This window comes from Coregonus clupeaformis, chromosome 17, assembly GCF_020615455.1.
Source record: "Coregonus clupeaformis isolate EN_2021a chromosome 17, ASM2061545v1, whole genome shotgun sequence".
In the NCBI taxonomy this organism is placed as follows: Eukaryota; Metazoa; Chordata; class Actinopteri; order Salmoniformes; family Salmonidae; genus Coregonus; species Coregonus clupeaformis.
This window is the reverse complement of record NC_059208.1, coordinates 39,812,711-39,884,799: the sequence shown is the minus strand read 5'-3', so window position 1 is coordinate 39,884,799 and position 72,089 is coordinate 39,812,711. Positions and strand designations below refer to the sequence as shown.

Genomic DNA, 72,089 nt, shown 5'->3' with positions numbered 1-72,089 from the left:
TTGTCGGATTCTATATTTGTCATGGGGATGAGGGAGAATGTTCACACTAGCAACCTCTTACATTTACATTTTAGTCATTTAAAATGGCTAAAATTGCAAACGCCATGCTCTACCAACATCCCCTGCCGGCCATTCCCTCCCCTACCCTGGACGACGCTGGGCCAATTGTGTGCCGCCCCATGGGTCTCCCGGTCGCGGCCGGCTACGACAGAGCCTGGATTCAAACCAGGATCTCTAGTGGCACAGCTAGCACTGCGATGCAGTGCCTTAGACCACTGCGCCACTCGGGAGGTTATGCTTTAGGGCAGACAGGACACACTAATGTTTAGGATATAGGTTTAGGACATACATTATCACAGGAAATGTTCTGTATTATTATAAACAATATGTTTGTGTTATACCACATAAGGGTAATTATTATTACATGGACAAAGTCTAAGGCAGACTGATAAATACACGAGAGAACCATTTCATGACATAGTAGTCATGGGGAATTTTACTGGCCTGTAGCAACATTCAAGCATCTTTTAAAATTCCCCCACCCAAAAGAAAACTCCTAGTGGGCCTACGCATTATGCATGTCATGCATGGATTCCATTATAACTACCAGGGAAACTAAAACTGACCTGATAATCATTTGCATAGTCCCCTGTACAGTCCTCAGCCCCATTTATGTTTTTGTATATTGTCTGGTGTCGTTGTTGTGTCCTGTAAGGAGTTTGACGCAAGCAGTGGTGTAAAGTACTTTAGTAAAAATACTACTTAAGTAGTATTTTGGGGGTATCTGTACTTAATTATATTTGACAACTTTTACTTCACTACAATCCTAAACAAAATAATGTACTTTTTATTCCATACATTTTCCCTGACACCCAAAAGTACTTGTTACATTTTGAATGCTTTTAGCAGGACAGGAAAATGGTCCAGTCACGCACTTATCAAGAGAACATCCCTGGTCATCCCTACTGCTTCTAATCTGGCAGACTCACTAAACACACATGCTTTGTTTGTAAATTACATCAGTGTTGGTGTGCCCCTGGCTATCCGTAAAAATTAAAAATGGTGACATCTGGTTTGCTTAACATAAAGAATTTGAAATTATTTATACTTTCACTTTTGATACTTAAGTATATTTTAAACCAAATACTTTTAGACTTTTACTTAAGTATGATTTTACTTGATGACTCACTTTTACTTGAGTCATTTTCTATTAAAAAGGTATCTTTACTTTTACTCAAGTATGACAATTGGGTACTTTTTCCCACCACTGCTGACTTGTTGGAAAGGTGGCATCCTATGACGGTGCCACGTTGAAAGTCACTGAGCTCTTCAGTAAGGCCATTCTACTGCCAAGGTTTGTCTACGGAGATTGCATGGCTGTGTGCTTGATTTTATATACCTGTCAGCAATGGGTGTGACTGAAATAGCCGAATCGACTAATTTGAAGGGGTGTCCACATACTTTTGTGTATATATAGTGTACCATAATTCCCGTGACAACGCAGTTGTCAAATAAGACGTTTTACCTTGAGGATGTCAGCAATGCACACTAGTTCTACTCAATCGTGTCCCTGAAGCCATAAGACTCATGAACAGCTAATCATTGCTACCCAGACTATTTGCACTGCCCCCCCACCCCATCTTTTTACGCTGCTGCTACACTGTTAATTATTATGCATAGTCACTTTAACTCTACCCACATGTACCGCAGCCCGTCTGGTGTTCAACCTTCCCAAGTTCTCTCACGTCACCCTGCTCCTCCGCACACTCCACTGGCTTCCAGTTGAAGCTCGCATCTGCTACAAGACCATGGTGCTTGCCTACGGAGCTGTGAGGGGAACGGCACCTCCGTACCTTCAGGATCTGATCAGTCCCTACACCCAAACGAGGGCACTGCGTTCATCCACCTCTGGCCTGCTGGCTCCCCTACCTCTGCGGAAGCATAGTTCCCGCTCAGCCCAGTCAAAACTGTTCGCTGCTCTGGCACCCCAATGGTTGAACAAGCTCCCTCACGATGCCAGGACAGCGGAGTCACTCACCACCTTCCGGAGACATTTGAAACCCCACCTCTTTAAGGAATACTTGGGATAGGATAAAGTAATCCTTCTCCCCCCCCCCCCCCAAAAAAAAACATTGTAAAGTGGTTATCCCACTGGCTATAAGGTGAATGCACCTATTTGTAAGTCGCTCTGGATAAGAGTGTCTGCTAAATGACGTAAATGTAATGTAAATGTACATATTACCTCAACTAGCCGGTGCCCCCGCACATTGACTCTGCACCGGTACCCCCCTGTATATAGCCTCCCTGTTATTTTATTTCTGCTCTTTTTTTTTTTATCAACACTTTTGTTGTGGTTTTATTTAAAAAATAAATGCATTGTAGGTAAAGGGCTGTAAGTAAGCATTTCACGGTAATGTCTACACCTGTTGTATTTGGCGCATGTGGCAAATAAAATTTGATTTGAAAGGTTTAATCTCTTAAACTCTGACGCCCTCTGGTGGCATTTTCTAAATTCTACATTATATTCTATACTGCCCTCATAAAGTACATTTCAGTTAAAAACAACTAGAAGTCCTACAAACACCTCCTTAGTACTGTTAGAAAGGTAAGAACTGTGGATTCAGATAAAGGTCTCTAAACATGTCCAAAATCCCATAGGAACACAGACATTTTGGAAGCGTAGGGCTTGTGCAACACCTTCATTTTATGACATTATCTTATGTCATTGCCAGCAGTAAAATATTTGAGTTCAATAAAAACAAAACAGACCTGTAGCTTTCAAATGATATGTCACTGTCTATTTTCTGGCCCAAAACATCCGCTCAAAGTTTAACACGTTAAACTAATATGACTTCCTGTAATCACCAACACCTTCCACCCACAAGGCTTAGGACAAAGCACCTGACCTTAACTGCTGTCTTACATGTCACTGTCAACATTACTAACACCAAGTTGCAAAGTTCAGCTCAATCCAACAGAGCTACAGCTATCTCCCGTTGGCCTTCTCTCCACACTCAGAGGCTCATTATACTACACATCAGCCAAGTGATCTGGGTCACAGTATCAATGTAACTGGCCGTGAATCAAACCTATGACACCGGGGGTGTATTCATTAGACATAGATTGTAGCAAACAATTGCAAAACAAAACATTTTGCAACAAAACTAGTTTATTGGACAAATTCAGGTAGGCCCCTCCCATTTGCATCTGTTTGGTTCCTAGTGAATACACCCGAGTGTATTACACTCAGTGACCAATACTCTAAGCTAAGGGCCAAAAGGGGGAAGCCAGCAACACATTTTCTCATACGGTCTTCGCTTCACCAAAATAAATCGCTAGAGGAACCTATGCAAATGTGGTATGAAATCATGTTCTGAAAATATTTGGTAAAAATCATGAGAAATTAGGCCAGAAATTGTGTCTCATTTTGATTATTTCATATTCACTATTCAGGAAGAACTCAGTCAAGGTAGATGATTGCAGAAAATCCTATAGTAAGGGTGTGGTTTGAAACCTGAGATGGGACAAAGGCTTGCTTAGCGGATCTAAAAGGTATTTAAAACTATGGGTCATACATAAATGGCAAGCCTTTAAAATCAGATTCATATATGGACAGCTTCTGACACGCAATCTAGGCGAGTCTAGCATGTCTGGATCTGTGCCTAAGGGTTCGACCAACCACACATACCAACCCTAACCATTAAATAGGGTGGAATCAATTCACCTAAAATAAAATGTAAAATAATTAACAAGAGCCACCAGGATAGGAATAATGGAGTTTCATGGCAAATTAAAAGGTATAGTTCACCCGAATTACAAAGTTACCGTAGCCTGTAATCAGTCTATGGACACGGTATGATGGCAATACATGCTATTCTTTACCTTAGGGGTATACTACAAGCCACCAGGGTCTGACAACTTGGATGGAAAATTACTGAGGATAATAGCGGACGATACTGCCACTCCTATTTGCCATATCTTCAATCTAAGCCTACTAGAAAGTGTGTGGCCTCAGGTCTGGAGAGAAGCAAATGTGATTCCACTACCCAAGAATAGTAAAGCCCCCTTTACTGGCTCAAATAGCCAACCAATCAGCCTGTTACCAACCCTTAGTAAACTTCTGGTGGAAAAAAAATGGTGTTTGACCAGATACAATGCTATTTTACAGTAAACAAATTGACAACCGACTTTCAGCACGCTTATAGCGAAGGACATTCAACAAGCGCGTCACTTACACAAATGACTGATTGGCTGAGAGAAGTTGATAAAAAAAGATTGTGGGGGCTGTTTTGTTAGACTTCAGTGCGGCTTTTGACATTATGCTGGAAAACCTTGTGCTATAGCTTTACACCCCCTGCTATATTGTGGATAAAGAGTTACCCGTCTAACAGAACACAGCGGGTGTTCTTTAATGGAAGCCTCTCCAACATAATCCAGGTAGAACCAGGAATTCCCCAGGGCAGCTGTTTAGGCCCCTTACTTTGCGAATGAAGCAACACCATACATGTCAGCTACTACAGCGACTGAAATGACAGTAACACTTTACAAAGAGCTGCAGTTAGTTTCAGAATGGGTGGCAAGGAATACATTAGTCCTTAATATTTCAAAAACTAAAAGCATTGTATTTGGGACAGTCACTAACCCTCAACTAAATATTGTAATGAATGTGGAAATTGAGCAAGTTCAGGAGACTAAACTGCTTGGAGTAACCCTGGATTGTAAACTCATGGTCAAAATATGTTGATACAACAGTAGCTAAGATGGGGAGAAGTTTGTCCATAATAAAAGTGCTGCTCTGCCTTCTTGACAACACTCAGCAAGGCAGGTCCTACAGGCCCTAGTTTTGTCATACCTGGACTACTGTTCAGTAGTGTGGTCAGGTGCCACAAAGAGGGACTTAGGAAAATTGCAATTGGCTCAGAACAGGGCAGCGCGGCTGGACCTTAAATATACACGGAGAGCTAACATCAATGATATGCATGTCAATCTCATGGCTGAAAGTGAAAGAGCGATTGACTTCATCACTACTTGTTTTTGTTAGAGGTGTTGACAAGCTGAATGCAACGAGATGTCTGTTTTAAAAACTGTTAGACACTAATGCATACCCCACAAGACATGCCACCAGAGGTCTCTTCACAATCCCCAAGTCCAGAATAGACTATGGGAGGCACACAATACTACATGGAACTCTATTCCACATCAGGTAACTGATGCAAGCAGTAGAATCAGATTGAAAAAAAACAATACACTATGGAACAGTGGGGACTGAAGAGACACATACAGACATGCATACAGGCGCTAGCACATGTACTCTACACATACGTACACTAATATTGTTGTATAGTGGTATCATACATTGTGTTGTGGATGTGGTGGTGTGACAGTGTTATATGATGTACTGTTTTAGCTTTTGTTTTGTGTGTAATATAAGTGTCTTAATGTGTTTGGATGCCAGGAAGAGTAGCTGCTGCCTTGGGAGCAGCTAAAGGGGATCCCTAATAAAATACTACATAGCAGGATCAATGAGTAAGCCAGCTAACTTCCCTAAACATTCTAAAATAACAATATTTTTTTCAAGATGAGCTCTAAATGGTCTAATTGACGCAAACATCTCAGCTTTCTTAATTAAACTCAGAAAATAAGTTGTTTATCAAGGTTAACTGGCTAACTCGATCCTGCGTTGTAGTATAGGCCTACCAATCTGGCCACTGTCTCAACTTTGTAGCACAAATCCAATGCAAGTCAAATGGCACCGATATTAGCATTTCCACTTCATATCCAAATCTATAAGTAGCCTAGCTTCATTGAGGTACACAATCAAGTTTGATACTTTAGGATGATTTGGAAATTAAGCGTGAAAATATCAATACAAGTACCATTTACTTGATTTGGATTTGTGCCACAAATGCTAAAAATTTAGCATTTGAAAGTGGCCAGGTAAAGAAAACCAAAGCATGGATTGCGGTCATACCTTGTCCATAGACTCCTTACAGCGTAAGGAAACCAATTTCATTCTGTAATTGGGGTTAACTATCCATTTAAGCATAAATAAATAATTTGTCATTCCTTTATAAAGCATTGATTTCTGCTGACCAGTTGGTCCTATATAGTCAATGATTAGGTTTACGAAGATCGGCTACAGTAGCCCAAGATGTACTGTTAAGGAGCCTAACGGTCCTGTTACTCCTTAAGATCCAAGGACGTTGTGTTATTTTCAGAGGTAGACCATTTAAACGTGAATAGATTCTCAATTGCGATACAGTTCTAGAAACATAAAGCACTTTACTTTCATGTTACAAAATAATTTCACAAATTAGAAACACTTACTGTACACCATTTTAACACTGTTGCAGCCAACAGTATTTTTCAGTGACAACACATTTCTGGCAGCCTTCATCCTTTACACACAGGTGTTCGGGAACATGCTAGATAGCTCATTAGCACAGGTCAGTCTTCCGTAAACACACACTAACATGGAGCTATGGCAGTGAGGGAACACTAACCCTATAAAAAGGTGACTCAATTTAACATTTTGTTTTTTGAAAATTATTTCTTGCCGATTTGAAAGGGCCTTATGCTTCCAAAACCATATCCCAAGTGATGCGTGTTAATGTTCAGACCAAGCGTTGGGCTCTTAAGAGCCACTGAACAGGCCGATTGGCACATAGGTTCTGTTGCTCATTAGAAACAACACAAGATTTCAGTCTTCCTGACCAATATCTCGTTTGGTTATTGAGTTTTGTCCCCCATGAGACACCGTAGGAAGCCTATTTCACTTCCTCAAAATCCCCAGAATGTTTGTTATCTAATTGTAGTTTTTGGCCGAGGATGTTTTAGTTGCATAACTTTACATCGAACTAAAAAAGGAGTTTGGTGCAGTATTTCTCAAGTTACAAAAATCTGTGAAGTGTTGTCTTTTGTAAACAGTAGTAGCTGCTGGGCAAGTCTGTCTCACTGTCAATGCTATTGGATGAAGAACAATCACCGCACCCATGTTAGTGGAAAGATTAACAAAATCAAATACCCAACCTTAATTTACCCGGTGTGACACACGGATGTTCCAAACTGTCTTTTAGACAGTGGTAGAAAAAGTACCCAACTGTCATACTTGAGTAAAAGTAAAGATCCTTTAATAGAAAATGACTAAAATAAAAGTCACCCAGTAAATTCTACTTGAGTAAAAGTATTTGGTTTAAAATATACTTAAGTATCAAAAGTAAAAGTATAAATCATTTCAAATTCCTTATATTAAGCAAACCAGATAGCACCATTTTCTAGTTTTTTTTATTTATTTACGGAATGCCAGGGGCACACTCAAACATATAATTTTACAAACGAAGTATGTGAGTTTAGTGAGTCCGCCATAGCAAAGGCAGTAGGGATGGCCAGTTATGTTCGGTTGATAAGTGCGTGAATTGGACTATTTTTCTGTCCTGCTAAGCATTCAAAATGTAATGAGTACTTTTGGGTGTCAAAAAATGTATGGAGTAAAAAGTACAATATTTTCTTATGGAATGTAGTGAAGTAAAAATAGTCAAATATAAATAGTTAAGTGCAGATACCCAAAAAAAACAACTTAAGTAGTACTTTAAAGTGTTTTCAGTTAAGTACTTCACACCACTGGTTTTAGACAAGACTGACTATGACCAAAGTTACCCTATTTACACTTCGTAGTCAGTTTTGACACTAGAATAATTGTTTGACTCATATCGATGCCACATAGGCCATTTTCAAAGGGATTCATTGTTTATTAAAGGCAGGCGGTTTTTAACAAAACTCTTCTGTACAGAAGACACCTTCCTCCAATGACTTGAGTTTAATGTAATGGAACTGAGAGTCATGATCAACGGCTTGGCAACATTGTAGCTACTGTAGCCCATTTATATTAGAGTGATGTGCCAACAATCATGATCACTTAGCTAATAAACATAATTGGATTAAATCAGAGTTTCAAATATTAATCCCAAATGTTTCATTGATGCCAATTCAATATGCAAATAAAGGCAATTTAATTACCATCACTTCAATGAAGTAGGATGATTAAAACTGCTCACCAAAAACCTGTTGGACTTTATTTTATTGTAACCCGCTTATGGAAGAATCAGTCCTTTTTTTCTTATTATTATACTAAAATGTTTCCATACAATTATAAAGATGGCATGCATTATAAATAAAACAAAATCAAATCCCAAATAGCAGCATGTACAGTTAGCATTATAACTTGGACAAATAGCAGCAGATATAATTTCATAATACATTTATATATTTTTAGAGCTTTTCGGATAAACTAGTACAATTGTTATTTATTTTTTACCTTTCCCTTTCTATGAAAAAAGGATCCGAACTTTCAACTGCAAACAATTAGGCTGTCAGGCAACACATTTCAGATCTTTTCCCGCTAGTAATTGGTCTTTTGACCTATCAAACCAGTTATTTTGCCAATAATTGGGCAAAAGAGCAGAATCGGTCTGCTTAAAACATCCACATTTTCTAATTGATTATATTTGGATGTAAAGTTAGCCTATTGATATGATAAACTATCAAGTCTCTTGTTGCAAGAAAATACAGGTTACAGCGTTCGAATTATGAAAAGGGTTGTTGAACATCCTTTAGTCTACACAATTCATTAAACATTATTTTAGGTATCAAAATTATACAAACAATTGTTTCTTACCAACTGAAAAACACAGGCCAACTGCGAAAATGCTGAGAATAATTCTGTTCATCATTGAAGCTAAAAACGATCAGTGGCGACAAGTTTCCCAGGCGTTTTATCAGTGCCTCTATTGACCGTTAGTTACTGTGCTCAAACAACAAAGTTTGTCACCAACTCGCTATTTATAATCTCCCTCCCATCTCCACAGGCGCGTCGCCGTTATCCAAGGTAGAAGTGCCTTGGCCACGTTCAGTTGCAAAACGTTCTGAACGTTGCAGATAGAAATTCCATGAATAGAGCGGACGTGATTCCTTATTATACATGTCGGAGCAGGGCGGTGCACATACCTTTGAGGGGAACGTGTGCTCAAAAAGAAAAAATACTTTCATAAATCATATCTCGAAAATCATAACAGACCAAATGCCACTCCAGGCAATTATTATACTTTTATTTTTGATTGATTTTTGAATGATTGACATTGGGAAAAGAGCTGATCATTGACGACAACTTGCGGCACTTTGGAGACTGGAAGGGCAATGGGGCGCCCTATCTGTGCACATGCCTGTGTTGTAGAGGCATGTTTGTTCTACATAGCATATTTCTTTCTGAATGTTCCAACACGTTGCTTCCTGCTGAACATGCCGCAGCTCTCGCCACACCCTAATTTGCTCTCCCACCTGTGCACAGGTGATGGCGGTGCTACATGTGTAATTAAATTATTAATTGACAGGTGAACACCTGAACCCACTCAAGAGACAATAAGCAATGTTCTTTAGTTAGGGGTGTCAAACTCATTCCATGGAGGGTCTAGTGTCTGATGGTTTTTGTTATTTCCTTTCAAGTAGTGTCCAATTAAGACTTAAACAACCAGGTGAGGGGAGTTGCTAACTAATTAGTTACCTTAATTGTTCAGGGGAATAGTGAAAGCCTGCAGACACCAGGCCCTCAATGGAATGAGTTTGACACCTGTGGTTTAGGTCATAGTTTTGTCAAAGAATGATGTGGGCATTTTTTGCCAGTTTGAAAGATCTGCATCACATTTTCAAGACTAACCTACATTAAATATATACTTAGGTTATGTCAATCAGTGGAGGCTGCTGAGGAGAGGACGGCTCATAATAATGGCTGGAATGGAGTCAATGGAATGGTATCAAACACATCAAACACGTGGTTTCAATGTGGTTGATACCATTCCATTGACTCCATTCCAGCCATTATTGTGAGTCGTCCTCCCCTCAGCAGCCTCCACTGATGTCAATATCCTTAATCTACCTGTACTGTTCGGAACAAAAACAATCAATCAGTTTGTAAAGACTATGTCCGGAACTGTATGTTGTCAGAGTAACTAGAAGGGTACACTAGTTGTACACCTGGCTTTCTCTTGAGACACAACTCTCATCTCCTTATCCTTTTACGAATGTTATTATGCCCACCAGAACACAATGCCAACCTAGTAGGCGAGATGTCATTATATAGGTATAAGACATGAGCAACAAGACACAATAGGCCTACATTATGTTAACAGGCTCAAATAGACCGTTTGGACTACACCAACATTTATATATTTCAAATGAAAGACATTGGTTGGGTTATTTTTTGTTTCATCGTTTTTTTTTCAATATCTTTTCCAATAACTCAGGGCCTGAGTTTCTTACTGTGATGTCCAGTAGCCTTCCCTCACCTGTATTCAAATGTTGAGCTGTATTTTTGCATTTGGTGCATGTGTTGATATTTTTTATTTTTTCTAGAAAGGATTACATTTTAAGGTTAACTCTACTGGAATATTAATATTAGAATGATTTGCCGAATAATAATATTAGCTGTACGTCTATACCAGGGCTCTCCAACCCTGTTCCTGGAGAGCTACGGTCCTGTAGGTTTTCACTCTAACCCTAATCTAGCGCACCTGATTCTAATAATTAGCTGGTTGATAAGATGAATCAGGTTAGTTACAACTGGGGTTGGAGTGAAAATCTACACAAGGGTAGATCTCCAGGAACAGGGTTGGAGAGCCCTGGTCTATAACCTTTGGAGGTGTGGCAGTTTGTTCTTTAAACCGCAGTGTCTATGATGTGCATCTGTTCCCCTCCCTGTATGTCTATACCCTTTGGAGGTGTGGCAGTTTGTTCTTTAAACCGCAGTGTCTATGGTAAATACAGCTAACGTGAAGTATATATATTCACCTCCCTGTATGTACATCATAGGCCTGCCATATGATCCCTATGGAATCTATAATGATGTCATGGTAGGCCTATGATGTACATACAGGAAGGGGAATAGAGTGGAGAGTAGAGCTCACCTGACTCCAATGTCAATGTGTGGAATTTTCCATCAGCAGTAGTAAGTCTCAAATATACACATACACACACTGACACACTGACACACACAGCAATATAATAAGCTATGTGCAAGCCAATTCAACCTGTGTCAACGTGTTAGAACGGATCACTGTCTGAAGGAGTCTGGTAAGAGACAATCTTCCTCCAGCACTGACTGTTGATCACTCAATGCCAGAGAAACATAATTCTTTCAGTCATTGGCTTGGCCATCATGCCCCAAATGAGAGCATTCTGCAATGCATGGTTGCTATTGTGTTTTGTTTGCTTGTTATCCTGGCAACGCATTGGGCACAAACTGGTTCAATCAATGTTGTTTCAATGTAATTTGTCAACGTATTGTGACGTGGAATCTACATGGAAAATACATTGGATTTGAAAAAAGTAATCAACTGTTGTTTTGAGGGTGAAATTTCAACCACAGGATTATGTTATTATGGTAACCACATTTCAACATAGACAAACCTTGTATAAAATATGTAGAATTTGTACATTTAAAACAAAATAGCATGCATAGGTCATCACAGGTCTGTGGAGATCTTCACAAATGCTGTAGCCTAATAATCTGCGCAGAATCTCGAACAGCATTGATCACTTGCATCATGTACTTTTAATGTAATCTCAACTGCAATCCAGGTCATTTGTTTTGCTATTAGATGAAGCACAGTAATATCACATTAACAAAATCACATTAACAAAATATTGTATTCCCATTTGAACTTTGCTGTATTTTAAATGGTTGAAAGCGCAGGGATAGACATTTGGTTGACAACTTAACCAAAAATCAGACGTTGTTATTTTAGATGGTTGAAAGCATAGTGATAACACATTAGAAATTCAACTTTTTGCTGTGTTTTTGAGTGGGTGAAAATAGGTTGTAATCTCATTGATCAATGTCTCAACCAAATATTACCCATATTATCCACGTTGAAGTGACGTAGTGTGCCCAGTAGGAAGTCTGGTCTTGCAGTCTGAGCAAGCATCTCCAAATTGTGCTCATGATATGTCAGTTTCATTTTAATCTTGGTCAGATTTTCAGGTTTGAGTTAGCAAAAGACAAAACAGTTAGTAAATGAGTTAACAGTGACTAACAGAGTGACTCCCACCAGTGTAACTGGAAAAGCAAATACAGGTCGCTTTTAAATAACCTCTTGAGTTTATCTTGAATCATTGTTTTCTTCTGCGATTGAATAAATAGTGTTTGTGTTACTATGTGCATTTGTGTGGTAGGTGACTTTGAGCAGGAATGACTGTGTGGCTTCAAGGGGCGTTTTTGTGTCTCCTCTTCAGAGGGAAAACGGTTATGAAATGCCTTCATCAGAGTCATTACTTCAAATCCTAAAATAAGAAGGAGTTTGTTTTGGCCCGGGAGAATGCAGTATTTGTTTTACCCACAGATCGCAGAGTCTCCGACATGTTTCTCAACTGTTGTCATTGATGCAAAGTGTGTTTGGGAGTAAACAACAATACTAATTACATTTACATTTTAGTCATTTAGCAGACGCTCTTATCCAGAGCGACTTACAGTTAGTGAGTGCATACATTTTCATACTGGCCCCCCGTGGGAAACAAACCCACAACCCTGGCGTTGCAAGCGCCATGCTCTACCAACTGAGCTACAGGGGACTAATCTCTATTCTGATCAGTCAATGCAGCAGGAGAAAACCCAGGAGTTATAATTTATATACAAGAGAGAAATAGGAGTATGGAAAATATTGGAGAGTTACAGCTTTTGATTGTAATGTAATTGTGGACAAGAATTCTTCATCCAAAGGTTTTGTGTTTTCCGGAAACTGCAGCTGGCTGAAAATGTTAAAATAAACAATTGTAATAAAAAGCATATTGTATATGTTAGGACTAGGAGTAAGATAAAAACAAAAAAAATAGGGGAGGAGAGGGTGCGGTGAAGCCAGCAGGCGTGGTTGAGGGAACATTTCACATAACTCTGTGAGAAACAGGCATACTGTAATGGAGATGTTGCAATCACAGTCTGCCGTGCTGTTACACTAATCTTTTTCTATTAACAATGTTCCAGCATCAGACTATACATGCATTTCCATACAACACAACATACACAAGCACACATACAAACACACGTAGATTAAACAATCTTTTGAGGATCCTTTTGGCACCATTCATACAAATGTAATCACTGTTGTATTAGGAAGTTACAGTATGTTGCCCAATGCAATCTCTTGAGTGCACTGCCCAGAATGCATACACTTGACAACAAAATTACAATTACAAAATAATGGTTATGTCTGTAGGAAACGAAGGGGAAACTTGTTGGCCTTCTGCCCAGGGTGTGTGAGGAGAGACCAAGGGAGGGACAGGTCCTTACTTCTGATGCTGTGGTCAAAACTCCAGAGTGTTGTGGGGGTTATCTGCCTTGCTAAAGAGCAGAACAGCAGATTTTCCCACCTTGAAGGCTCAGGGATTCAAACAAGCAACCTTTCGGTTACTGTCCCAATGCTCTAACCGCTAGGCTACCTGCCGCCTAGGCCAATGGTGACTTTAAAACCGTTACAGAGTTTAATGGCTGTGATAGAAAACTGAGGATGGATCAACAACATTGTAGTTACTCCACAATACTAACGTAATTGACAGACTGAAAATATTCCAGTGTACAGTGAGGGGAAAAAAGTATTTGATCCTTTGCTGATTTTGTACGTTTGCCCACTGACAAAGAAATGATCAGTCTATAATTTTAATGGTAGGTTTATTTGAACAGTGAGAGACAGAATAACAACAACAAAAATCCAGAAAAACGCATGTCAAAAATGTTATAAATTGATTTGCATTTTAATGAGGGAAATAAGTATTTGACCCCTCTCAATCAGAAAGATTTCTGGCTCCCAGGTGTCCTTTACACAGGTAACGAGCTGAGATTAGGAGCACACTCTTAAAGGGAGTGCTCCTAATCTCAGTTTGTTACCTGTATAAAAGACACCTGTCCACAGAAGCAATCAATCAATCAGATTCCAAACTCTCCACCATGGCCAAGACCAAAGAGCTCTCCAATGATGTCAGGGACAAGATTGTAGACCTACACAAGGCTGGAATGGGCTACAAGACCATCGCCAAGCAGCTTGGTGAGAAGGTGACAACAGTTGGTGAGATTATTCGCAAATGGAAGAAACACAAAAGACCTGTCAAACTCCCTCGGCCTGGGGCTCCATGCAAGATCTCACCTCGTGGGGGTGTTTTTCTGCTAAGGGGACAGGACAACTTCACCGCATCAAAGGGACGATGGACAGGGCCATGTACCGTCAAATCTTGGGTGAGAACCTCCTTCCCTCAGCCAGGGCATTGAAAATGGGTCATGGATGGGTATTACAGCATGACAATGACCCAAAACACACGGCCAAGGCAACAAAGGAGTGGCTCAAGAAGAAGCACATTAAGGTCCTGGAGTGGCCTAGCCAGTCTCCAGACCTTAATCCCATAGAAAATCTGTGGAGGGAGCTGAAGGTTCGAGTTGCCAAACGTCAGTCTCGAAACCTTAATGACTTGGAGAAGATCTGCAAAGAGGAGTGGAACAAAATCCCTCCTGAGATGTGTGCAAACCTGGTGGCCAACTACAAGAAACGTCTGACCTCTGTGATTACCAACAAGGGTTTTGCCACCAAGTACTAAGTCATGTTTTGCAGAGGGGTCAAATACTTATTTCCCTCATTAAAATGCATGTCAATTTATAACATTTTTTACATGAGTTTTTATGGATTTTTTTGTTGTTATTCTGTCTCTCACTGTTCAAATAAACCTACCATTAAAATTATAGACTGATCATGTCTTTGTCAGTGGGCAAACGTACAAAATCAGCAGGGGATCAAATACTTTTTTCCCTCACTGTATTCTGTTCGCAACAAGGCACTAAAGTAATACTGCAAAAAATGTGGCAAAGCAATTCACTTTTTGTTCTGAATACAAAGTGTTATGTTTGGGGCAAATCCAATACAACACATTACTGAGTACCACTCTCCATATTTTCAAGCATAGTGGTGGCTGCATCATGTTATGGGTATGCTTGTAATCGTTAAGGATTGGGGAGTTTTTCAGGAGAAAAAATAATGGTGCTAAGCACAGGCAAAATTCTGGAGGAAAATCTGGTTCAGTCTGCTTTCCACCACACACGTACGTACCAAGCTAAATTATCTAACACCATTGGCAGATACTTTCGCTTATTTTAACCTAAAAAAAAAAGGCTTAATACAAGTAATGTATCTTATTTCAAGATATTTTTGAAGATATGACCTTAATATGACGATTAAGGTAAAATATCTTCAAAGATATTGTGAAATAAGATAAATTACTTGTATTAAGCCTTTTTTTCCCGGATAGAATAAGCTAAATTATTTGCCAATAACATTTAGATAATTTAGCTTGGTACAAAAAACAAAAACACTAATATAAGATATTTAGTCTTGCTTAGATTTCGCTTTTTGCAATGTATCCCTTGCTCTATATCTCCCCTAAAAATCTGGCTCTAGGTTTTTCCATTTAAATCTGCTTTCTTTTTACTTCCCTCCCAGATTTTTTTACCCAACTGTTTACCTCCTTACCTCATGTTAGAGAGGTTATTTTTTCATTTGTTTCACAGACAAAGACTTGGCATCTGTGGTTGTAACTGGGGACCAACCTGAGTATTTTGTTTTCAACCTTAGAAAATAAAATATAACAGAAATATGTGCCCCCATCAACAGTTTCTGATACTCTGTTTATGATCATGGCCAACTAACAGTCTAAGTCTTCAAACACACTTTCTGGCAAGGTAGGAAAAGACTGCTGTATTGCTTGTCTGAATTGAGGTTACCTGAAGTTACAATTAGGCTAGCAGTTTTGACTGAATGTAACCTGTGGCATAAAAATATCTAAGCTACAATAAAATACTGTATTGCTGAAACAATTCTCAATGGACTCATATAATCTAATACGCAATAAAATTATAATAAAACAAACAAATATGATGATATGATTTTTGTGAATGAATAAGCCTTTTCATACTTTATAATATGGCCATATATAGTTATAATCTGCTTTAGGAACATCTAAACGTCCCTCCTATAGACAAGGGGAGAAGGGCTGTGTAAAGGGCTCGATTTTGTCGTTCTGAGCATATGCAATGTGTCTGCCTCCGACGTAAAACAAATGTTTGACTTCCACACAAATGTACTTCTTTAGTTATTTTATGTTTAAGGAAGTGTGTAGGTCGCATTCTTTATCGTTGAGCTATGAATGTTATGTATTTACATGCGCCTGCTCGAGACAAATTCAGTGATTGCTTTGCCATGTCTGTGCCGTGAAGCAGTTGAGCTGGATAAATGTTTTTCTAAGGGCCCTTTGAGCTAACATTGCAGTGAAGTGATATAAATGGATGTAATGATGCAGCCAACCACCAGGAGGAGGCAAATACACGTTTATTCGACGGAGGGCATTTACATGGTCGCTGGATGGCTGTCTTCTAACTTATAAAACGGTGGGAAATCAATAAAATAAGTTAAGTAAACATGTACATATTTTTTAAAGTAATTATAGCGCCAGATTTCGGGGACTGTCAGCTTAATAAATAACCTATCATGCTCCAGTTCACACCTGTGCAGATTATGTGAGCGGAACGGAGCTGGAGCGGAGCGAGGAGTGGAGCATGCCCAATTTGACTGGAGCGCAGAGCTAGATTCCCAAAGGCTGGAGTGTCGGCCTTCTCGTCCCCTCCAATAGAGGCCTCTAGTGGCCAAAAGGCCATATTAACATGGGCAGCGCCATTGTGGGCTCCCACCATTCTATTTACAAACAAATTGCACCAAATACTAACATACACATATGAACAACAACTTACAGAAGCACACAAACAAGGACTACATCTCCTCTGTCCAGACCCGCATGCTCACACCCCCATCCTTAGTGCCTGCATTATTGTTTGCTACATGGCATTAAATTGTACCAATTTGTTTTTCTGTCGCCCATGTATTTCAATATTTTAATAATAAATTATTAGATCTTTACATTGTGTTAACGATGGTTGATTAATTGATTGCCACGTTTTTAGTATACATTTTTTCAACGTGTGTCACGTTCGTTGAAGAACGGGTCAGACCAAGGCGCAGCGTGATATACGTACATGTTTATTAAACCAAATAAACACAACGACAAAACAATAAACGATACGAAACGTGAAGTCCAAGGTAGCACACACAACATACCTTACGCGGAACAAGATCCCACAACCCACTAGTGCCAATAGGCTGCCTAAGTATGATCCCCAATCAGAGACAACGAGCGACAGCTGCCTCTGATTGGGAACCACACCGGCCAACATAGATATATACATACCAGAATAACACCCATTGAAAACGCACAACAATGAATATACACACCCTGACTCAACATTTAAGCGTCCCCTGAGTCAGGGCGTGACAATGTGAGTGATGAGAAGAGAATTGTCCAGCCCCATTGGGTATTACATTTACATCATTTAGCAGACGCTCTTATCCAGAGCGACTTACAAATTGGTGCATTCAACTTATGATAGCCAGTGGGACAACCACCTTTTTTTTATATAGGGGGTGGGGGAAGAAGGATAACTTTATACTATTCCAGGTATTCCTTAAAGAGGTAGGGTTTCAAGTGTCTCCGGAAGGTGGTCAGTGACTCCGCTGTCCTGGCGTCGTGGGGGAGCTTGTTCCACCATTGCGGTGACAGAGCAGCGAATAGCTTTGACTGGGCTGAGCGGGAACTGTGCTTCCGTAGAGGTACGGGAGCTAGCAGGCCAGAGGTGGATGAACGTAGTGCCCTCGTTTGGGTGTAGGGTCTGATCAGAGCCTGAAGGTAAGGAGGTGCCGTTCCCCTCACAGCTCCGTAGGCAAGCACCATGGTCTTGTAGTAGATGCGAGCCTCAACTGGAAGCCAGTGGAGTGTGCGGAGGAGCGGGGTGACATCAGAGAACTTGGGAAGGTTGAACACCAGACGGGCTGCAGCGTTCTGGATAAGTTGTAGGGGTTTAATGGCACAGGCAGGGAGCCCAGCCAACAGCGAGTTGCAGTAATCCAGAAGGAGATGACAAGTGCCTGGATTAGGACCTGTGCCGCTTTCTGTGTAAGGTAGGGTCGTACTCTGCGAATGTTGTAGAGCATGAACCTGCAGGATCGGGTCACCGCTTTGATGTTAGCGGAGAACGACAGGGTGTTGTCCAGGGTCACGCAAAGGTTCTTTGCACTCTGGGAGGAGGACACAATGGAGTTGTCAACCGTGATGGCGAGATCATGGAGCGGGCAGTCCTTCCCCGGGAGGAAGAGCAGCTCCGTCTTGCCGAGGTTCAGCTTGAGGTGGTGATCCGACATCCACACTGATATGTCTGCCAGACATGCATAGATGCGATTCGCCTCCTGGTTATCAGAAGGGGGAAAGGAGGAAATGAATTGTGTGTCATCTGCGTAGCAATGATAGGAGAGACCATGTGAGGATATGACAGAGCCAAGTGACTTGGTGTATAGCAAGAATAGGAGAGGGCCTAGAACTGAGCCCTGGGGGACACCAGTGGTGAGAGCACGTGGTGCGGAGACAGATTCTCGCCACGGCACCTGGTAGGAGCGACCGGTCAGGTAGGACGCAATCCAAGCGTGAGCAGCGCCGGAGATGCCCAACTCGGAGAGGGTGGAGAGGAGGATCTGATGGTTCACAGTATTAAAGGCAACGGATAGGTCTAGAAGGATAAGAGCAGGGGAGAGAGAGTTAGCTTTAGCAGTGCGGAGAGCCTCCGTGACACAGAGAAGAGCAGTCTCAATTGAATGACCAGTCTTGAAACCTGACTGGTTTGGATCAAGAAGGTCATTCTGAGAGAGATAGCAGGAGAGTTGGCTAGAGACGGCACGCTCAAGAGTTTTGGAGAGAAAAGAAAGAAGGGATACTGGTCTGTAGTTGTTGACATCGGAGGGATCGAGTGTAGGTTTTTTGAGGAGGGGTGCAACTCTCGCTCTCTTGAAGATGGAAGGGACATGGCCAGCGGTCAACGATGAGTTGATGAGCGAGGTGAGGTAAGGGAGAATGTCTCTGGAAATGGTCTGGAGAAGAGAGGAGGGGATAGGGTCAAGCGGGCAGGTTGTTGGGCGGCCGGCCGTCACAAGCCGCAAGATTTCATCTGGAGAGAGAGGGGAGAAAGAAGTCAAAGCATAGGGTAGGGCAGTGTGAGCAGGACCAGCAGTGTCATTTGACTTAATAAATGAGGATCGGATGTCTTCAACCTTCTTTTCAAAATGGTTGACAAAGTCATCCACAGAGAGGGAGGAGGGAGGGGGAGGAGGAGGAGGATTCAGCAGGGAGGAGAAGGTGGCAAAGAGCTTCCTAGGGTTAGAGGCAGAGGCTTGAAATTTGGAGTGGTAGAAAGTGGCTTTAGCAGCGGAAACAGAGGAAGATAATGTAGAGAGGAGGGAGTGAAAAGATGACAGGTCCGCAGGGAGTCTAGTTTTCCTCGATTTCCGCTCGGCTGCCCGGAGCCCTCTTCTGTGAGCTCGCAATGAGTCGTCAAGCCACGGAGCAGGAGGGGAGGACCGAGCTGGCCGGGAGGATAGGGGACATGGAGAGTCAAAAGATGCAGAAAGAGAGGAGGGTTGAGGAGGCAGAATCAGGAGATCGGAGGGAGAAGGATTTAGCAGAGGGAAGAGATGATAGGATGGAAGAGGAGAGAGTAGCGGGAGAGAGAGAGCGAAGATTGCGACGGCACATTACCATCTGAGTAGGGGCAGAGTGAGTATTGTTGGAGGAGAGCGAGAGAGAAAAGGATACAAAGTAGTGGTCGGAGACTTGGAGGGGAATTGCAGTGAGATTAGTAGAAGAACAGCATCTAGTAAAGATGAGGTCAAGCGTATTGCCTGCCTTGTGAGTAGGGGGGGGACGGTGAGAGGGTGAGGTCAAAAGAGGAAAGGAGTGGAAAGAAGGAGGCAGAGAGAAATGAGTCAAAGGCAGACGTAGGGAGGTTAAAGTCACCCAGAACTGTGAGGGGTGAGCCATCTTCAGGAAAGGAACTTATCAAGGCGTCAAGCTCATTGATGAACTCTCCAAGGGAACCTGGAGGGCGATAAATGACAAGGATGTTAAGCTTGAATGGGCTATTGACTGTGACAGCATGGAATTCAAATGAGGAGATAGACAGATGGGTCAGGGGAAAAAGAGAGAATGTCCACTTGGGAGAGATGAGGATTCCTGTGCCACCGCCGCGCTGACCAGATGTTCTCTGGGTATGCGAGAACACATGGTCAGACGAGAAAAGAGCAGTAGGAGTAGGAGTAGCAGTGTTTTCTGTGATAATCCATGTTTCCGTCAGCGCCAAGAAGTCGAGGGACTGGAGGGTAGCATAGGCTGAGATGAACTCTGCCTTGTTGGCCGCAGAATGGCAGTTCCAGAGGCTGCCGGAGACCTGGAACTCCACGTGGGTTGTGCGCGCAGGGACCACCAGATTATAGTGGCAGCAGCCACGCGGTGTGAAGCGTTTGTATGGCCTGTGCAGAGAGGAGAGAACAGGGATAGACAGACACATAGTTGACAGGCTACAGAAAAAGGCTACAATAATGCAAAGGAGATCGGAATGAAATGAACTAAACATCTGGGAAAGCGAGAGAGCGGGGCCTCCCTCACTTACGTTTCACTGAAACACTCAAATATAACTCTCCCAACTTCCACTTTAGAAATTATAATTGTTGTAAACTACAGCGGTTCAATGTTTTCTAGGAATAGACTCTAACTTAGTTTATTCAGCTAGCAAACTTGGTACATCCCCATATGCCATGTTTTGAAATATGCAGATGGATTAAAAGTATGTTTACATTGTAATACTTCTGACAGCCAACTTTCTAGCTCCGCCCATAACTTTTGGACTTTATAACATTCCCAGAAAGCATGGATGATTGAGTCATTATTAGTTTTACACTTAAGACATGACTCTGCCGTTGTACTGTAGAATTTGTGAATTTTGTCTCTTAAGTTGCATGTATTTGAAAATATCTACATTGGTCAGTCCAAAATTGCTTTTTAATTCTGTCATGGAAATAAATGTATTTCCTGTTACCAAGTCGTTTACGGTTTCTATGCCTTTAGTTTTCCAGGGCTTCCACCATTTTAATGTAGTCAACTGGGTGGGACTTCCAACTTCATTGGCTGATCCCTCCTGGTGACCCTATTGGAGTCATATCCAACCGGGTCATTAGGAGGGATCAGCAAATCGTGAAGAGGAAAATGTACTACTTCAAAATGGAGATTGCCTCAATAGCGCTTCCCATGCTGTCACAGACACTATAATGGCACAGATACAAAGATGAGTGTTCAATCTATCTCTATGGAAATTGTATAACTTCCCATAAATGTATAAGCCATGTATGAAGTGTCTCAAACATGTAACGCACCACATTGCCAGGAATTAAGACACACAACAAAGTAAGCCCTTAGAATAGAATTGAGGTTGGATTTATAGCTGTTAGTCATACACACCTCAGAGCATGTGCTTGCTCGCCCGTATGCACATGCATGCTCTCTTTCACACACACCACCAGACAGACAAACACACACAAATAAAGTATTGCGCATCAGATATAAGCCCTTTGTGACTATTGCCTTCACAATGTATCGTAAACAATCACAGATCAGACAGATAGACATGCCAAAATGGTCTACACTTATTATCCAGCTCATCATTGACACCATGTGGCAAAAGAACAGCTGTACCTCAGGGGTTTGGTACAATATTTCAAGTATCTGACAGGAAATCAATGAGAAGATTAGAAAAGGTAAATTTTCTTAATTCTCAAAATGCTCACAGAACTGCTGACTAGCAGGGCAGCTATAAAAGATTCAGAGGGAGATAGTCCCATACCTGAGGGATTTTTTTTATAACCATTTCATGGTGACTATGGAGAAATAAGTATCTAATTTATACATAAACCAAACACAATTGTATAAAAAGAGAATGTTTATTGAGAATTCTGAATCCTGGTCACTCTTCCACGGTTGCAAAAAAACACACAGACATACATTAATTATAATCTTGACAAATCCATCCTTATTGTTCTGAAATCAAAACATATATCAAGCATTCTACTTTTTGCCACAAGGACTCAAAAGTACATGTGCAGTAGGGTGATGAAACCCCTACTGCATCACAAACAAAAAACCTCCCCAAATAGAAGCTGATTTTCTGTCGCTATATTTTACATAAATAATTATACTATAATATGTGGAGGGACACCAGTCAAGTCAGTACAGTTGTGGAGAGAGATGTGTCCTGTTGCAGTGATACTAGCCCAGCAACACGTGACAGTGACAGAGCCGACATTCTCACCGTGCTGTACCAGCACAAACAGGACTGTTATTTTGGGTGACACACAGAGACAGCAGGTGTGTTGTTATGTCTTTTCTGGGCCATTCTAGAACATTTAATTCATTTCAGGTTTATTCTTGTCTATCCTACGTCGTACATGTACAAATTCAAAGCTCTAATATGTCCTAGACGTGCACTTCCTGTAAACCACAAATCACAGCGCCTGTGCGTTTCTTAGTTTAAGAGAAATTTGACAGAACACTATTGTGAATGACCGCCTTGACACAGTGGCTTAAGTAAGTGTCACTCAATAAAAGACTGATACAAGCCTGAGTGAGTGCCTTGGTAAAACAATAGTTTACAGAAGCAGGTGAAATGGCAACACCCTTAGTGACAGATTTAGTCCTTATCATCAACCAAGCAGTATCTGTGAGAGCCAGCCAGTGTACATACATATGGGGGTAGAGCAGGGATTGTTATTCAACCAGTGGTGATGGTCTACCACGACCCTTTACCAAACTGTGCCAAAGACAGGACAGAAAACAACAGAACGTTGAGAGTTCATAGGGGCAAAATGGGCTAATATCACAAAAGGAAATAGTAGAGTCAAATCCAATAACATCCATGGACTTTCTTCCCCTCCCCCTTTTCTGTTTTGGCACTGGTGAGTTTGGTAACATAGATGCATGAAATCCTAAGTGTATGTGTACATGTGTAGGTGTAGGTGTGTGTGTGTGTGTGTGTGAGGGTTTGGGATCGAAGCGGTGTGTTTTTGTCTCGCTCACACTTAATTTTTTACACATTGTTCTCAATCGTCCTAACCTAAACCAAATAATAAAGTCTGCAGGACGGGGAGGAGGCATCTGTATGGAGCTTTGTGTAGATGACCCGTCCTCTCATAATCATCCTCTTCTCTCCCTTTCTTCCCCTCTTTCTCTCTCTGGGCTTTAGCGGATGGCTTTGACAGGGCTCTTGAAGCTGGAGGCTGCTTGCAGCTGAAGCTGGTAGGCCATGGGGTGGATCTTGAATCCATAAAGCCTGTTGTGAGGACATGAGAATTCATTAGATCTTGATGAGTGCGTGATAGGGGTCTATGAAGAGATTCTATTATGGTAGCACTTATTTTTACATGACCGTTTCCTCTGGTATGTACCTGAAATTTTTTAGGAAATGATCTGCTATGAGTAGAAATTGATCTAGGACTTGCTTTCAGTGAGTTACGTGGGAATGACAAACGCACAACCCTATTTTAGGGTAACACAGTGGTACTGACCTCGGCACAAACTGGTTGGCGGGCCTCTTGGGCCTGTACTCGGGGTGCACCATGAAGAGCATGTGGGGGAATCCAGTGCCAAAGTAGGCCCCGTCCGTGTGATGGTGCCGGGAGGACTTGGGCGTGTACACGTCCATACACTTAGGGCAGTACAGCTTCACCATAGCCTCGCCTGGGATATCTGACAGACCTAGGGAGGGATAGGGGGACAGAGAGGGGGAGAGTTTAGACACGTTACTGGTCTGAAGTTATTATGAAATGCTCGAGGACACACTACTGTATTCATCCAGGCGTCTCTTGGAAACGAGATCTGACATGGATCGTAATACATTCAAATCTTCTATAAAAAATATAATAAAATTACAGAGGATTCTGCGATACAGTACTGTACACGGAGGATCTGAGTTGCATAGTTTGGGTTAGGAAAGCAATGTGGCTGGATACCCAAAACAACCCTCAAGTCTTATACAGTCAATTATTATGGTTGAAACAAGACACAGACACACACTCACCAATGGGTAGCATGGGCTGGTTCTCACAATAGACGCGGGGGCAGTAGCCAAAGTCCCCCTGTTGATACTTCTCCAACTGAGAAAGAGAGATTGAGATCAATGGAGAACATGAAAAACATTTCTGTAGAAATGCTGCATACAATCGACATGCTGCATACATGTGATATGCAGCCTTTCAACAAACATTGGAAACAGAGAAGGGTAGTTGCTGTACCATCTGAGCGATGCCCCTGTTGGTGAGGATGTATCGTGCGTGGATCAGCCCGTAGAGCATCTCTGCTGCCTGCTCTATGAGGTCACTCTGGTTGGGGTTGTCCTCCAGCTCCTCATCTGTGGAACAGAGAGAGGAGGGAAGAGATTATAAGAGCAGGGAAGAGGCCACTCATATGTTCTGATTAAAAGATTACTCACAAAAGCATATTTGTGTACATAACTGTGACATCTTTACACATGCTAAAGATATCGGCATCTAATACGGCAACCCAAAAATATTGAATCAGGTGTTTTAGTGCTGTGCTAGAACAAACGCCTGCCACACACTATAACTCATCAGGGTTAGTGACCACTGAGGCAATTTAGTGTGCGTACACAACTTTAACACTGAGGTGATGCAACCATAATATTTGTATTCTGATCTAAATTGTGTGGGATGTTCTGTACTTCCGAGTGCAGTAGAGATGGTTCTGGAGTTGGGCTGACCTGGTTCTAGGTCCAAGATCATGTCCAGGGCCTGGCGGTAGTGGGGAACCTGCTCATTGAGCCCAGTCAGGTTGAACTTGTCCTGGATGTAGTCCTCATCCACCTGCCAATGCAGGAGAGGACAGAAGGGGTGACAGAAGTTAGCAACAAATATCAGACATATTCATGCTTGAAGGTGAGTTTGTGTAGTGAGGGGTGGCTGTGAATAACAGGATTTTGCTCGAGCCCTACTCAACTCACCACCTGCCCATCAGGTCCTTGGTTAGCTGAATCAGGTGTATAGGGCTGAAGCAAAAACCTTGCTCACCCAGGATAAAGGATTGGCCACCCATCTTAGCTTACATTCACTTTTTGGTCAATGAGTTTGGCTACATTGCCCTGGGAGCTGTAAGATACTGACCTCACAGAAAAACTCGTTTCCCCTCAGTCCACAGAACCAGGAGATCCATGACACTTCCTCTGAACTGCTCATCTCGGGAAACTAAAGGCTAAAGCCATTGAACACAAAGGCATTCAGTCATGTGAAAACGGCGGTTGATAGTTCAGCAACACTCAAATATCATAGGTAGCTATCAACAATAAAATAAGACAAACATAATTATATCAAAACCATAAGAGCAATTAGCTAGGTAACTAGAAAATGTTAACTGTAGGAGGCTTACCTAGTTAACTAGGGCTATCGCGCAAATATGTGTAGTTAACGTTAGCTAGCTAGCTAAATCATTGGAAGTGTACGAATAAGTATATTACCCATGAAAATACCTATGTTACATCAACAATCTTAGTTAGTAACGTACCCAAGAGTTATGCTAAATGACCAGCAGAAAATGATAGCTAGCTACCTCCTTAGCTAGCAGCTAAAGCCAGATGGAAATTCAATATGGCGCATCGTCCAAACTAGGCCGCATGAAATTTGATCCGTTTTCAGTCGCAAGTCCTCTTAGTTATATCATATCTCATATGAATACATGTAGTAATTCAGGTAACTTACCCCCTCTTTAATGATTTTTACGCCAGTAAAATATGAGAAACGTAATATTTAGTGTTGTAAATAAAATGGACACCACCTCCCACTTAACCGCTGCAGAGGTAGGGGTTTTCGTTGTAGGCAAATTGATGACCTACACATTCAGGCACGTCTATGGGTACTGTAGTTTTTAAGTCCTTTAACAACAATATATTTTTAACAAAGTTATTAAGAGAAAGGCAGAAAAAACTGAGGTTTTATTGTGTTATGATTTTAATATATTGTCCAGTATAAAATGTAGGGTGGGAACAGAAATATAACTGCCTCTTATATAGACCAGTCTTTCTCAAGCTTCTCTGGTACGCCATCAGTTAGGGCAGTCCAGAGCAAGACAGAGATACATTTGATATTTCCTTGTCTGCTTGTAATGACTTTCTACAGATTATATGCCTACTGTGGACACAAAGAATATGGTTCCTCATGTTTTTGGGTCCTTCATGAATCATGCTGTAACAAAGGTGGCCAAGTTCTGTAGGGGAGGCATTGATTTTATAAGGCTTGCAGTAGCCAGTCAAGGTCTTAGGATAGCACTAAGACCAAGAACCTTCAAAGCTCTAAACGGCAGTGAAAATCTCCCAGCCCTTGTTAAGACTTCTATCCCACATCTTCTGAATGCAACCCATACACATTAATTAAGCTAAAGCCTTTACATTTACATGTACGTCATTTAGCAGACGCTCTTATCCAGAGCGACTTACAAATTGGTGCATTCACCTTATAGCCAGTGGGATAACCACTTTACAATGTTTTTTATTTATTTAAAAAAAAAATTGGGGGGTGGGGTAAGGGGGGGGTTTAAAGATTACTTTATCCTATCCCAGGTATTCCTTTCTAGGTGGGAAGGCCTCAAGCCTACAGACTCTTAGTTAACAGCTAAGCGCTCTATCCAGCGAGCATCCATCCATAGCTGAGCAGTATTTCCCAATCAAATAAATTGCAAGTTCCTATCCTCCATACAATGATCATCAATCTGCAAGACCATGATGTACATACATATCAGTGCAGAGAACCACCTACCATTGCCCAGGTGCTGAAATTAATCTAGATTTAATTATTTGAGTGTCCACTTCTTCACATGGGGGCAATTCATAATAAACTCGGACAAAACCAGATTTTCCATTAAAACAAACGTTTATTCTCTGTAATTGTATTATTATAAGACACTTCTCTGCTTGTACATTGCTCCCTTGAACTTAAAAAATGGCAATATTTGTTTGTGGGAATGTAAGTTGGGGTAGACAAAAACTGATATATACACATGTATATATTGGTATGTTACGGTTCCATTAATAAACCATAAATTATAGAACAGTTTTAACCACTCCAGGTACCTTGGTAATGCTGTAAATATAGTACAATCGTTGAGGTTTTCAAGAATACACTATTGTTTTCTTTAAACATGGATACATACAATATGAGCACATCAACAGTAAGAGTTAAGGAAGGATGCAGGGCTCATATAAGCCTGTGTTAAGTGTATGGCTACCAATGTTGTTTTCACAGGCAAGGCAAGCTGCACCCATGGATGTGGTAATGCTTAGTAGAAGTCAGTGAAACATCAAATGTACCCACTTCATTTTGACTGCCTTAGTGTATGGCAAAAATGTCAATATACCCAAAGAACTGATTATGTACTTCATTTGGATAAACATATATACACACACACACACACACACACACACACACACACACACACACACGAATGTATATACGTAAATGTATAAGAAAGAAAACTGTAGAATTGTCTTAATATAGTTATTAAAACTAAGTGTGGGTAAACAAGGCAAAAGTGTTTGCCATCCACATTACCTCCCCCAAATTTATTTTTATTATACAGACACCAGAAAATGCATGCACACTCAAACGCCCTACTCAAAACATCCCAAAGCCAATCTTAAAATGGTGGCTGTCAGTAAAGAAACAAACCCCAACTTACAAGGAGTGAAAAATGTATGCAGATAAAAATAAATAAAAAAAAGTTATAATTGTATCTATTTCAACTTGGATGCCACCCCCCGCCCCCATCAAATTTTCAGAACAAGCTGTGTGCCATTTTGTGAGTCGTGTGATACATCTGTCAGTGTACATCAAAAGTTCTAAACCCATGTATTCCCAGTAACACTCTTGGAGAACAGTATTATACCTTGCAAATGTATTTGGAAATTCAGTGGTGTGACAACACGCCATCCTTACCCCTTCCCACCATAGTCCAAGATTCAGTTCAATTGAGCTATATAGTTGCCACGAGGTTTTGGAAAGGTTGTCTTGAAATAATGTACGCTTTGAAAATACTTCCTCAATATGGAGCTCTTGCCAGCCCTACTTTTGTTACAGGGGTCTCTTCTACAGCACAGTGCAGTTGTATTTGAGTAGAGCGCCTTCCTGCATTGAGTAGGACAGCGTGAATATAATAGTACAATACTCCGATGGCCAAACTTAGCACTCTGGAACCAGAGTACGACACCTGCTGCATAATGTAACAAATCTGCTCAATAAAAATACACCAACCAGTTCTTTATACTATAGGAGTGGACTCATTTATCTATTGAAGAAAAAATATATATCTCAAAGAAAAAAAAATAGTCAAACGGTATCTTAAAATAAGAGCAAATAACTTTGTATTTCTTTCCCGCAACATGACTTACATTTTCATTGAACACATTTTGACCAGAAATTTCATGTGAAAGTATCTTGAGAAAAAAATAGCCTCCACAGAAAATGTATTTGTTTTATTTTTTATATAAAGCATTCAAGCTATCAATTAAGTGTTCTTAGGGTAAACAAACTTGAAAATGAACAGGAGAGAATCTTTCTTCCGCAAAACATCTTTTGCAATGTATAGAACATGGCTCTCCAACCCTGTTCCTGGAGCGCTACTGTCCTGTAGAATTTCACTCTAACCCTAATCTAGCACACCTGATTCTCATACTTAGCTGGTTGATGGGGCGGCAGGTAGCTTAGTGGTTAAGAGCGTTGTGCCAGTAACCGAAAGGTCGCTGGTTCTAATCCCCAAGCCGACTAGGTGAAAAATCTGTTGATGTGCCCTTGAGCAAGGCACTTAACCCTAATTGCTCCTGTAAGTCACTCTGGATAAGAGCGTCTGCTAAATGACTAAAATGTAAATGTAGATAAACTGAACCAAGTTAGTTACAACTGGGGTTGAAGTGAAAACCTACAGGAGGGTAGCTCTCTAGGAATAGCGTTGAGACCCCTGGTATAGAACGTCTGCAGCGTGTGAGAAGATAATGCTACGTTGAGAGAACCTTTTATCTAACAGGACCAAAAGAGCAACGGAAAGTAATAAGAGCAGGTCAACAAAAACAAAATCACACCGTCTAGTTCTGAACAAGCAGCAAAGACATTGATATTAGAGACAAGATCAATGTGAGGAGAGTGTGGATGGGTGAGCAGTAGTACTTCAACTGGCCTGTTGTGGCGGTCACAGTAATTAAAGAGATGTCCTTGTACGTCAGGAGATCAAAAACTCAGAGGTTGTATAAAAAGGTATTTTAATGACCTGCTTTGCAGAAGAAAAAATACACACCCCTAACTTTTTAGGGGGGGGCTGAAACAAAACTGACAAATGAGGCAAAACAAAAAAAACAAAACAAAGGAAGATAATTATTTTGTATAAATCTATGGTACAATTGTTCTCGTTAAAATAATAACCTGCACCCCTCCCCCAAGTGGAAAATATAATGCAGATAACTGCCCTACCGAATACCACCCCAGCCCAAAGCGTGGTAGAAATATACACAGGTACATAAATATAAAAATCTGCCTTCTACTGGTTAGCCAATTCATCCAACATGTTTATCATGACATGTTTATCATGTCATACTGCATACACACTACTGAGCGTGGTTGTATATGTCTGTTATATTTCATATTGTGCTTGTAAATGCAAACACGTGTGTTGGGTTTTTTGAATGTTTTCCGTCAAAAGGTGTGCGTTCAAAACGAACAAGCGTGTCTGCTGATCCTAAATTGGGGTGGAATTCTGAAGGGTGGGGGGGTGACAACTGAAAAGGGGGGAGCATGACAGGGAGGGAGCAGAGTGACACTTTACAATAACGGACGGTAGATAGCAGATGGATGAAGAGAGAAAGAAGCTTAATGTGAGTGTGCACACTGTACAATAATGTGCTAATATGTTAAGGGATAATAACAGATAAGAGGCTGAAGGAACGACAGAGACAGAAAGGGATAAAGAGGAGGCGTGGGGTGGGGGGGGATGCATTTGAAATGTTTCCAGATCTTCCACTTCACTTCCTGTTTTTGGGGGAGGGCCAGTTTCCACGGCGCTCGCCGCGTTGGCCCCCTCCGTTTCCGGCTCCACCCCCACCGGGCGGGCCCCGTGGGCCTCTTCCTCCCCCTCCCTCTCTTCCCTCTCTTCCTCCAGCGTTGACCCTCCTGTTCTGTCGCTCCATCCCGGGACGCTGGCTGGAGAAGCTTCTCTTGTTTGCCGCCTGCTCTTTCGCCTTCATCTCTCGCTCTCCAACCACTCCTCCGCCTCCACCTCCTCTTCCGTGTGGGTGATGATGGTGATGGGAGGAATAGGACTTCCCTCCTCCCCCCTCCCTCTCCCGGAACTCGGTGAAGTCACTGCTCTCGGAGGCAGTCTCCCACTCCTCGTTGGCCTGATCTGAGTTCTGGTTGGAGAAGTCGGGGGATTTGGCGCCCCCTGCTGGGTTGTGGTGATGCTGAGAGTGGGCCTGGCCGGAGATGCCCTGGTTGTAGTGATGGTGGTGGTGACTGTTTGCGTTAGCGCTTCCAAGATGGCCGCCAGTACTGTTGTTAGTAGCCGTGGTAACATTGGGGTTAGCGTTGGGGGCACCGCCGGTTGTGGGCGCCGCATTGGGAGCGCCGTCGGTGACATCCTGAACATAATTCTGTCCGGGCGAGGAGGGTCGTCCTCCTCCGATGACCCCGACTCCTCCGTTGATGCGAGCGGCGTTCTCTCGCTCCTTCAGCCGCCGGAAGCGCGGTGGCTTGTCCTGTTGGTGCTGGGAGCGCCCGTGGCGACGGCGTCTCGGGGGGCGCTCAAAGCCATCACGGGGGACGCGAGGGAAGTCACGCCCGTCCGGGCCGGAGAGAGGGAGCGGAAGGGGCCCACTGGAGTTGGTAGTGGGGTTAGCCGTTGACTGCTGGATCCCAACGCCTCCATTCTCCATGGAGCCCTGTGGAGCTGAAGTAGGTGCAGCAGGGATAGACTGCGGAGGGGTTGCTCCTCCCTGATTCTGAGCTCGGCTTCCGTCCGCTGCCTTCTCCTTCTCCCCGCTGGTTCCGCGACCCGTGTCTTTGGGTGCGGCCGACTGCATTGGGGCCTGCTGCTTGCGGACCGAGGCTGAGGACTTGGAGGCCCAGCCGTGAGGGTCGGCCCTGGATCCTGACCTGTGACCTCCAGCCATTCCTCCTCCACCACTTCTATAGATACCTCCTCCCCCGCCGCCTCCCCCCCTGCCCCTCCTGGAGGGCACACCTCTGGGGGTGAACACCCGGGCCTGGGAGCCTCTGGGTGGGGCGGAGCCGCTACCGGTAACGTTATATGTGCCGCTGCCATTCTTGGTGCTTGACTTACGGTCTTCTTTGTCCGACTGGGCTAGGTCGCTGGCGGCACTCTCGCTGCCCGTCTCCGACCCCCTCTGCCTCCTCCTCTTGGGGACCTCCTCGTATTCGGAACCCTCGCTGCGGGTCTCGCTGTGATTACGTGCGCGCCCCGGGTTGGCCTGCGACCCCCCTCGGCCGCGCCTTCCCCCCGATGCCTCGTCGTAGCCTCCGCCGGATCGGTAGTCTCGACTGCTCCTGCTGCTCGCTGCCCTGCCACGGCCAACACTGCCGCCACCGGCCATGCCCGTGTAGGTGCCCCGGTAACCCCGGCCGCGCCCGTAGAACTCGCCACCTCGCCCTCGGCTGACTCTGCTGCCACGGGCAGAGACACCATGGTAGGACGCGCCCCCACCTCTCTCGAAGGAGCGCTCTCTGTCCCGCCTGTTAGAGGGGGGGCCGGAGTACCCTGATGAGGGGGTGGGGTTGACCCCATTTTTGGGCCCCTTGCCCACTCCTCCTCGTTCGTTCACTGCTCGATCCTTCCCTCCATTTCTGGGTTTGGGACCGGTCTGAGCTGGCTCTTCTTTACCAGACACTGCAGAGGAGCTCTGTGGGCCGGAGGATGCTTCCTGCTTGACTGATGAATGGCCTCCATCTTGTCTTTCGTCTTTTCCGAAGCCTCCTCCGCTGGTCTTTTCTCCTCCCTCGCCCTCCCCTCCCTCTCGCTTCAGCACGGGCCTCTTGATAGGCCCCGCCCTCTTGTTGGTGTTGCCGCCTCCCGATTGGCCGCCGGCAGGTTTGTTGTGGTCAGACGCTGTTGGGTGATTGGATGAATCCTCACCTCCGCGGGAGTTTCCACCCACTGCTCTCCTGTTGTGTGAAGAGGGGCCTCCTGCGTTGCTGCTGCCGGGCCGTGGCCCCCACTGGGTCTCAGTCTTGTGTTCCCTCCCCCCTCGCTCCCGTTGGTTGGGCTTGGGGTCACGGTGGTGCTGCTGCTCCTGGCCCTGCCTCTGCTGCTGGGACTGAGGATGGGACTGCTGAGACGTCACAGAGGACTGAGAGTGGCTGTGGCCAGGGCCCATCTTATCCTGCTTCATTTCTCTGCCGCTTCCTGCTTCATTTCTCTGCCCGGTTCCTGTATCGGCCTCGCGCTGAGGTGGGAAGTGATGCAGGACCACCTTTCCACTGCCGTCCTCCCTGGCTGAGGATGAGGAGGAGGAGGATGAGCAGGAGGAGAGGGACGGCTGTTGGAGCGGGGTCGAGGGATCACCCTTCTTCGGGGCTTCGCCTCCTCTCTCGCTGCGGCCATTCTCGGGCTTGTGGAGATGGAGGGGGAAGTGGGAGGGGGCTTGATGTTGTTGATGACCATGATGTTGAGGGTGGTGGGGGTTGTTATTCTCCAGGAGGGAGAGGTCAGTGCGCCCGTTGCGGTCGTATTGGGGGCGGGGGCCCCCCCAGATCTGGCCCTGTTGCTGACCGCCCTTGTGGCCCTGGCCCTCATCCTGGTGGCTGAAGCCTCCATCACTCCCCCTCTGCTGCTGCTGCTGGTGGGGGGCCATGCGGGAGCCCTGGTCGGGGAAGTTGATGTAGTTGCCCCGGCCGCCCATGTAGGACTGGTGGTGGTGACTGCCTCCTCCATGGCCCACCACCTGAGTGCCCACAGGTGCTGGAGTCTGGTTGGAGGAGCCCGAGCCGGGCTGCTGGATGGGGCCTGGCCCTCCCTCTCGCATACCACGGACTGGAGGGGTGTCACTCCTAAAATAAAAACCAGGGATTTAATAAAACACTTATGGAAACCGTATCCTGTACTTACAACACTGACTCAATTAAAATATTTATAATCTAATGTGATGTCAACTAACATATTTTCCTATTCAATCAGTATTGTACGATTTGACAATTAAAGGGATACTTCGGGATTTTGGCAAATGGGGCCTTTTATCTACTTCCCCAGAGTTAAATGATCATGAGTGACATTTGACCCCCTCTGTTTTACCTAGTCCCTTTGCCACTGACATCATCCTCTTCCAGTGCCTGCTTCTGTCTCAGAGGGGAGCTCAGTCCCCTGCCTTCGCTGCCCCCGGGGAACACCTCGGGCCCCCAGGCCAGTTTGGTGTCAATAGGGGGCGTCCCACTGTGGGGGTGTCCCGGGTGCTGCTGCCTGTCGAAGTTGTCCGAACCAGAGCCCCCCGAATCGGAGCGCTCTCGTCCCATCATCCCTGCAACAGAGTCACGTTAGAAAAGTCACATTGAATTATTCAAATTTTGGCTGACAACCTGGTGCTATTTCTTAGAGCATTTAAACTTTACTGCATTGTCATAATCTCTATGGGCTAAATCCTACATTTAAATCTGGTTTGCACAAATCTGCCATTGACCTCAATAGATGTTTTACAATGTGTTGTTTCTTCAAAAAACGGAAGTTCCATGCAAATTCAGATTCAGCTCTATGACAATATGCCTACTCCATGACTGCAAACCTTCAAACCACACTACCATGAGTACCCACCTGCGTGTTGCATGTTGGGAGGGTAGTAGTCCATGGGCCCTGGAGGGCGACCCTGCATGCCCCCCTGCATCATCCGGGGGTCCATGTAGGGCATCATCATCCAGCGCGGGTCAAAGTTCATGGGCAGAGGGCCGCGGCCCATAGAGCCCTGCGGAGTGTACTGCAGGGGCCCTGACTGCTGCTGCTTGGGACCCTGGGTCTGAGGGGTGGCCCCTAGGGAAGGGCCCTGCTGCTGGGGGGCCTGCTGAGGCTGGAGCTGCTGCTGGCTCTGTTGACCTGCTTGGCTGTGCTGCTGCTGCCACTGCTGCTGCTGCTTCATCAGCTGCTCCTGAAAACACCAAGTGGTCGAGATGTTATAATAATAATAATAATAATAATAATAATAATAAGCCATTTATCAGACGCTTTATCGAAAGGCTTACAGTCATGCGTGTAGGGCTGGGAGATATATAGAGTTCATTCGATTAACTAAAATCGATGTTTTAGCGCAAAATTCCAAATGCCTGTATCGCAAGAATCAGTGTTTATGTCCGCTTCTTCTTATGTTGTCTTTTTGGTATCGTCTCCTTCGCTTCTTTTGTGCTGTGTGCAGCTTTCCCACTCAAACACATACACCAAGCCCCCACCCCCTGCCACTCGCAAGATGAAAGATCACTTCTTCCTCTCTGACAAGCGGTTTCAACTCACTATTTGCATTTCGGTTTGGTCTAACAGAATCGGTCATATTCTATGTACACCAAAACACATTGAGAAATGTTACTGTAATAAAGGAAAACTTAACCTTTTGTCTCAACTCCCAAAATTGACAGAGAACAGACCATACTAAAAGTTTTTAATAAAAAAATAAAAAAAGGAAATATCACATACAGTGGGGAAAAAAGGATTTAGTCAGCCACCAATTGTGCAGGTTCTCCCACTTAAAAAGATGAGAGAGGCCTGTAATTTTCATCATAGGTAAACGTCAACTATGACAGACAAAATGAGAAAAAGAAATCCAGAAAATCACATTGTAGGATTTTTAATGAATTTATTTGCAAATTATGGTGGAAAATAAGTATTTGGTCAATAACAAACGTTTCTCAATACTTTGTTATATACCCTTTGTTGGCAATGACACAGGTCAAACGTTTTCTGTAAGTCTTCACAAGGTTTTCACACACTGTTGCTGGTATTTTGGCCCATTCCTCCATGCAGATCTCCTCTAGAGCAGTGATGTTTTGGGGCTGTCGCTGGGCAATACGGACTTTCAACTCCCTCCAAAGATTTTCTATGGGGTTGAGATCTGGAGACTGGCTAGGCCACTCCAGGACCTTGAAATGCTTCATACGAAGCCACTCCTTCGTTGCCCGGCGGTGTGTTTGGGATCATTGTCATGCTGGAAAGACCCAGCCACGTTTCATCTTCAATGCCCTTGCTGATGGAAGGAGGTTTTCACTCAAAATCTCACGATACATGGCCCCATTCATTCTTTCCTTTACACGGATCAGTCGTCCTGGTCCCTTTGCAGAAAAACAGCCCCAAAGCATGATGTTTCCACCCCCATGCTTCACAGTAGGTAGGGTGTTCTTTGGATGCAACTCAGCATTCTTTGTCCTCCAAACACGACGAGTTGAGTTTACACCAAAAAGTTATATTTTGGTTTCATCTGACCATATGACATTCTCCCAATCCTCTTCTGGATCATCCAAATGCACTCTAGCAAACTTCAGACGGGCCTGGACATGTACTGGCTTAAGCAGGGGGACACGTCTTGCACTGCAGGATTTGAGTCCCTGGCGGCGTAGTGTGTTACTGATGGTAGGCTTTGTTACTTTGGTCCCAGCTCTCTGCAGGTCATTCACTAGGTCCCCCCGTGTGGTTCTGGGATTTTTGCTCACCGTTCTTGTGATTATTTTGACCCACGGGGGTGAGATCTTGCGTGGAGCCCCAGATCGAGGGAGATTATAAGTGGTCTTGTATGTCTTCCATTTCCTAATAATTGCTCCCACAGTTGATTTCTTCAAACCAAGCTGCTTACCTATTGCAGATTGTCTTCCCAGCCTGGTGCAGGTCTACAATTTTGTTTCTGGTGTCCTTTGACAGCTCTTTGGTCTTGGCCATAGTGGAGTTTGGAGTGTGACTGTTTGAGGTTGTGGACAGGTGTCTTTTATACTGATAAGTTCAAACAGGTGCCATTAAAACAGGTAACGAGTGGAGGACAGAGGAGCCTCTTAAAGAAGAAGTTACAGGTCTGTGAGAACCAGAAATCTTGCTTGTTTGTAGGTGACCAAATACTTATTTTCCACCATAATTTGCAAATAAATTCATTAATTATCCTACAATGTGATTTTCTGGAATTTCTTTCTCTCAATTTGTCTGTCATAGTTGACGTGTACCTATGATGAAAATTACAGGCCTCTCATCTTTTTAAGTGGGAGAACTTACACAATTGGTGGCTGACTAAATACTTTTTTCCCCCCACTGTATACATAAGTATTCAGACCCTTTGCTATGAGACTCGAAACTGAGCTCAGGTGCATCCTGTTTCCATTGATCATCCTTGAGATGTTTCTACAACTTGGAGTCCACCTGTGGTAAATTAAATTGATTGGACATGATTTGGAAAGGCACACACCTGTCTATATAAAGTCCCACAGTTCACAGTGCATGTCAGAGCAAAAACCAAGCCATGAGGTCGAAGGAAATGTCTGTAGAGCTCAGAGACAGGATTGTGTCGAGGCACAGATCTGGGGAAGGGTCCGAAAAAGAATCTGCAGCATTGAAGGTCCCCAAGAACACAGTGGCCTCCATCATTCTTAAATGGAAGAAGTTTGGAACCACCAAGACTCTTCCTAGAGCTGGCCGCCTGGCCAAACTGAGCAATCGGGGGAGAAGGGCCTTGGTCAGGGAGGTGACCAAGAACCTGATGGTCACTCAGACAGAGTTCCAGAGTTCCTCTGTGGAGATGGGAGAACCTTCCAGAAGGACAACCATCTCTGCAGCACTCCACCAATCAGGCCTTTATGGTAGAGTGGCCAGACGGAAGCCACTCCTCAGTAAAAAGCACGACAACCCGCTTGGAGTTTGCCAAAAGGCACCTAAAGGACTCACCATGAGAAACAAGATTCTCTGCTCTGATGAAACCAAGATTGAACTCTTTGGCCTGAATGCCCAGTGTCACGTCTGGAGGAAACCAGGCACCGCTCATCACCTGGCCAATACCATCCCTACGGTGAAGCATGGTGGTGGCAGACTGTAATCGCTGCCAAAGGTGCTTCAACAAAGTACAGAGTAAAGGGTCTGAATACTTATGTAAATGTCATATTTCAGTTTATCATTTTTTTATACATTTGCACACAACAAATACAACCAGTTTTTGCTTTATCATTATGGGTATTGTGTGTAGATTGATGAGGGCGGGGGGAAACTATTTAATCCATTTTAGAATAAGACTAACGTAACAAAATGTGGAAAAAGTCAAGGGATCTGAATACTTTCCGAATGCACTGTATATTGCTATTCATTATCATTGAAAAGGCGAAACTGGTCCTATATCAGCACTCCTACTCAGACTGAATTCGAATGCAGATTATTTATAGTGTTTGTTGTATTGGATCTGCAGTCATAAAATGGAGCCACAAAAAGGTAGTGGTAAGTTTCTCAAACTTTGGGAAGGTTAAGCCAATCTGCAATGCTGCGTCAAGAACAGAACAACTACTCTGGTCCCACATTGGTTTGTATTTTCTGGGACAGTGAATGGAACGGTTTGCTTGCTTTGTAGAATGGAGCTTCAATTTGGAATGTGAAAGGGACAATATATACCCCAAATACGTTCATTAGACTGGGCTTCATCCCCCCGTGTACAGTGGCTTGCGAATGTATTCACCCCCCTTGGCATTTTTCCTATTTTGTTGCCTTACAACCTGGAATTAAAATGGATTTTTAGGGGCGTTTATCATTTGATTTACACAACATGCCTACCACTTTGAAGATGCAAAATATTTTTTATTGTGAAACAATCAAGAAATAAGACAAAAAAACAGAAAACTTAAGCGTGCATAACTATTCACCCCCCCAAAGTCAATACTTTTAAGAGCCACCTTTTGCAGCAATTACAGCTGCAAGTCTCTTGGGGTAAGTCTCTATAAACTTGGCACATCTAGCCACTGGGAGTTTTGCCCATTCTTCAAGGCAAAACTGCTCCAGCTACTTCAAGTTGGATTGAGGTCTGGGCATTGACTAGGCCATTCGAAGACATTTAAATGTTTCCCCTTAAACCACTCGATTGTTGCTTTAGCAGTAAGCTTAGGGTTATTGTCCTGCTGGAAGATGAACCTCCGTCCCAGTCTCAAATCTCTGGAAGACTGAAACAGCTTTCCCCTCAAGAATTTCCCTGTATTTAGCGCCATCCATCATTCCTTCAATTCTGACCAGTTTCCCAGTCCCTGCCGATGAAAAAAATCCCCACAGCATGATGCTGCCACCACCATGCTTCACTGTGGGGATGGTGTTCTTGGGGGGATGAGAGGTGTTGGGTTTGCTCCAGACATAGCGTTTTCCTTGATGGCCAAAAAGCTCAATTTTAGTCTCATCTGACCAAAGTACCTTCTTCCATATGTTTGGGGAGTCTCCCACATGCCTTTTGGCGAACACCAAACGTGTTTGCTTATTTTCTTCTTTAAGAAATTGCTTTTTTCTGGCCACTCTTCCGTAAAGCCCAGCTCTGTGGAGTGTACGGCTTAAAGTGGTCCTATGGACAGATACTCCAATCTCCGATGTGGAGCTTTGCAGCTCCTTCAGGGTTATCTTTGGTCTCTTTGTTGCCCCTCTGATTAATGCCCTCCTTGCCTGGTCCGTGAGTTTTGGTGGGCGGCCCTCTCTTGGCAGGTTTGTTGTGGTGCCATATTCTTTCCATTTTTTAATAATGGATTTAATGGTGCTCCGTGGGATGTTCAAAGTTTCGGATATTTTTTTCAATAGGTTATTAGACTGACCTGTTGCTGCCTCTGAAAGCGGGGAGGCAGGGACTTCTGGTACTTGGAGTAGCCCTGTCCGGGGGGGGCGCTGGCTTGGCGACCTGCTCCTCCTGCCATGCCCTCTACCTTCATTGGGTCTACCACTCCTCCTCCACGGACGTGAGCACTACCTAGGATCTCCTCCTTCCCCTCCCCAGGCACCAGAACCTCCAGAGGGGGCTGCTGCAGCAGGGGAGTGGGGGGCTGGGGACACATCTGGGTGTCTGGATGGAGGAAAGGGAGAGAATATAGCAATGATATACCACTGATTGTTGAAAGAGGTAAGCAGATGTGAATGAGCACAAGTAACATGAAATCCAAATAAAAATCCATTTAAATTACATGTTGCAATGCAACAAAATAGGACAAATGCCATGGGGGATGAACACTTTTGCAAGGCACTGTATACACACACATTATATATATATATATATATATATATACACACACACACACACACATACACACACACATACATATAAATACATATCCTTTCTTTAAATATATTTCCCTTTATTACTTTCCAACCCCACCACCCCTTCCCTAATTGAGAGTAAACTAGTGAACAACAACGCTTAGGCCTCTACTTCCAGCTTATACATACTATATACATTTTATGGACACAGTAAATTTTACAATAATTCAATTTTGTTTGTTTTTACTCCTGAACTTCCTCTACCCTCAACCTCTCCAATCATTTTCATGATGTCCATCCGGTTTGCTTCTATATGCCATATCTTTCTAACTGTGCTCTTTCACAAAAGCTCTCAACCTATAACCTATATACTTATTATGGACACAGTATGCTTTACATTTGTTATCTTGTTGTTATTAGTTGTTGTTAGTTGTTTAGTCCCATCCGTCAACTCCATTCAACACCACCCATCTATCTCTTAACACCTGCCATATATATTTCAACTGTACTGTGATGTTTTACAAAAGTTCTGAACCCTTCTATTCTCATTGTTTCTACAGATTGTAAATTGAAAATAAACATTTTTGCTAAAAGTATTATATTATTGATCAGTTGCATATGACTTTTCAGATCACCCAGTAGTGCCATCTGCAGGGTTAGCTCCAGGTAAATATTGCAATCCTTTAGCCATTCCTGGACCTGTGTCCAAAAACAAGCTACAAATGGACAGTACCAAAACAAATTATCTAATGATTCTGTCTCTTCGCAGCAAAATCTGCAGAGCTGGGAAGATTGTATCCCCCATATAAATAACATTCTATTGGTAGCAAGAATTTTGTATAATAATTTAAATTGAAAAATTATATGTTTTGAATACGGCGTCGTTTTGCAGATCAGTTCATAAACACTATGGTACGTCAAAAACCTCTCCCAAACTATTTTGCAATCTATATGGGACGGCTGTCAATCCTTTGGTGCTTAAATGAAACTGGTATACTTTTTTATTTATCACAATTTTCTTTAACCAATTATGTTCTTTAATGCAGGGCCGACAGACAAGTTCCTTACTTTCTCCCCCTTCCCTCTTCCATTTTTGGGGTAATGCTGCAATTATTTGGTTGTAATTTCGGGTAGAGCAGACATTTCCATATGTTTTTGTTAGCTGCATGTGCAACATAACTGCACCAGTCCTACCTATGATATAATTTTTTTTTTTTTTTTTATGTTTAAAAATGTTTGTTTTTTTATATCAATTTGTATATTTGAGTTTAACCACAATATTTGTTGCATTATTTGTTCTGTCGTTTCTGGAGGATTAAATTGAAATTGCAGCTTTCTTGTGCTGCTATATTTATTGCGGAACTCTTAAAATTAAGCATATTAATCTGCTTTACAACCGGTGAAGCCGGCAGTGCGAGTTTCAAGGGGAAGCAAATTTACCATAAAAATGCACCTTTATAATAAAGCATTCCATGCATCTGTAGACTGATTTAAGATAGCCTACTATTCGTAATGTGATGAGTAGATTGGATAGTCACAATTTAGGCTAATAATAAAACTCAATCACTGTTCGCAAAAAATACGTTCAATGCATGGCTGAGCGCGTGTAGCGTAGAGTAGGCCTAGGCTAAATCAGATTTCTTTCTTTGCACTGAAAAATTGTGGCCTTTTATAAACACATTTCATGCTATTCTACTACACTTTATATGAATGGAGACATTAGCATAATCTTTTTTTAACACGACAAATTACAGGGTAGCTTACTCTGCTGACACTTACAAACAGATCAATAAAAACGACATTGTCCATAGGCTGGTCCCAATAAGACAGGCTATACTGTTGTTCTCTCAATTAAGTTGATAATTTTGAAAACTAAAAGACAAATTAGAGTCTTCATTGTCTTCTCTTTACATCAATAATAATAATTTGTTTTCCCGCGATTCTATTTTGAAACATTGCGATATGCCTGGCTGGGCCTCTACTTTTCGATGACAGTCGCAACTCAACAATCATGTATTTGGCATTTGCCGCGCTGCCTTTCCTTCTGACTATAGGCAATGCGATTTAAAACAATGCACAACTTATTTTTTTAAAGACACTAATGATCCTCTATTGCCAAATCATTAGTAGCCTATTCTGAATGATTTTATTTATTTCTGTCAGTGGTGTAAAGTGCTTAAGTAAAAATACTGTAAAGTACTACTTAAGTAGTTTTTTGGGGTATCTTTATTTATATTTTTGACAACTTTTACTTCACTACAATCCTAAACAAAAGAATGTACTTTTTATCCCACACATTTTCCCTGACACCCAAAAGTATTCGTTACATTTTGAATGCTTTTAGCATGACAGGAAAATGGTCCATTCACGCACTTATCAAGAGAACATCCCTGGTCATCCCTACTGCCTCTGATCTGGCGGACTTACTAAACACACATGCTTTGTTTGTAAATTATGTCTGAGTGTTGGAGTGTGCCCCTGGTTATCGGTAAATAAATTAAAAAACAAGACAATGATGCCGTCTGGTTTGCTTAATATCATGAATTTGAAATTATTTATACTTTTAATTTTGATACTTAAGTATATTTAGTGAATGAGAGACTGATGAAGTGTGTGCAGCCTGCGCAAGAAACAGAGCAGAGCTCATGCCTTTCATGAGATTCTTTTCAAATCATCATTAGTGCAGCCTTAGAATGTATTAAAAATCTAAACATATAGCTTAATGTTTGAATCACAACTAAAGTTGCATAAATAACTCTAAATTAAGCATATAGGAGGACCTTTTTCTTTGTTAACCACTCAACACAGAATAGCCGCATGTGCGCACTTCTTCGGAAATCGTTTGGAGAAAATATCCTTTCTATTTTATTCAGCTATGTTCAATTGTATTCTTCTTACTGTAAAATAATGCCACGGGAATTATACGAAAATCTTGTCTGGTAAATGAACTAGTGTAGCCCACAGCCATATGGCATAGCCAGATCAGGGCCTAACATAAGGACGACTCAGAATATGCTATTCTGTTCTTCTGAAATAGGCTACAGTTTCTTTAGATCTGCCTAAAATAAATAATGGATTTATTGTGATGGTGTAGGCCAGGGGTGTCAAACGTCCGGCCCGCGGGCCGGATCAGGCCCGCAAACGGGTTTAATCCGGCACGCGAGATGATTTTGAAAAAAATAATAAATAAATAAATATTAATAATTTTGTAAAGTATAAAAATGCGCTGCACTTTTTCAATAAAATAAACTGCTGTTCCAATTGCGTCCACTAGATGGCGCAATAGCAATTGTGTTAAGCGAGCAAACTGTTTATACCGGGGCAGAGCAAGTAGGTCAAGCACGTGCAGCCAATGAGCTACTTTGTTTTGCCCGCGATATTTATTACGGCTTCTACTTTTAACATTATGTGCTTTGGCACCCTCATTGCCCCAATATGTCTCTGTCAAAAAAGAGAAAAGTGGACGCAGAGTGTTCCAAGAAAAATGGTCATCCTATTTTTTCACGGAATTGAATGGGAAAGCTGTATGTTTGGTGTGTTCAGAGCATGTTGCAGTGCTGAAAGAATATAACCTTCGTCGCCACTATGTGAGTCTTCATGCCGACAAATATGACAACTTTCAAGGACAGCGGAGATGAGAGAAGGTGAATGAACTGTTGGCGGGTCTGAAGAAACAGCAGTCTGTGTTTACTCACAGCCGAGACATCAGTGACGCTGCAGTGAAAGCTAGCTACCTCATTGCTAATGAAATCGCAGTGGCTTCAAAACCATTTAGTGAGGGTGAATTTGTAAAAACATGCATGATGAAGGCAGCGGAGATTGTGTGCCCTGAAAAGCGGCAGGCTTTGGCAAATATCAGCCTGACAAGAAACACAGTTGCAGACAGGATTTCCGATCTTTCAGTGGATTTGGACAGCCAGTTGAAGCAAAAAAGTAAAGTCATTTATTGCGTTTTCGGTTGCAATTGATGAAAGCACGGACATTACAGATGTTGCACAACTGGCCATTTTCATCCGCGGAGTTGATGACACATTGACCGTCACCGAGGAGTTCGTGGAGTTGGTGCCGATGACAGATACAACGACAGCAGCTGATATTTTTACCGCACTCGTCGGGCGCGCTGGACAGGGTCGGAGTGGACTGGTCCCGCGCTGTCAGCCTGGCTACAGATGGTGCGCCCTCAATGATCGGGAAAAAAAGCAGGCGTTGTGACAAAGTTCAGAGAGAAAGTGCAATCTGCAAATGGAGGACGTGATTTTTGACTTTTCACTGTATTTTGCACCAGGAGGCTTTGTGTTGCAAGTCATTAAAGATGGATAACGTCATGAAGGTGGTCATCCAAACTGTTAATTTCATCCGATCCAGAAGCCTGAATCACCGTCAGTTTGACAGCCTTCTCAGAGAAAGACCACATCTATGGCCTGCCATACCACACTGAGGTAAGATGGTTAAGCCGAGGTGCTGTGCTAAGGCGTTTCTTTGATTTACGAGAAGAAATTGAACAGTTCATGGAAGAAAAGGGCAAACCAGTGTTAGAATTTCATTCCGCAGAATGGATGCAGGACCTTGCATTTATGGTGGATGTTACAGAGCACCTGAATAACTTGAACAAACAGCTGCAAGGGCGCAACAAAGTTGTCACGCAGTATTATGACAGCATACGTTCTTTCAAGTTGAAGCTGTCATTGTGGGAGACGCAACTTGCCGGTGGTGATGCAGCTCACTTCCCCTGTCTGAAAAATGTGTGCGCGACCCAACATGTGGCAGACATGAAGCAGTTCAAAGATAAAATAACGGGACTGTTACGGGAGTTTGAGCAACGCTTTCAGATTTATGTTTATATGTTTTTATGTTGATGTGCTATTGTTTTTAATTGATTTTATTTGTATATTTAACCTATTCTTGACTCTGTGGTTCTTGCACTTGTTTGGGGAACAGGATTTCATTATTTTTATCTACATTTCTGCCTGAGAAATGACACCCTGATATAGTTCTGTGATCTGTGATATATTTCTGTGAATCACTGAGGCATTGTGTGTTTGTCCTCAGAACTTTCAAATAACTTGGTGTTTTATGATTAATAGTGATGTTGTGCTTTTGGACACTGTCCTCAGGCTCCAGCTTTATGTTTATATGTTTTTATGTTGATGTGCTATTGTTTTTAATTGATTTTATTTTATTTGTATATTTAACCTATTCTTGACTCTGTGGTTCTTGTACTTGTTTGGGGAACAGGATTTCATTATTTTTATCTACATTTCTGCCTGAGAAATGACACCCTGATATAGTTCTGTGATCTGTGAAACAGTTCTGTTAATCACTGAGGCATTGTGTGTTTGTGTGTTCTTTTTCTTTAGAATTTTCAAATAAACTTGACGTGTTTTATGATTAATAGTGATGTTGTGCTTGTACTATTTTGGACACACTGTCCTCAGGCTCCAGCTTTATGTTGTATGTTGATCGTATTAAAACAAAGAAAACAATCTGAAGTTGTTGTTTTTAAATTATATATACCATGATTTTTCCGGTCCGGCCCACTTGGGAATAGATTTTCCTCCATGTGGCCCCTGAGCTAAAATGAGTTTGACACCCCTGGTTATATTAGGCTATATTAAATTGATTTATTAGACTTTAAAATGTAGATGTTCCAAAGGTCCGCATCATTGGCTTGTAGGCTATGCATGGAAGCCAGGAGATGCTAAACATGTTTAAGTTAATCAATGGTCAATTACCGTGAGACAGGCAGTTATTTGCATGACAATCACCGGCTGACAAAATGTAATGACCGCCACAGCCACAGTCAAAACTCACCAGTATTGGAGTCATAGCTGCTGTTGCTATTGGCCCTCTGTCTGTCGGTGTGACTGGGACCTGGCACTAGGTCCCTGGTCACAGCCTGGGCAGCCAGGGGGGGCTCGTCATGGTCCACGCAGGGGGACGGGGGCTGGCTGATGTTGGGGGAGGAGGCCGAGGCCGATAGGGAAGGGCTGGGGCTTCCGGCTGTGGCGGAGCTGCCGTCCAGACTGGGGGGCTTGGAGCCTCCGCTGCTCCCACCACCACCACCCTGCTGCTGGGCCTTCTCATCCAGCCTTTTCAGCTTCTCAGCACAGGCCGCGCGCCGCTCTTCCTCCATCCTTCGCTCCTCCTCCTCGCGGCGCCGGCGGGCGCGTTCAACGGCGGCCGAGATCTCCGAGGAGGACTGCTTCCTGCGCTGTCGCCACGTCTCATCCTCGTCTTCGCCCGGGGGCGGGGCTAGCAGGCCGGCTGTCTGCGGCGGAGGGGTGGGGCCTCCGGGGACGGGGGAAGTAGCCTGCTGCTGTTGGAGCTGCGGGGAGGGAGTGGGCTTCCCGGGGGCCAGGGAGGCAGAGACAGTTCCGGGGGCTACCACCGGGCCGGACTGATTAGGGGAGTTGCGGTCCTGGGTGAGGAGAAACTGGAATGAGGACACATACGACCACAATCTTGGCTGCAATATGAAAAAGAAACTTTCCTGGGATGGTATGAATAACTCAAATAAATAATAACTGAACCGCAAAAAAGTGTGTGAAAATGCTATGCGGCTATACACTGAGTATACAAAACATTAGGAACACCTTCCTAATATTGAGTTGCCCTCAGAACACTCAATTCGTCAGGGCATGGACTTTACAAGGTATCGAAAGCCTTTTCGCAGGGACGCTGGCCCATGTTGACTCCGAAGCTTGTGTCAAGTTGGCTGGATGTCCTTTGGGTGGTGGACCACATTCTTGATAAAAACAGGAAACTGTTGAGCGTGAAAAACCCAGCAGCGTTGCAGTTCTTGACACAAACCGGTGCGCCTGGCACCTACTACCATACACTGTTCAAAGGCACTTAAATATTTTGTCTTGCCCATTCACCCTCTGAATGGCACACAAATACACAATGGTCTCAAGGCTTAAAAATCCTTCTTTAACCTGTCTCCTCCCCTTCATCTACACCGATTGAAGTGGATTTAACAAGTGACATCAATAAAGGATCATAGCTTTCACCTGGATTCACCCGTCAGTCTATGTCATGGAAAGAGCAGGTGTTCTTAACGTTACGTATACTCTGTGTATATACGAGGCCCTCTCTCTCCCCAGGTAGGCAGATACCTGTCGGTAGTAGGAGTAAGGCCCCTGTCCCTGGTGGAGGAGAGGCCCTGGTGGGGGGGAGGGCTGCTCCCAGTGGCCACCCAGTCCAGGCCTACGCCCCTGTAGTGTACAGGCAGCCACAGGTTAAAATTAGCCAGACGCATCTAGTTAGCCATTACGCTAATATCGATGTCCTCAAAGCAATCCTGCTATTTACTATAAAATGGTCACTGTTCACTTGCATATTATCCCTGAGCTGCCTCTGAACGTCTACTAGACTAGCCCTTGCCGAGGGTCGTACCTGGTACGTGGCGGGGCCGCTGTTGCACCCCTCCTCGGCCCATCCTGGCTTGCAGGAGGGGGGTGGGGGGCCGTCGTGGTCGGCATTGGAAGGAGGGGTGCGGCTGGTGTCCCTGTCCCCTCCGCTGTCAGAGGCTCGGGAGCGCTGGGCCACGTGAAGGGGACCTTCTTGAGACCTCTGTATCTCCCTGGGGAAGGAAATGAGACTACGCGTGTCACGTCAAAAGCAATCCCACATGCAACAACTCATTTCATGAATTTGTTATTTTCTGGCTCTGTCATTTATTAATTCAGAAACCATTTATGTGGGTGTATCGGTCTAGATGGGACAAAGGAGGATTGCTAGCAGAGAACAGTACAAAAAGTTTGAAACGGTCAAACTGATTTTCCACACCATGTCGTTCTGTTATGCTGGGCAGCTACTGTGGGACATACCGTGGGCCGTTCTTGCTCTCGCTTCTTTCACTCCTCTCGGGTCTCTCGTTCCTCTCCTCATCCCCCTCTTCTTCTCCTTCATCGTCGCTGAACTTCAACTTGGCTGAGTAGTCGATCTCCTCATGTGCCCCTGTTTGACAGACCCAACGGTTCAGAGTAGAAGCACAATAGAACGCATTTGTACCGCTGACATCCTCAACCATTTTTAGGGGGTAAATCAGCTTTAATATTGCAGCTAGATTGTGGCTTTTATCAATGTAATTGTCTGCATCATTTTCAATCCCCCATATATACATATTTTTATGTATTTATTATTATATATTTATTATTTTCCCCTAACACGACCACCCCTCCCCTAATTGGAGTAAACTAATGGACAACAATACTCCTGCTACTACTATATACATTTTATGACAGTATATTTTACATTAGTCATTTTTTTTGTCTCACCCTTCAGCTACCCTCAAACCCTCCCATCTATCTCAGAAAACCATCTAGTTTTGATTTCTAATGACATTTTACATTTTAGTCATTTAGCAGACGCTCTTATCCAGAGCGACTTACAGTTAGTGAGTGCATACATTTTCATACTGGCTCCCCGTGGGAACGAACCCACAACCCTGGCGTTGCAAGCACCATGCTCTACCAACTGAGCTACAGGGGACATATATTTTTCAACTGTGTTGTTTCACAAAAGTTCTGAACCTTTCTATTCTCATAGCTTATACAGATTGTAAATTAAATAATTTTTTTTGCTAAGAGTATAATTATATTATTGATCGATTGACTATTACTTTTCAAATCCCCCAGCAGTGCTATTTGCAGAGTTAGCTCAAGGTACATGTTGCAATTCCTGAACCTGTGACCAAAAACAAGCTACATAAGGGCAGTACCAAAACAAGTGATCTAATGATTCCATCTCTTCGCAGCAAAATCTGCAGAGCTGGGATGGTAGTATCCCCCATATAACACTCTATTGGTTTAATTTTGTATAATAATTTATACAAAAAAAATTCCTACTTACAAAGCATGTAGAGGTGTGTACATTAGATCATAGGTACACTTCAACTGTGAGAGACTGAATCTAAAACAAAAATCCAGAAAATCACATTGTATGATTTTTAAGTAATTAATTTGCATTTTATTGCATGACATAAGTATTTGATCACCTACCAACCAGTAAGAATTCCGGCTCTCACAGACCTGTTAGTTTTTCTTTAAGAAGCCCTCCTGTTCTCCACTCATTACCTGTATTAACTGCACCTGTTTGAACTCGTTACCTGTATAAAAGACACCTGTCCACACAATCATACAGACTCCAACCTCTCCACAATAACCAAGACCAGAGAGCTGTGTAAGGACATCAGGGATAAAATTGAAGACCTGGACAAGGCTGGGATGGGCTACAGGACAATAGGCAAGCAGCTTGGTGAGAAGGCAACAACTGTTGGCGCAATTATTAGAAAATGGAAGAAGTTCAAGATGACGGTCAATCACCCTCGGTCTGGGGCTCCATGCAAGAGCTCACCTCGTGGGGCATCAGTGATCATGAGGAAGGTGAGTATCAGCCCAGAACTACACAGCAGGACCTGGTCAATGACCTGAACAGAGCTGGGACCACAGTCTCAAAGAAAACCATTAGTAACACACTACGCCGTCATGGATTAAAATCCTGCAGCGCAAGCAAGGTCCCCCTGCTCAAGCCAGAGCATGTCCAGACCCGTCTGAAGTTTGCCAATGACCATCTGGATGATCCAGAGGAGGAATGGGAGAAGGTCATGTGGTTTGATGAGACAAAAATATAGCTTTTTGGTCTAAACTCCACTCGCCGTGTTTGGAGGAAGAAGAAGGATGAGTACAACCCCAAGAACACCATCCCAACCGTGAAGCATGGAGGTGGAAACATCATTCTTTGGGGATGCTTTTCTGCAAAGGGGACAGGACGACTGCACCGTATTGAGGGGAGGATGGATGGGGCCATGTATCGCGAGATCTTGGCCAACAACCTCCTTCCCTCAGTAAGAGCATTGAAGATGAGTCGTGGCTGGGTCTTCCAGCATGACAACAACCCGAAACACACAGCCAGGGCAACTAAGGAGTGGCTCCGTAAGAAGCATCTCAAGGTCCTGGAGTGGCCTAGCCAGTCTCCAGACCTGAACCCAATAGAAAATCTTTGGATGGAGCTGAAAGTCCGTATTGCCCAGCGACAGCCCCGAAACCTGAAGGATCCGGAGAAGGTCTGTATGGAGGAGTGGGCCAAAATCCCTGCTGCAGTGTGTGCAAACCTGGTCAAGACCTAAAGGAAACGTATGATCTCTGTAATTGCAAACAAAGGTTTCTGTACCAAATATTAAGTTCTGCTTTTCTGATGTATCAAATACTTATGTCATGCAATAAAATGCAAATGCATTACTTAAAAATCATAGAATGTGATTTTCTGGATTTTTTTTTTAGATTCCGTCTCTCACAGTTGAAGTGTACCTATGATAAAAATTACAGACCTCTACATGCTTTGTAAGTAGGAAAACCTGCAAAATCGTCAGTGTATCAAATACTTGTTCCCCCCACTGTATTTCCATATATTTTTGTTAACTGCATGTGTGACATAGGACTGGTGGAGTTATTTATGATATCACTTACAAATACCATTTTTAAACATATTTTCCATATTATCAATTAGTATATTTGAGTTTAACCATAATATTTGTTGTAATTTTTGTTCTGTCTTTTCTGGTGGATTAAACTGAAATTGCAACCAGCTTTCTATGCTTGTTTTAAAAATAGCTATATTTAGGAGATTTTCAAATAACCGAAAGTGAGAGGTTGTATTCTGAATAAAGGGAAAAAGGCCATTCTTGAACACGGGGTGAGCCATTCTTACTAATCTGCTAGAGAATTAGTTCGGATTTAAGTATAGATTTTGTATGACTGAAGCCTTTAGTGCAGGGTTCCCCAACTGGTGGCCCGCGGGTGGTTTTATTTGGCCCCCTACGTTTTCTGTGTGTTCGTATACAAATGTAAGGTTTTAAATAATTCTGTTTTAGTCAAACATATCTGTTTGGGCTAATTATGTTCTGGCCACCCCCCGACCATCCGCTCAAGAAAAAATCGTCCTGTGGCTGAATCTAGTTGATGATCACTGCTTTAGTGAGAAGTCCACCAATGCTTTAATATTTAATAATTTCTGCCCTCTGAATTCTTATTCATTATATAAATAGGCACGTTTAATTTTATCTGGCTTGCCGTTCCAAATAAAGTGGAATATTTTTTGCTCATATAATTTAAAATGGGCAGGGCCATAAGTACACTGAACAAAAATATAAACGCAACATGTAAAGTGTTGGTCCCATGTTTCATGGGCTGAAATAAAAGATCCCAGACATTTTCCATACACACAAAAAGCTTATTTCTCTCAAATGTTGTGCCCAAATGTATTTACATCCCTGTTAGTGATCATTTCGCCTTGCCAAGATAATCTATCCCCCTGACAGGTGTGCCATATCAAAAAGCTGATTAAATAGCATGATCATTAAACAGGTGCACCTTGTGCTGGGGACAATAAAAGGCCACTCTAAAATGAGCATTTGTCACTCAACACAATCACACAGATGTCTCAAGTTTTGAGGGAGCATGCAATTGGCATACTGACTGCAGGAATGTCCACAAGAGTTGTTGCCAGATAATTTAATGTTAATTTCTCTACCATAAGCCACCTCCAACGTTGTTTTAGAGAATTTGGCAGTACATTGAAATGGCCTCATAACCGCAGACCACGTGTATGGCGTTGTGTGAGCGGTTTGCTGATGTCAACATTGTGAACAGAGTGCCGCATGGTGCCGGTGGGATTATGGTATGGGCAGGCATAAACTACGGACAACGAACACAATTGCAATTTAATCGATGGCAATTTGAATGCACAGAGATACCGTGACGAGATCCTGAGGCCCATTGTCGTGCCAATAATCCGCCACCATCACCTCATGTTTCAGCATGACAATGCATGGCACCATGGCTCAAGGATCTGTACACAATTCCAGTTCTTCCATGGCCTTCATACTCACCAAACATGTCACCCATTGAGCATGTTTGGGATGCTCTGGATCGACGTGTATGACAGCATGTTCCAGTTCCCGCTAATATCCAGCAACTTCGCACAGCCATTAAAGAAGAGTGGGACAACATTCCACAGGCCACAATCAACAGCCTGATCAACTCTATGCAAAGGAGATGTGTCACACTGCATGAGGCAAATGGTGGTCACACCAGATACTGGACAGGTTTTCTGATCCACATCCCTACTTTTTTTTTTTTTTTTTTTTTTTTAGGTATCTGTGACAAACAGATATGTAATCCCAGTCATGTGAAATCCATAGATTAGGGCCTAATTAATTTATTGCAATTGACAGATTTTCTTATATGAACTGTAAGTAAGTACGATCTTTGAAATTGTTGCATGTTGTGTTTAGATTTTTGTTCAGTATAAACAGGTAAACTGGGATATGACCAAAGAGTTAATCAGGGTCATTTTTTCACAAATAGACAGGTATTGTCCTTTCCATCTTGCCAACTTTCTATTAAAATGTATTGTAGTGAGATCATTACTTCCTTTCGGGATATGAATACAGAGTATTTCAACCTCACCATCAGATCATTTTATTGAATGAGAGTGGAATAATAACCCTTGGGGCTGGCTTCCTTGTGGGGGGGGGGGGGTGAAGTTGGCGTCATGCTTTTCTTTTGCCAAACAGAAAAATATTTAATGCTTTGAGATTATGGTGGAGCAATAAAAATCTGTGGCACCATGTGTAATTTACAAACATATCATTAACATAACGCTTTCATAAAGTGCATTATTTCAGGCTATCCTGTCATAATTTTCCCATCTTGTTTAAGGAACGTTCTCATATCAATTTAACAGTGTACCCACACTGTGCAGGTCTCTATTCTTCATGTGATGATTTTTAAACTTGCCACTGCTCTCTGAGCAGTATAATCAATAATTATAGGTGTTCATGAGTCCTGACGTCTCCTCTCTCTTTTCTCACCTGCCCAGCCCTCGTCTCCGTCCTGGTGGTCCAGTTCGTCTAGCTCCTTCAGGTCATCCTGCTTCAGAATGGAAGGTCGCTTCACCATCTCTCCTCCCCCGCCACGTGGAACTCCCTGGGGACGCCCGCGACTGTCCTGACCCTGCTGGCGAAACCTGGGAGGGGCCTCACCAGGCGGAGGGTACCCGTAGGGCCCCTGGGGGCCGTAGGGAGGCGGGAAGGGCAGGTAGGGAGGGTACATCTGAGAGACAGACAGATTTAGCGATTCTGCTTAAGAGAGATACACAAAAGCAGTGGTGCAAAAAAAGCAGAGATTGACAGTAGACTGCTGCTACACTGGTGGATAACAGGCTGAGAGCCCATCTGTGTACAAGTAACAGTGTGATGTTCTAACACTGTTTCTGACACCTTAATATACTATAGGAAACTTCGCTAACGAGATATCCACAGAACCACCTATTTAAAATGACAGGATTGTCAAGACTTTATGCCAAAACCAACAGAGTAAAAAAAAAAAAAAAAACAGGATGGAAAAACATAACTTTTTTTACTCGGTACATTAAACGTTATACGACAAAGTGCTTTTAATGTGCACTACGTCATCACACACAGCTTTATATTCACAACAAGCCAGTTTGATGGAAACACCGCTGCCGGTAAATTGTGCATATATTTTGTGTGAATATTAAGAATAGGCGTTCTCGCTTGAAAATCTTTTACAAATGGATGAAAACCTAGCTATTGATATAATACAGTGCCTTGAAAAGTATGTATACCCTTGAATTATTCCATATTTTGTTGTCTTCTAGCCTTAATTTTCCCTCTCATCCATCTACACACAATACCCCATAATGACAGTGAAAACATGTTTGTAGAAATGTTGGCAAATGTATTGAAAATGAAATAAAGTATTCATACCACTGAGTCATAACATGTTAGAATCACCTTTAGGAGCGATTACAGCTGTGAGTAAGTCTCTACGTGCTTTGCACACCTGGATTGTGCAATATTTGCACATTATTCATTACAAAATCCTTCATGCTCGGTCAAGTTGGTCATTGCTAGACAGCCATTTTCAAGTCTTGCCATATATTTCATGTCCATTTAAGTCAAAACGGTAACTAGGCCACTCAGGAACATTTAATGTCGTCTTGGTAAGCAACTCCAGTGTATATCTGGCCTTGTGTTTTAGGTTATTGTCCTGATGAAAGGTTACTTTTTCTCCCAGTGTCTGTTGGAAAGCAGACAATCAGGTTTTCTAGGATTTTGCCTTTGTATAGCTCTATTCAGTTTCATTTTATCCTACAAAAAACTCCTTTGCCGATGTCAAGCATACCTATAACATGATGCAGCCACCACCATGCTTGAAAATATGAAGAGCGATATTTAGTGATGTGTTGTATCCAAGACATAAAGTTAATTTCTTTGCCACATGTTTTGCATTTTTACTTTAGGATGCATATTTAGAAATATATTCATTATGTACAGGCTTCCTTTTCACTCTGTCATTTAGATCATTATTGTGGAGTAACGACAATGTTGTTGAGCCATCCTCAGTTTTCTCCTATCACAGCTATTAAACTATGTAACTGTTTTAAAGTCACCATTGGCCTCATGGTGAAATCCCTGAGCGGTTTCCTTCCTCTCCAGCAACTGAGTTAGGAAGGACACCTGTATCTTTGTAGTGGCTAGGTGTATTGATACACCATCCAAAGTGTAATTAATAACTTCACCATGCTCAAAGGGATATTCAATGTCTGCTTTTTTATTTTCATCTACCAATAGGTGCCCTTCTTTGCGAGGCATTGGAAAACCTCCTGGTCTTTGTGGTTGAATCTGTGTTTGAAATTCACTGCTCGACTGAGGGAACTTACAGATAATTAGTACAGAGATGAGCTAGTCATTACAAAATCATGTTAAAACACTATTATAGCACACAGAGTGAATCCCATGCGTTCTTATTATGTGACTTGTAAAGCAAAAGTTTACTCCTGAAAACATTATTCCATGTTGACATTATGGGGTATTGTGTGTAGGCCCGTAACACAAAATCTCAATTTAATCCATTTTAAATTCAAGCCGTAATAACAAAATGTGGAAAAAGTAAAGGGGTGTGAATTAGGGGTGTAACGATCCATCTACTACATCGATGTATCGATTTATATTCCTATGATCCAACTACATCGATCTGTGCTCGGCGAGTTGGCCTTTTGGACAACATATATCAATCTAACATCGTTTTAAAATGTAATACATCGATTGTATCGATACTAGGAAATAACCCATTGGATTTAAGCACGTCAGACTTTATATGGATGTTTTTTCTTAGCACTTTTAATGATAAAGGCTTTAAACATTACTCGATTCAGTCTGCCTATCCGTGACGTCATCGCCCCGCGCCAGCAGCAGCGCAAAGGCGCAAAGACAACAAAACATAGCATGGCGGACGACAGAGGAGAAGCCGACGAGCGAGAAATTATCAAGCCACCATTGCGGTCCTTACAAGAAACAGGAATCTAGGAAACTTCACCTGCACTGTCCAGTATCCAGGTATTTATTTCAGTCACACTGGTTGAATTTTTGGCTAAAAGGTTACTGAATCGATTTCAAGTCACTGAATCGTTTCGGATCGTATCGTTCTAAATGAACCAATATCGTCCTTGAATCGTATTGACAACCACGAATCGTGATACAAATCGAATCGTTGTTAAAACGAATCGTTACACCCCTAGTGTGAATACTTTCTGAAAGCTACAGATACAGCTTTTGTGAGCACACATGCAGAGATTACACCAGGAGTAGACTTCGAACCTAGTGGTCCTCTGTAGCTCAGCTGGTAGAGCAAGGCGCTTGTAACGCCAAGGTAGTGGGTTCGATCCCCGGGACCACCCATACACAAAAAAAATGTATGCGCACATGACTAAGTCGCTTTGGATAAAAGCGTCTGCTAAATGGCATATTATTATTATTATTATACTTACAAATGGAGGCATGATCCCTCTGTACTGTGGGAAGCCAGGGCCCACGGGGGGCTGGGGCAGCACGGGGCTGCCGGCGGGGGGGTTCCTAGGCGGCCCATGGGACTGTGGGTTCTGCTGCTGCTGGAGAGGGGGGCCTGCCTGGCCACCAACGGCCGCCCCCTCCATGACCAGCGCCCCGCCCGGGCCACCCTCTGCGACCCCCTCCCCGGTGGGCGCCAGCGCACGGCCCCCACCGTCCCGCCAGCTCGTCATGTCTGGGGAGAGAGGGAAAACAAGGAAAATAAGTAAGAAATGGTTAGGAATAGAAACCACCTATACCAGCGTTTGTATTCAGGAAGAAAAACTGGACATGCAAAGAAATCATGCCATAGCCGATGTCCTAGTTATAGAAATCTTCCCAAAAATTCATTTTTTTTCTTCAGTTAGAGGAATCTTAGAATCAGGAGTGAATAAGCAGGGAGAGAGAGGTAATTCTCCAACCGGCAATCCTCCAACTGGGATTTCTGGAAAATGTGGGAATTTTAGGACAGGTACCGGAATTTTGAACCGTAGTTTTGACTAATAGTCATCAAAAATAAAAGAGGCACTGACCACTGCTTCTCCTGTTCTTTTGGTAGCCCTCTTCACTCTATGTGTGGTCTACAATAACCTACACTGCTCAAAAAAATAAAGGGAACACTTAAACAACACATCCTAGATCTGAATGAATGAAATAATCTTATTAAATACTTTTTTCTTTACATAGTTGAATGTGCTGACAACAAAATTACACAAAAATTATCAATGGAAATCAAATTTATCAACCCATGGAGGTCTGGATTTGGAGTCACCCTCAAAATTAAAGTGGAAAACCACACTACAGGCTGATCCAACTTTCACGTAATGTCCTTAAAACAAGTCAAAATGAGGCTCAGTAGTATGTGTGGCCTCCACGTGCCTGTATGACCTCCCTACAACGCCTGGGCATGCTCCTGATGAGGTGGCGGATGGTCTCCTGAGGGATCTCCTCCCAGACCTGGACTAAAGCATCCGCCAACTCCTGGACAGTCTGTGGTGCAACGTGGCGTTGGTGGATGGAGCGAGACACGATGTCCCAGATGTGCTCAATTGGATTCAGGTCTGGGGAACGGGTGGGCCAGTCCATAGCATCAATGCCTTCCTCTTGCAGGAACTGCTGACACACTCCAGCCACATGAGGGCTAGCATTGTCTTGCATTAGGAGGAACCCAGGGCCAACCGCACCAGCATATGGTCTCACAAGGGGTCTGAGGATCTCATCTCGGTACCTAATGGCAGTCAGGCTACCTCTGGCGAGCACAGGGCTGTGCGGCCCCCCAAAGAAATGCCACCCCACACCATGACTGACCCACCGCCAAACCGGTCATGCTGGAGGATGTTGCAGGCAGCAGAACGTTCTCCACGGCGTCTCTAGACTCTGTCACGTCTGTCACGTGCTCAGTGTGAACCTGCTTTCATCTGTGAAGAGCACAGGGCGCCAGTGGCGAATTTGCCAATCTTGGTGTTCTCTGGCAAATGCCAAACGTCCTGCACGGTGTTGGGCTGTAAGCACAACCCCCACCTGTGGACGTCGGGCCCTCATACCACCCTCATGGAGTCTGTTTCTGACCGTTTAAGCAGACACATGCACATTTGTGGCCTGCTGGAGGTCATTTTGCAGGGCTCTGGCAGTGCTCCTCCTGCTCCTCCTTGCATAAAGGCGGATGTAGCGGTCCTGCTGCTGGGTTGTTGCCCTCCTACGGCCTCCTCCACGTCTCCTGATGTACTGGCCTGTCTCCTGGTAGCGCCTCCATGCTCTGGACACTACGCTGACAGACACAGCAAACCTTCTTGCCACAGCTCGCATTGATGTGCCATCCTGGATGAGCTGCACTACCTGAGCCACTTGTGTCGGTTGTAGACTCCATCTCATGCTACCACTAGAGTGAAAGCACCGCCAGCATTCAAAAGTGACCAAAACATCAGCCAGGAAGCATATGAACTGAGAAGTGGTCTGTGGTCACCACCTGCAGAACCACTTCTTTATTGGGGGTGTCTTGCTAATTGCCTATAATTTCCACCTGTTGTCTATTCCATTTGCACAACAGCATGTGAAATGTATTGTCAATCAGTGTTCCTTCCTAAGTGGACAGTTTGATTTCACAGAAGTGTGATTGACTTGGAGTTACATTGTGTTGTTTAAGTGTTCCCTTTATTTTTTTGAGCAGTGTATAAAGAGATGAGCGTTACTCACTCGGAGGGCGGAGGCTTGGTCCGGGCCCATACCACTGATCTGCAGTGCCCTGTTCTCTGCCAGCTTTGTCCTGGTCGCCAGCCGCCTGCAGGGTGGGAAATTCCTCGCGAGAGAATGGCGACGGTTGGTTTGATCCCTTTCCACCTGTATGGTGCGAGAGATGAGGGGTTACTCACAGTTAAATATCCAAACGTGAGTTAGTTAGGAGGCCATTGATGATGCGGTCAAGTCCGCTGTAAAGTGCCCATATGAAGAAAGAGAGAAGTGACAGACAGATGTAAAAAGGCCTTTTACTCACCATCTCCTTGTGCTCCATGTGTAACACTGGCCGGAGCCCAGGACTTTGCCCCTGCGGCCTGGGCTGAAACCGGGGCCGGAACCGGAGGCGAAGCCTGAGAGACACACAACAGCACAACAATAAGCACCATGGCGGTATGGAACGATTTTGTTTCAGTTCACATTGACATCGAATTGGTGTGTGTGTGTACCTCTGGAGCTGGCGGGGTTCTCGGGCGGGTCGGTACAGGCGTCTGTGAAACCACAGGCTGCGGCAATTCCAGCTGCGCTGCTGACAATACATCGGTACTGAGAGAGAGAAACGCCAGATGGGTAAGTGTCAGACAGACATTTGTGCCAATTAGAGTTAGTAGAGGCGTATTAGCATGTTCCACAGCAGTATTGCTGGCTTTTCTTGAGATAACATAGCATCTGTATATTAATATCACCATTAGAAAACGTTAGTCAATTCTTATTTTATACTGCAGATTAAGATGGAGATAATCCTGCTAATTCGGATAAATCATCAATATTGATGATAAATCGATTAAATTCAAGTTCTGGGCAGGTGTAGAATTTAAACAAGAGGCAATAATACCCAACCACGTTAAATAGTAAAGATCAGTGAATAGAGTGCTGACTGAGAAGGATTTAGCATAGTGAAATCTATAGAGCGCCTCATGGGGAGTGTGTCGGGGGGACTCCTCATCACCTCTTTGGGTCTGCTGGTTCCAGCTTGCTTGCCCATCCTGTGCCGTCTTTGGGAACGAGCGAGACGTTGGGGTCGTTGCCTTTGTTCTCCGCCTTCAGACTGGGCAGGCTGGCAGGGGGTGGCATGCGCCGCGCGGAGGCAACTTTACCAAGAGACTGCAGGCCATGGCGGGGGGGAACTGATGAGGGGGAGGAAGAGAGGGGGGAGACAAGGACATTAGCAGAAAGACCACAGTAATTTGAGACCACTGAGAACCAACGGGAGGGGAGAGGAGGTCATGAAAACAAGTGGTTATCGCCGACACAGGATGTAGGTGATCAAGAACTGCAGATAATTGAGTTACAACTAGGGCTGCACGATATGGCATAAAAATAATATATTTTAAATGTTTTTCTAAATAAGCTTTGTTGTACAATTTAAAAGGCTAATTACACTGCATTTCAAATAGTCAGCAATAATCTAACAAATTCAGGGCTTGTGAAATTATGCCTGGCTAAATAAGCCTTCCACAACCATAAGACCCAATAATAATTTAATTATTTTATCAAAATAGATTAACCACATTTTTTGCAATAATCATTGATCTGGCTTTCAAGTAGATCTATGAAAATGCCCTTTTTGTTACAAATTTAACCAGAACCACAGATAATGCACATTCACTTATAATGACTAACTTCTTGCAGCAGGCATTATATAAAGGTAACACAGGTCTCAAACAATCTGTGCTAGTTAGTAGCCAGCTAATCTTTATATTTCAAGTTTAGTCAACTTGGTTATATTTGCTAGCCAACAAGGTAGAAAGGTTTAATTGTTATGAACATACCCTTCTGTCTGATTCCAACTGTTTGAACAGCATGCTAACCCGTCCACTTTGTTCAGATGTTGAAATCAAGTGGCCTAACTTACTGTGCATTCGTAAAGTATTCAGACCATTTGACTTTTTCCACATTTTGTTACGTTACAGCCTTATTCTAAAATGGATTAAATTGTTTTTTTGCTATGGGGATGTTTTTCAGCGGCAGGGACTGGGAGACTAGTCAGGATCAAGGGAAAGATGAATGGAGCAAAGTACAGAGAGATCCTTGATGAAAACCTGCTCCAGAGCGCTCAGGACCTCAGACTTGGGTGAAGGTTCACCTTCCAACAGGACAACGACCCTAAGCACACAGCCAAGACAACGCAGGAGTGACTTTGGGACAAGTCTCTGAATGTCCTTGAGTGGCCCAGCCAGAGCCCGGACGTGAACACGATCAAACATCTCTGGAAAAACCTGAAAATATCTGTGCACTGACGCTCCCCATCCAACCTGACAGAGCTTGAGAGCATCTGCAGAGAAGAATGGGAGCAACTCCCCAAATACAGGTGTGCCAAGCTTGTAGCGTCATACCCAAGAAGACTCTAGGCTGTAATCGCTGCCAGTTGTTTCAACAAAGTACTGAGTAAAGGGTCTGAATACTTATTTAAAATGTGATATTTCATTTATTTTAAATACATTTGCAGACATTTCTAAATACCTGTTTTTGCTTTGTTATTACTCTTTCAAGACTGTTGGAAAAGCATTCCAGGTGAAGCTAGTTGAGAGAATGCCAAGAGTTTGCAAAGCTGTCATCAAGGCAAAGGGTGGCTATTTGAAGAATCTCAAATATAAAATATATTTTGATTTGTTTAACACTTTTTTTGGTTACTACATGATTCCAAATGAGTTATTTCATAGTTTTGATGTCTTCACTATTATTCTACAATATAGAAAATAGTAAAAAATTAAGAAAAACCCTTGAATGAGTAGGTGTGTCCAAACTTTTGACTGGTAGTGTGTGTGTATGTATATAAATAATAAAGTAAAACTAGGGTGGTTGGCTCCGGTTAAGCAGCGAGCGCCCCTAACCATTCAGCCTGACCCAGCCGAGAGAGACAGAGCTCTACTTGTAATCAGTTTGACTTCAGCTTGTCTCTTCCTATGTTTTATTCACGAGCTGCCTAGCACATCTTAGCAGCTGTCCCCTAGTTTCTCTTTCAAAATACAACTCCCCCAAGCACTTCTGGGCTTTTCCTCAGCCTCGAAACAAATGTGGGATTGATTTTCCATAGTGATGGGGGGGGGGGAAACCGATCCAGTTACATATCGGGATATTATTTTTGACTATCGTTTTGACAATATCGCAGTATTATTTTTTGTGCTATTTGCCTGTATATCCCTGCACCAAAACGCCAGTATTTTTTCCTTCATAGCTTGTTCACCGTCTTTTTAAATAGGGTGCCAATTTGTTTTCAGCACTTATTTCCATGACTGATTAAAAATAGTTTTTTCATGGCTCTCTCTTGTCCCTCTGCAGCAAACATATGGTGAGCAATATGTTTGGAACATTGAATCACAATAAGATCAAAGTATCTAATCACAATACATATAGAATCGTGAGAATCGCAATACATAGCCTATCGGCACCTAAGTATCGTGATAATATTGAATTGTGAGGTCCCTGGCAATTCCAGCTTTATGGATGTGACATTTCCACACAATGAGAAACAAATTGTCTCACAGAATTGACTTATCTAGCATAAATTAAAATGTTAATGTGTATATTTGTAGAACCCTATAGGGGACTGAAAGACTGGTCAAGATTGAGGGAAAGATGAACGGAGCAAAGTACAGAGAGTTCCTTGATGAAAACCTGCTCCAGAGCACTCAGGACCTCAGACTTGGGCGAAGGTTCACTTTCCAACAGGACAACGACCCTAAGGACACAGCCAAGACAGCGCAGGAGTGCCTTCTTTACAAGTCTCAATGTCTTTGAGTGGCCCAACAAGAGCCCGGACTTGAACCCGATCGAACTTTTCTAGTGGGACTGGTAACAGATAAAGACTGACTGATGCTGTTGAAATGCAGTTCTTAAGGAGAAATGACCACACAGGATTTGTGTACATCTTGCCAACCAAGGCTTGGGTGGCAGCAGGTCAAGTTGTCCAGTACCTGTGTCCTTTTGTGGACAACAGGGGGAGGAGGTACCATTTCACAGAGCCTGTGCTGGCAGATTAAAGGGTGTGAGATTAATACAAAGCATGAGCTTGTAAAAATAAAAAAAGTTTGAATTGATGAGTTTGACGTTTATTCTGTTACTCAGTAGGTGATTGATAATAACATTTAATATTTTAAGGAAAGCATCTGTCATGAATGAAGTTACAAAAATGTAACTTTGAGATTCACAGACTGTTTGTTCTCCCAAAAGACCCTGTCCATTTCAGTCACATCCACAATTGCAAGTTGTACCGTTACTTCAAAGTGGTATTACTTAGAATTGTGTCTACACTTCCCCTATAGGTTTCTACAAATATACACATTAACATTTTAATTTATGCTAGATAAGATAATTCTGTGAGACAATTTGTTTCTCATTGTGTGGAAATGTCACATCCATAAAGCTGGAATTGCCAGGGACCTCACAATTCAATATTATCACGATACTTAGGTGCCGATAGGCTATGTATTGCGATTCTCACGATTCTATATGTATTGTGATTAGATACTTTGATCTTATTGTGATTCAATGTTCCAAACATATTGCTCACCATATGTTTGCTGCAGAGGGACAAGAGAGAGCCATGAAAAAACTAGTTTTAATCAGTCATGGAAATAAGTGCTGAAAACAAATTGGCACCCTATTTAAAAAGACGGTGAACAAGATATGAAGGAAAAATACTGGAGTTTTGGTGCAGGGATATACAGGCAAATAGCACAAAAAATAATACTGCGATATTGTCAAAACGATAGTCAAAAATAATATCCCGATATGTAACTGGATCGGTTTTTCCGCCCCATCACTACGGGAAATCAATCCCACATTTGTTTCGAGGCTGAGGAAAAGCCCAGAAGTGCTTGGGGGAGTTGTATTTTGAAAGAGAAACTAGGGGACAGCTGCTAAGATGTGCTAGGCAGCTCGTGAATAAAACATAGGAGGAGACAAGCTGAAGTCAAACTGATTACAAGTAGAGCTCTGTCTCTCTCGGCTGGGTCAGGCTGAATGGTTAGGGGCGCTCGCTGCTTAACCGGAGCCAACCACCCTAGTTTTACTTTATTATTTATATACATACACACACACTACCAGTCAAAAGTTTGGACACACCTACTCATTCAAGGGTTTTTCTTTATTTTTTACTATTTTCTATATTGTAGAATAATAGTGAAGACATCAAAACTATGAAATAACTCATTTGGAATCATGTAGTAAACAAACAAAAAAAGTGTTAAACAAATCAAAATATATTTAATATTTGAGATTCTTCAAATAGCCCCCCTTTGCCTTGATGACAGCTTTGCACACTCTTGGCATTCTCTCAACCAGCTTCACCTGGAATGCTTTTCCAACAGTCTTGAAAGAGTTCCCACATATGCTGAGCATTTGTTGGCTGCTTTTCCTTCACTCTGCCTTCCGACTCATCCCAAACCATCTCAAAATTGGGTTGAGGTCGGGGGATTGTGGAGGCCAGGTCATCTGATGCAGCACTCCATCACTCTCCTTCTTGGTAAAATAGCCCTTACACAGCCCGGAGGTGTGTTGGGTCATTGTCCTGTTGAAAAAACAAATGATAGTCCCACTAAACCCAAAACAGATGGGATGGCGTATCGCTGTAGAATGCTGTGGTAGCCATGCTCGTTAAGTGTGCCTTGAATTCTAAATAAATCACAGACAGTGTCACCAGCAAAGCCCCCCCACATCATAACACCTCTTCCTCCATGCTTTACGGTGGGAAATACACATGCGGAGGTCATCCATTCACCCACACCGCGTCTCCAATTTGGACCCCAGACCAAAAGGACAAATTTCCACCGGTCTAATGTCCATTGCTCGTGTTTCTTGGCCCAAGCAGGTCTCTTCTTCTTATTGGTGTCCTTTAGTAGTGGTTTCTTTGCAGCAATCGACCATGAAGGACTGATTCACACAGTCCCCTCTGAACAGTTGAAGGTTGAGATTTGTCTGTTACTTGAACTCTGTGAAGCTTTTGTCATCATAGCGCTTGATGGTTTTTGCGATTGCACTTGAAGAAACTTTCAAAGTTCTTTACATTTTCCAGATTGACTGACCACGTCTTAAAGTAATGATGGACTGTCGTTTCTCTTTGCTTATTTGAGCTGTTCTTGCCATTATATGGACTTGGTCTTTTAACAAATAGGGCTATCTTCTGTATACCACCCCTACCTTGTCACAACACAACTGATTGGCTCAAACGCATTAAGGAAAGAAATTCCATAAATTAACTTTTAACAACGCACACCTGTTAATTGAAATGCATTCCAGGTGACTACCTCATGAAGCTGGTTGAGAGAATGCCAAGAGTGTGCAAAGCTGTCATCAAGGCAAAGGGTGGCTACTTTGAAGATTCTCAAATATAAAATATATTTTCATTTGTTTAACACTTTTTTGGTTACTACATGATTACATATTTCTTATTTCATAGTTTATGTCTTCTCTATTATTCTACAATGTAGAAAATTGTAAAAAGAAAAACCCTTGAATGAGTAGGTGTTCTAAAACTTTTGACCAGTAGAGTATAAATATATATATTTTTCAAGTATTATTATTATTATTATTTCAGGGCATTTTTGCTTTCTTCAGACAGATTGGAAACAGTTTGGGAGACATTAGGAGGAGGGAGAGAAAATGGGAAAGGAGGAGCCAGGGATCGGAACCTTGGTCTCTGAGGTTGCGTACATATGCCTAGACCACCAGACCATGGGGCCTGCACCCATCCATTGTAGTTTATACAAGCGTCTTCAATACCTTCCCATTCCTCCATTCACTCTGTTACTTTTCAGTGAGTAAAATTAGAATTTCAGTTAGGCCCTAATGTTAGCCTTTTCCTCAGTCTCAAATGCTGAAATCATTCTAGAAACACTTTTTAGAAATCAGTGCAATGGACCGCCCCAAGCCTTCAACATCGTAACAATATTCTACAGACACAGGCCTAGATACAGTGGGGGAAAAAAGTATTTAGTCAACCACCAATTGTGCAAGTTCTCCCACTTAAAAAGATGAGAGGCCTGTAATTTTCATCATAGGTACACGTCAACTATGACAGACAAATTGAGAATTTTTTTCTCTCCAGAAAATCACATTGTAGGATTTTTAATGAATTTATTTGCAAATTATGGTGGAAAATAAGTATTTGGTCACCTACAAACAAGCAAGATTTCTGGCTCTCACAGACCTGTAACTTCTTATTTAAGAGGCTCCTCTGTCCTCCACTCGTTACCTGTATTAATGGCACCTGTTTGAACTTGTTATCAGTATAAAACACACCTGTCCACAACCTCAAACAGTCACACTCCAAACTCCACTATGGCCAAGACCAAAGAGCTGTCAAAGGACACCAGAAACAAAATTGTAGACCTGCACCAGGCTGGGAAGACTGAATCTGCAATAGGTAAGCAGCTTGGTTTGAAGAAATCAACTGTGGGAGCAATTATTAGGAAATGGAAGACATACAGTGGGGGAAAAAAGTATTTAGTCAGCCACCAATTGTGCAAGTTCTCCCACTTAAAAAGATGAGAGGACTGTAATTTTCATCATAAGTACACGTCAACTATGACAGACAAAATGAGAAACAAAATCCAGAAAATCACATTGTAGGATTTTTAATGAATTTATTTGCAAATTATGGTGGAAAATAAGTATTTGGTCAATAACAAAAGTTTCTCAATACTTTGTTATATACCCTTTGTTGGCAATGACACAGGTCAAACGTTTTCTGTAAGTCTTCACAAGGTTTTCACACACTGTTGCTGGTATTTTGGCCCATTCCTCCATGCAGATCTCCTCTAGAGCAGTGATGTTTTGGGGCTGTCGCTGGGCAACACAGACTTTCAACTCCCCTCCAAAGATTTTCTATGGGGTTGAGATCTGGAGACTGGCTAGGCCACTCCAGGACCTTGAAATGCTTCTTACGAAGCCACTCCTTCGTTGCCCAGGCGGTGTGTTTGGGATCATTGTCATGCTGAAAGACCCAGCCACGTTTCATTTTCAATGCCCTTGCTGATGGAAGGAGGTTTTCACTCAAAATCTCACGATACATGGCCCCATTCATTCTTTCCTTTACACGGATCAGTCGTCCTGGTCCCTTTGCAGAAAAACAGCCCCAAAGCATGATGTTTCCACCCCCATGCTTCACAGTAGGTATGGTGTTCTTTGGATGCAACTCAGCATTCTTTGTCCTCCAAACACGACGAGTTGAGTTTTTACCAAAAAGTTATATTTTGGTTTCATCTGACCACATGACATTCTCCCAATCCTCTTCTGGATCATCCAAATGCACTCTAGCAAACTTCAGACGGGCCTGGACATGTACTGGCTTAAGCAGGGGGACACGTCTGGCACTGCAGGATTTGAGTCCCTGGCGGCGTAGTGTGTTACTGATGGTAGGCTTTATTACTTTGGTCCCAGCTCTCTGCAGGTCATTCACTAGGTCCCCCCGTGTGGTTCTGGGATTTTTGCTCACCGTTCTTGTGATCATTTTGACCCCACGGGGTGAGATCTTGCATGGAGCCCCAGATCGAGGGAGATTATCAGTGGTCTTGTATGTCTTCCATTTCCTAATAATTGCTCCCACAGTTGATTTCTTCAAACCAAGCTGCTTACCTATTGCAGATTCAGTCTTCCCAGCCTGGTGCAGGTCTACAATTTTGTTTCTGGTGTCCTTTGACAGCTCTTTGGTCTTGGCCATAGTGGAGTTTGGAGTGTGACTGTTTGAGGTTGCGGACAGGTGTCTTTTATACTGATAACAAGTTCAAACAGGTGCCATTAATACAGGTAACGAGTGGAGGACAGAGGAGCCTCTTAAAGAAGAAGTTACAGGTCTGTGAGAGCCAGAAATCTTGCTTGTTTGTAGGTGACCAAATACTTATTTTCCACCATAATTTGCAAATAAATTCATTAAAAATCCTACAATGTGATTTTCTGGATATTTTCCCCTCAATTTGTCTGTCATAGTTGACGTGTACCTATGATGAAAATTACAGGCCTCTCATCTTTTTAAGTGGGAGAACTTGCACAATTGGTGGCTGACTAAATACTTTTTTCCCCACTGTATGTTAAAATGTTAAGTGCTAAAATGTGGGTTGTGTATGCACATCTAGTCAAGTCGGCCCATAGATCGTATGTAGAAAATGACCCGTTTATCATAACCGATATCAACAAACCCAATCACCTATGATCGATCAGAAAATGATCTGATGACCTGATCTGAGCACCTCACGTCAACACCTGACACGGTTCCACTTTTAAAAAGGGGAGGCATTGCGCTATCCACACACTAAGACACTACTTGGACAATGGAAACAATAAAAATACTCACCAACAGGCTTTTGTGCTTCAAGGCTCTTTCCTTTGTAGGTATCAAACAGGTTGAGAGACGCATACTTGGATTTGCCATCCTTCCCCTTTGCAGTTTGCCCAGAGCGCTCTGACATTGCGCTGTCCGCTCATTGAGTATGGTGAGCCCTGAGACTGTAAGAGAGAAAGAGATGGAGACATTTGACACCATGTATGGGTCACTGCACGTGAAGGTAAATGTGGTGTTGAGTTGACGCAGGTTCTAAACAACAAAACGAGTCCCGATATCCAGTCTTTGCTTAGCAGTGTATGCGTGATAAAGTTTGTAGTGAGGACAGACAGAGGGGGAGGACAGTGCTCAGGACAGGTCAATAACATTACAGAGACCTATGTGTGAGCAGAGCTAGCACTTGAACAGTTCATTGCCATGAACACGTCAACACAGGAAATACTGTACCGAGAGAATAATGCGATCCATGGCATAGTTGCCATGGTGATGCATTATAAATTATGTTCACTTTTTCTAGGTCTGCCTTGAGAGGGGTTGCCTCCATGGCAACAACACCAGGGTTGAGCCCATTTTACTGCTCACCAATAAAATCCACTGGGCTGACATCGGTCCAATTCATAAAGATTTGCCTACAGCTAAAGAGTTGTTCTGTGCCTGTAAACGTATCAAACATTACAAAAACAATCTCTGTCTTTGTAGGCGGTGCAATCTTGTTTGAGGAAAATGTTGCCCTCTATGTCATTTTACAAAGATGGAGGTCAATTACAAGCTGCACAATGAGTTGATGAATATCAAATGAATAGATGCGCAACTGGTTCCTCTAGGTTTCTGCCTTTCTAGGGAGTTTTTCCTAGCCACCATGCTTCTACATCTGCATTGCTTGCTGTTTGGGGTTTTAGGCAGAATTTCTGTATAGCACTTTGTGACATCTGCTGATGTAAAAAGGGCTTTATAAATAACATTTGATTGAACTGGGGCCCTCTGTAGCTCAGTTGGTAGATCATGGAGCTTGCAACGCCAGGATAGTTTGTTCGATTCCTGGGACCACCCATACGTAAAAAATGCAGGGGGTCCACGGTCAGATCTCAAAATATATATTTTTACAGAATAAATTAATTTTGGCAAAGGGACCCATGGAATAAATTCAGGGGGTATAATACAATGTAATATTATTACTCTAAAATATTAAAAACTCTAAAAACCCTGCGCAAAATGGGCCTGGGAGGCTCACCGTGATATTGGTATCCACAGTACTCTGTCAATTATAAATTGTTCAACTCAACTTTGTATTCGCCCAAAAATTTTTTTTTTACATAAATGCTCTGTAATTTAAAGTAACTGTCCATTGAAAATCTCACTTTTAAATGTTAATTTTCTGTTAACTCATACCCAAATAAAGTTGACTGATCTTATACTTGTATTTGTGGCCAATGCATATATTACATTAAAAAACACTGCGTGATTGGTCAGGATGAGCTGACCAACCACGCATGAATAATTTTTATGACCGGTAAACGCCCACATCATTCTGTTGTTGGGGTACGCCCACACACTATTCTAACAGAGAGAAAGCTACTTTTTAACATACTTAATTACCATTTTTTGGCAGGAAAACTATTTCACTCATATTGTAATTAATTATAGGACATATTTCATAAAATTACACTGGAGAGTACTATAAGCTTTAATATGGCAAAATTCTCTCTCTGCCTCATGGCAAAATGTGTAGAATTGCAGGATTAGTGCTGAGCGATTAGTGCCCTTTGAGGTCGGTTCGGTTTTAGTAACAAAATAAAGATTGTCGATTTCAATATTATTTTTTAAACATTAAACGCACTATGAATGATGTGGGTTGAATGCTGTAACGCAGAACAAAACAAATATAAAAGTCCCATGATGGTATTGACTGCCCATGACCGATTATCATTTATTAACCATGAGTTATTCACATTACATACCGGACAAGTAGCCGCACAATGGAATATGGTCATCGTAGTTAATCATCACGTTTTCTGCACTAAACAATGTATAACATTGGCCTGCTGGAAACTACAACTCCCTACTACATCGCACAGTTCGGCATGATCTGATTTATCTCGAGAAACTGCAGTGCAAGGTTCGCATTGAGCTCACACAAAAAAAAACATTTCTCTGTCCCATGAAAAATTTTGTAGAATTGAAGAAATTAGCTTGAAAACTGCAACATTTTCTCTCCAATGCCAAGACGCTGGCCTTTAAAATGTTCCTTCCCAGGGCCCAAGACTTGGTTAGTCCAGCCATGCACTGCCAAAGTCATGGTAAAAGTCCTTGTATGCTATTTTTATCTCACTCGAGTTGTGTTCTGATTATGAGGGGGTCCCGTATGACTTCGCCATCACAAAAGGGGTCCCCAGCCTCAAGAAGTTTGAAACCCCTGTAATAGTGCACTGCAAACCACAAGAGCAACTGACAAAATAACTTGACCCATTTAAAAGACTGCAACAATATTAATAGAGACCGGCAGGCACCCACCAAATACACTACATGATAAATAAAGGATGTTTTCAAAGCACGTATGTAGTATTAAGTTAAGATACAGGTTGCTTTAATGGGATAAATATACTTTTAGTCACACTATTGTCCCAAACACTGCCAAATAGCAGTACACCTTGTGTACCTCAATACCCCGATGAGATTAGAAAATTAGGTCGTGGGATGGCCGGCAAACTACATGTTTTGCAGGGATTAAGAGGGCAGTTAAGCAAGCCATCAATGCAATACACCAGGAAAGGGCCTTTTAACGCATAAAGGAGTTCAGGACCAGCCACAGCATGCCATCATCAGAATCATAACAGTACACTCAAAGGAAAGGGTCAGCACAACACAGTCCAAGCATACCGCTTCACCAAAAATAGTTACTAGCATAAACATCTAATTGACTGTAGCCAACGTTAACTCTGAAAAGCTATCTAATGCGGCCTCCATGTTCACGTTGGGAGGGGGACTGCGATGTTTCGTAATGCATATCCAGTTAGCTTAAATTGCGGTGGTGAAATGAGTTTAGTTACATTCCTCGTTGAATCACAGTGAATACGTCAATCAACTCAGTTTTTAATGCGATAGTATGGATTGTATAAAGCCCAAATACTAGGAACTAGGCAATTTGGCAAATTATTTTATGAAGAGAACAAAACAAAATGGCGGTGTGGGAAGGCCATCTGCATTATAACAAACCGGTTAGCAATTAAGCTAGCTAACTATACGATGCAAACATTGAATTTAGCTATGACTCACGCCGTGATACACATGGCTGTTGTGCAACTAGATTATTGTATAACTATACAGTAGAACCAAGATATCGAAATTAGTAACCTAGCCATCTGTAATAGACCTCTCTACATCTCGCCCTCCTATGAACCAAACCAAGCAGCTAATAGTGTAGTTAGCTAACCAACACTATTGTCGCTAGCGAGTGACTGTTAGCCGATGCTAACGTTAGTTACATCGTTAGTTACTAACGTTAGCAAATTAGCACATCTTTTGCGGTTACCATCCTTACATTTCCACTATAATATAGTTAGCTAGCTAATATTTTACATCAGGAAATACAAGATGTAGCTACTAACCTGGTCTTGTCCCGACTTGTCTCGAGGTTGTATCGCAGAATAATGTAATCACGTTAGCCCTCTACTAACTAGCTAGTTTATTGCTGTCGCTGGCAAGTAACGTTTACCCTAGCTTGCAAGCTAAATTACCAGCTCAAATACAAATTAATTAATGTTATAAAATCAGAGAGGGGATATTGATGTGTGTAAAGCGGCTTACTTGTACTCCTTTTTCTTTTTTCACAAAAGCAATGAAAAATAAAAATATTACAGGACAGTTTAATCCGTCACTACAAGAGCCGTCAACGGCTACTAGAGACCCGTAGCGTAGAGGGGGTGGAGGGCACGCAAAGAGGGCGGGGTCAAATTAACATGATGAGTTCCGAATCCGCATTTTGGCCTATCAGATCTAACATTTTGGATTATTTCATTTGCATGGATTTAAATCACGCCCTATCCAACATTTAGCTATGAAATGTATTTTGCAGCACTCTGATCGGTTAACCGTCTACTGTGTTTATTTTGTCTCACGGTCTGGCTGCTATTTATCAACACCAAACCAAAATCAAATGTGTGTTTTTCACTCACACTATAATGCAATAAAATAGTTTATGGGTTATCCCTCTTGATCATCTCTCATGCACTACCATAGCGTTAAAGGGGAAGTTCACTCATTTTTACATGGCCTTATTTTCACTCTTTCTGTGCTTGTAGTTGATCCCCCAAACTGTTTTTTAATTTTAATATATTTGATTATTTTTATTTTGAGCGGGATCATTCTTTTTTTTTTATCGAGTAAAGAGACATTCAGAATGGGATTCTGATGTAATATGGGTTGTTTTGGATTTTTTAAAAGCTTTTTCTAACATGCTTTCGACACATTTTCATAATGCATAATGTATTGTAGTCAATGGCAAGTGATGACTCAGCAAAATGTGACAACCAATTTTCTCTGTGACGAAACAAAAAATAAACAAAATACAGTTCGGGGGATCAACTACAAGCTCAGAAAGAGTGAAAATAAGGCAACGTAAAAATGGGCAAACTTCCCCTTAAAAAACGGTCAATAATATTAGTCATTCATTCATTCATAATTCATTCATTCAATTATTCATTCATATATTCATTCATATATTAGTAATTCATTGTAGACTATAGACAAGCAGCACTTTCATGATGCAGCACAGGGTCCCCAGCACTGCCGTTAGTATCCATAACAAAACATTATTATTGTTGATTATAACTTGTGGAGGAAATACTGAAACTATTCTCATTCTTCAACGCTTTGAGACAGCATCTCAATATCAGAATTATAGATGTAAAGCTTTTAGAGAACACTCTTTAAAGGTGAAAAATTCGTTTGGTGGAAGGTCTAAGATGTCAAAGTAACATGCAGGTGCAAATATTTTGGGAGGATGCATTGCCTGCCAAACCAAATTAGGTCTAGCCTATATTGTGTCCTATTGGTGCAAGATCATGTGGATCTCTTGGAAAAGCAAAGTTTCTTATACCCATATTCCATGTAACAAGAATGAATTGCAAGTGAATATGTTAAATTACTACTGTTTGATCAAATAGGCCTAGGGTTCTCCTTGTCTTAATTCACACATTACATGCATGGATCACTAGATGGCAATGCTGCATTCTTTCTAAGAATTGTTATCATAATAGCGCCACAGGAAATACAGGATATGAAAGGTGCATTTGATGTTTTATGGAATTGTATTTTGATGATACTTTTGTAATTGCAGGAGTAAAGCTTTATTATTAATACAATTTATTTATAAAGCCCTTTTAACATCAGCAG

General features: G+C 42.7%; 3 protein-coding genes across 6 annotated transcripts in view; all 3 read right to left on the bottom strand.

Moving 5' to 3' along the window:
• The window catches only part of LOC121585557 (protein Bouncer), a 13,231-nt gene extending 4,303 nt beyond the window's left edge, over positions 1-8,928 (bottom strand). Inside the window, exon 1 of the mRNA XM_041901878.2 lies at positions 8,675-8,928. Coding sequence (XP_041757812.2) covers positions 8,675-8,729 — 55 coding nt within the window. The 5' untranslated portion in view covers positions 8,730-8,928. The remainder of the gene's footprint in view (positions 1-8,674) is intronic.
• Positions 8,929-21,928: 13,000 nt separating this feature from the next.
• LOC121586354 (casein kinase II subunit beta) lies at positions 21,929-25,902 on the bottom strand. 2 transcript variants are annotated; one of them, XM_041902971.2, is made up of 7 exons: positions 25,770-25,902; positions 25,179-25,266; positions 24,779-24,881; positions 24,294-24,409; positions 24,080-24,155; positions 23,568-23,757; positions 21,929-23,332 (listed from the first exon to the last, which is right to left on the bottom strand). In XM_041902971.2, the coding sequence occupies exons 2-7, from the start codon at positions 25,248-25,250 to the stop codon at positions 23,242-23,244; spliced, it is 648 nt and encodes a 215-aa protein (XP_041758905.1). In that variant the 5' UTR covers positions 25,251-25,266; positions 25,770-25,902; the 3' UTR covers positions 21,929-23,241. The 2 variants fall into 2 exon arrangements, with proteins under 2 accessions (XP_041758905.1, XP_041758907.1); XM_041902973.1 differs by lacking the exon at positions 25,770-25,902 and adding an exon at positions 25,576-25,598.
• A 3,393-nt stretch (positions 25,903-29,295) lies between these two features.
• On the bottom strand, positions 29,296-70,616 carry LOC121586355 (protein PRRC2A-like). 3 transcript variants are annotated; one of them, XM_041902974.2, is made up of 16 exons: positions 70,304-70,616; positions 66,711-66,862; positions 58,368-58,545; positions 57,868-57,964; positions 57,678-57,771; positions 57,380-57,523; positions 55,129-55,382; positions 52,148-52,388; positions 47,103-47,232; positions 46,669-46,855; positions 46,389-46,487; positions 45,085-45,691; positions 38,838-39,082; positions 33,865-34,192; positions 33,352-33,574; positions 29,296-33,110 (listed from the first exon to the last, which is right to left on the bottom strand). In XM_041902974.2, exons 2-16 carry the CDS (start codon positions 66,823-66,825, stop codon positions 30,071-30,073), a joined length of 5,982 nt encoding a protein of 1,993 aa, XP_041758908.2. In that variant the 5' UTR covers positions 66,826-66,862; positions 70,304-70,616; the 3' UTR covers positions 29,296-30,070. The 3 variants fall into 3 exon arrangements, with proteins under 3 accessions (XP_041758908.2, XP_045082255.1, XP_045082256.1); XM_045226320.1 differs by having other exon boundaries at positions 70,503-70,616; XM_045226321.1 differs by lacking the exon at positions 46,389-46,487.
• Between the last annotated feature and the right edge of the window lie 1,473 nt (positions 70,617-72,089).

Bases quoted from the DNA above. Each gene is read 5' to 3' on its own strand.
- LOC121586354 (XM_041902971.2), bottom strand. From the start codon at position 25,250: ATGAGCAGTTCAGAGGAAGTGTCATGGATCTCCTGGTTCTGTGGACTG. The intron at 23,758-24,079 runs GTGAGTGTGTGT...ATCCCTCCCTAG, and splicing joins CCAGCCCATGCTACCCATTG to GTCTGTCAGATATCCCAGGC. The intron at 23,333-23,567 runs GTCAGTACCACT...TCCTCACAACAG, and splicing joins GCCAACCAGTTTGTGCCGAG to GCTTTATGGATTCAAGATCC.
- LOC121586355 (XM_041902974.2), bottom strand. From the start codon at position 66,825: ATGTCAGAGCGCTCTGGGCAAACTGCAAAGGGGAAGGATGGCAAATCC. The intron at 46,856-47,102 runs GTATGTCCCACA...TTCCTTCCCCAG, and splicing joins GAGAGCAAGAACGGCCCACG to GGAGATACAGAGGTCTCAAG. The intron at 34,193-38,837 runs GTCAGTCTAATA...TGGTGTTTTCAG, and splicing joins GCTTTCAGAGGCAGCAACAG to GAGCAGCTGATGAAGCAGCA.